The following is a 72,089-nucleotide window of genomic DNA, read 5'->3' as shown; positions in this document are numbered from 1 at the left end:
AGTGTGTACATATGATTGATCTCAACTGAATACTCAACAATCACTATCTTGCTTAGTATAAGCTTTGTATACTCAGCCTTTACTAGATGACTTGGTCATAGTGATGATTGTGTAATCTTTCCTAGTAAATGGCTAAGTTTTTGGAAACTAATAGGCAACATGGGATTTAAAATCAACACTTAGATGAAAAACCTTCTGACAATCGAAACATACTAGTTCAAATTTTCCTCCAATTTCTTGATCTTCATCTAAGATGTATCCTTCCATAATTTGTTGTAATGTGTCCATACTTTCCACAATATTGACATTTGCACCAAGTATTGTAATCCCAATTTATGGTATTAAATTACCTAGATGTTTTGCCTTGACCTTTAGATGTCCAATTATTATTTTCTTTAGATCTACAATCTTGTGCCTTATGACCATATTTCTAACATGTGTGACAATAACCTTCAAATATAGATGTAGTTTGTGTCTTATTAGCCTTTAATATTTATTCATGTACTTGATGTCCATGCTTATTATAATTGAAATAAATACCATTGAATTTGGGTTTAGTATTTGACTTACCAATTATGCTCTTACAAATATTTTTTATATGACTTAGTTTTCTACAGTGATAGCATGTAGGCTTCTTGTTGTGAAGTGGAGCCTAATCAAACTTAGAGGTTTATTCGATGTGATTTCTCCACATATTATTTCTATGTGGGTTTGGGGCTAGCACCCCCAAGAAGGGGTCAAGGGGTAGTGTGCTAGGTGCACTCCCTATTGTAGTACATGGTAGGGTCGAGGGGCAACGCCCCTACAGGGTTTTTGGGGGCAGTGCCCCCAAAGCCAAAAATGATCTTATATTGTAAAAGGCATTGACTGCTATTTTTCTATTGGATGACTTATTCTAGCCCTAATTTTGTAAGTGGTAAAAATCTTGTATAAAAATGCTTAGGGTTAGGGATTTCATAATGTATGATGATATTGTAGCTTCTTATAGTAGTATTGAGTTGTAAGGGATTGCACATTATAATCATTGAATAGTAATAATATTGGACTTTTTGTTGGTGGACGTAGCCCAGTGATTGGGTGAACCATGTTAAATATTGGTGTCTTGTGTTCACTTTGTGTGATCTATTATTTTCCATTATTGGTTATGTTTGTATGTAACTATTATTTATGTTCGTGGTTAATCCTAACACTTCTTGTTCTAGGAATTCCTTTTTTCTCCATGCTTTGATGACTCTGCTTGCTTGGTAGATGATATGAACTTGGTATAACCTAGTCTAGTAGTATCATTAGGCTTTCTTTATGCTTGCATATGTTCATCAAGTAGTTTGATGGCCTCCTTAGGTTTCTTCATTCTTTCTATGATTTCCTTCCCATCTCTCAATTTAGCTTTTAGTTGATACTTCTTAGATCTTAGATTTGCAATCTCTTCCACTTTCCTAGTAATCTCATGAATAGATTTCAATAATTGATTGATCATGTCAAATTGATTGTGAGTTAGCCTTTCTACATCATGCATCCTCTCATCAAGACTTATAGCCATTTTCCTTTTGTCTTCTTCAACCATTACCTTGTTATCTTCAACCTTTTTTCTTTTGTTTAGTCACTTCACACAACCTTACTAATTATATTTTATGTTCTCTTTTTAATTCTCTCACTTCTTCATTCAAGATGTTTTTCTTCTCCAATAGATCTACTTCACTAGATCTACCTTCATCACATACATCATCAATACTTTCTTCCTTGTATTGGGTGTCATTTTGTTTAATTTCCATCTCCTTCCTTCTCTTTAGGGATTTCTTCAATTCCTCCTTTGCAGCCTTGACTTTCTGAAATGCAAGATGCAAATCAATATTTTGATTCTCAATAACCTTTCCCAACTTATAGGCTTCTATCTCCAAGAACTTTGACTCTTAATTGATTATACTTCTTCATAGAGAACTTAGCTATGGTACTAATTGTTGTAAATCTAATAGGGAAAGTAAGATGTTGAGAGGGGGGTGAATCAGAATACAAAACTTCTACTACTTCAAACAAAAATCACATTCATATAATTCACCACACGCATCTTTGCCTTAACTTTGAACTTTTGGATGCACTATTAACATATATAATGGGATCTAACATCTAAGAACATGAGTAGAACACATAAGAAATGAATCAATATGTAACACAATAATTTGGTAACACATAAACACTCCAAGGTGAAGGTAAAATTGCAATGGCCATGACACCCACCAAATCTTCCCTATTGTAGCAATAAAGTGTGTTTGTTAGGGCTAAAAAGTTTGATCACTTTTGATGATCAACCCTATGAGGGGTCTGTCTTGTTAAGAGCGTACAAGACTTATTCAGTCTACCTTGATGAAAGTATTTCAATTATACAATTAAGTGATCACTATATTAGGATATTTACATAGGCTTGTTAAGACCACTCTGTTAAGATATTTACCTTGAAACCCCTGTTAAAATGAATCAGTACCTCAATATTTTGGTTTGTATTATAAATTTTGATAATAGATCACCTCTTTCCAATCTTTTATCACCTCTCTATGATAAATATGCTTTATCTCCTTTCTGCATTTCTTGGTCATCTCACTACTTCTCAACACTTAACTTCACTTAATTCACCTTTAGCTTCACATCCACACTTCTAACTTGAAAACCTCTTTGAATCAGGTCTAAAACCCTCCTTAAATATATGATTGGTGAATATTCTAGATCATAATCAATTCTCTAGATTCATCTCATTTTTCACTTAGTCCTTCTAATTTTATGATTGGTTAATCACCTCTAATAAGGATTGATGATCCTCAACCACACATGTAATTAACTTGTTGATTTGTAAAACATGCTTTCGGCTTGAAAAAAATGATTTGCATTAAATTTTTGTGTCATTCCAAACATTTATACAAAATTGTGTTACTTGCCACAAATAGCTTACTAACGCTCGACACAAACTAATTCTTCATGATGTCTCTTGGCCTTAAGTGTACTCACCTTCAATTGTTTTGTTTAGTCTTCACTGAACTTTTTTGGTCTCTATATCACTTAGAAACAATTGGATTTCTTGGAAATAACTAATGCTCAACAAAAACTAAGTATTTACATACTTTACATAGCATTATTGGCCTATATAGAATCACTAGGTCACAATGTTGATTGAATAAACCTGCCTTGTATATGACTAAGTGTTTTGCACTAACTAATAATACTAGATTTCCTTTAGGGTCAACACAATATCTAACCATATACTTATTACTCACTCTAATTCATGGTCTAGGAAAGCTTTCCTTTGACATAAAGTAATGTTTCTTAACACTCACACAAAACAATCATTGTCAATTTCATAAACGAATGCATTTCTTAACACCATCTACCCATAACAAACATCACAACCTATTATTTTTCACCACTTTAATCAATAGTACTTATTAAAAACTCTATTAGATTTCAATTGACATGAAACCTAAAGAAAAGTGTTTCTACAAACTACCTACATAAAAACATTCACAATTACACAAATAAACCTAAACATGTTGACATCATAATAAAAAAAGTTGATGCAACTTGAACTATGATTTGTTTATATCTTTTTGATTGTCTCTATGATTCTTGAAATAGAGAAACATGTTTGAATATTTGTATTTTATTTTCATCATTGCTGATTTTCAATTGTCATAAACCCTGATCAACATGAGGATGTCTAAATGAGTAGAGAAGAAAGGACTAGGGCATGATATTTTCATTTTTCTCTACCTAACATAATTAGTCTAATGATCCTAAAAATTCATGTAAACTGGGTGTCCATCATAAGTGCCTCCATTATGATTAGATAAGAACATGTAACTTGACCCCTGTTATATGAAATGTTGAGTGAGGTTGGATTAGTTTCCTTGTATGTTTATTTGCCTTAAATCAAATTCCTAGTAAATGTGTACATGAGATCATATACCCAAGGATATGAACTTAAAAATAAGGCTCATTACAAGTGACTGATCATATTTTATACATGAACAAAAAAAGATTACTAAATCAAAAGGAAGTAATTGACAAGCTATTCTTGCCTATATGCCTTGATGCTTATGTTTACTTTCAACAATACATCTGATCTAGGTGGTATTCATATCATCATGATTGCTAAATATATCAATGTGGATTTTAATAGACTATGATATTAATTACCAAATTCTCTATGATATAATTTGATCAACTTTGTATAACCAGTGATAAAGTTTAGATGAATTAATTGGTAATTTAATTGCATACATGTTTAGCATGCATAGATCAAATAAGATTAATATTATTCCTATAAAAAATGAGAATGCAATAGAATATAAAATAATAAATCAAAATCAAACTTTGATCACATTATTGAAATCTTGATCAAACTGTAAACAAAGGTTGAATAATAAGCTCAATGATATCACCTCCGTAAGAGTCTCAGTGCCATCATAACTTTTTGCATATGTGCATTCATAATTCATCATCATTATAAAGTTTTCATTCATCTCATTACATTGGCAATAATATACACTTTATAACTTAAATTCATAAGTATGACAATATAGATATGCATCCATACATATATTACATATGAAAATTACAAAAACATTCATTGCATGTGCATAATTGAATAAAAAACTTACATGTGCATATCAGTGAAACAAAAATTAATACTATGCCATAATATTTGAATCATCACATAATAAAAACCATTACATGAGACCAAGATGAAAATAAAAATTATTGGAATCATATCAAATATATTGAGAGATCAAAAGGAGACATCAGAAAACCAATACCAATGTATTAGTGATCAACGAAACATTAATGTATCAAGAGAGCATAATAGGCATAATATCATAGTACATCAAGAGGTAATGATACTATTAAGTTACATTAGGAAATATTTATTAGAATGGTGGTTGTTATTGTACAAAAAGATTGACCTATGAATCTTTGATACAACTAGTAGACTTATAGAAGACACATGAGGCTACTAAGCCACATCACAAATCCCAAAGGGGAATATTGGCAGTTAGTCCAACAATCCCCCCATCAACATTACCTAAGAGGATTCAAACCTATGAACAATCTCTGATACCACTTGTTAGAGCGGTGTTATCCATTGCACCAAAATATCGACGTGTCAATGCCTAATACAACCACTAGACTTATAGAAGATACATGAGATTGTTAAACCATATCACAATTCCCAAAGATGAATGTTGGTGGTTAGTCCAACAATATCAAGGTACATTAGTGGAATGTCAAGTATATATAAAGAGAATTTTAGAATCATAGAAGAAGGATCATGTCTGGCTTCCTCCCTCATCAACACAAGGAGGAGGAGGAGGGAAATATGCTCTAGTAGGAGTATGTTGTAGCATGTCTTCCTCTAACTACTAATTTATTATTGTATATGAAGGAGATCTTTGATTTGTAGGAATAACTTCACAATAAAGTGCACAATAATATACAACATGTTGACTCCGATGAGAGGTATTCTGTAATTGAAAATCTTTGCATACTTTGATGGCACACAACTCACATGCATTCTTTGCTCTTAAAGGCTCCAACTCTTCAGGCATATTTTTTGTCTCTCTCAACAAGTATAACCTCTAATAATGTAACACAGGATACCAACTATACACACTCATAATCATATCCAACTGATGCATCACATGTCCTAGCTCTATCCCTAGGAAGCACATGTGGTGTATGAACACCTTTTTCTATACTTCTTTCACCAGGATGTCACTATGTAGGTATTTGCAGCTATGGCTAAGGCCTTAGAAGATATCCAACTAGAATCACTGGATACAGTGTACATGGAAGTATCACTCTAAGTCTAGTATAACATCCTTCATCTCCACCCCTTTTTCCACTCTCATGTCTATCACCATTATTATCCCCACAATTATAATCATCTCCACCTCCAAATGACCTAGACCTCCACCCTCACTCCTCATCCTACCAATATAGTGACTCCTACTATCAAATTTATCTCCATGACCTCCTCTTAGAACTTACCTTTGGAAGGGGGAATCTTATGTGATGGATCATAATCTAAAAGATTCTTGATCCATGGTGTTAGCTTGTCAGGAGTAATGAATCAAGGAAAAGGATCTTGTGCAAGGTAATCTTTATATGCATCAATGAATCCATCATCCTCTACATCTAAAGTAAATCCCATGGAATAAGAATCATCTCTAATATTTCTTTTCATGTAGTCTCATATATCATCTGAGCTCCCCAATCTCTCTTATCCTCTCAAGTGTGGGTGTATATTTTTACATCCTCTAGGATGTCCTCGACTCTACCATATTCGTGTAAGACTCTGGTAACTAAAATATTATCAATGATATATGGTGTTTGAAATAAATTTGGCATCTATTGAGCATCAATGATCCACTCATCACAATCTAAGAATTGTCTCCATACTACCTCGGTGAGGTCATCCAAAACTCTCCTCTAATAGTCTACCTTCCCCAAATGAGGTTGTTGAATAGATATATAATATACATATACATAAGGATCACCATGATCTCTCTCTACAACTAGTCTAGTAATTGGTAGATACTCCCAAGCCCATATCTATAATATGATCATACCAATTGACATGCTCTGAGCATGATAATACACAATCTCATGAAGCTTGTGGTACATATGGGCCAAAATTCAAGAACCCCATGCATACTAACAAGGATGATCTAGCATCTCTCTAAGGGCTTAGACCCAATCACATACCAAACTATGTTGACCATGGTTTGGCATCATGACTCCTCTAATGAGTTTGGAAAGAAATACTATCAATCTCTCAAAATGGGTCCTCATGTGATCTCATGGAATGAACTTCTAGGATATGGTAGGATCCTTGAATACAAAGAAAACATCAATAAAGTGGAATTCTAATTCTTCTCAAAGGAGATTCTAAGACCCATCACATGAATGCATGTGATATGCCATACATTATATGGGTTAACTATCATCTGACTGGTAGGTATGTGGAAAGTGTTATCTCTGAGTGTCATCTCTTACCTAAGGTAGTAACGAGACCCATATCAACCAAAAGTTTGGGCATATCAACAATATAAGACAATCCTAACCACACCACAATGTGACACTCATTAAACAACGATAGGATTTGAGAGGGACGAACCCCTCTAAATGTGACAACTCCTAACTAGGTCTACAAATACAAATAAACACTGAATTAAATTTTGAAAAAAGGTAGACTAAATCTAGAAAAGATGTAGATTGCACATCCTAAAGAACACATTCAAATGATGCTAGGAAAGGTTCAAAACCCTAAGTGACAAGTCAAGTTGCCCCAAAAAAATGATTTTTCTTCCTAGAAATGAGCCAAGAATTGAAAAAGACCCTCCAAGTTCCTAAGGATCACTCAAGACCTTGAAAAAAACTTTGATGGGCCCATTAATGACCACAACTTCCTTGGAAATAAGTTTTCCTAAAAGGATAGCCTAGAATGAGCTATAATACAAGAAAGTACATGCAAAAAGAAAAATACGAAGGGTTATCGGGTACTCATGGGAGGAGGACACTTTGTTGGTTGTCGATGACTCTTGTAAAGCCCAAAAAATGGTCCAACATTGGTACCACCATATTTAATATGTAAAGATCTCTAAAATGACAAAGCGACAAGTGCAAATGACTTGAAGTTTCATTAATTAGGACCTATTTATACCTATTAGGGTTTTGATGACCTAATAGTATAAATGGGGTAAAAATATAGAATCAAGTGTGGAATACAATGTTAGGATTGAAATCAAAATGAGATGAACCTAAATAGTCCATAGAGTGAAAATTTAGAAAATAATTCAACACTAATCAAGAAAAGCCAACTATGGTCAAATAGGTGTTGACTACAGGAAAATGAGCAAGAAAAGATGTTGAATTAATTCAAAATGGTATTGAAAGATTTAAAAATCAAGATGAAACATCACCAAAGGTCACCAAAGGCATAATAATTAGTCAAACTATGGTCAAATCTGATCAAAGTTGGTCAAAGCTAATCAAAGAACCTCAAATAAGCTAGAAGTTCTTACTAGAACTTATAGGATGTTTTTTCTTATGAAATGAATCCAGTCAACTCATAAAATGTTGGTCAAAATCAGTAAAAATTGGTCAAATAATACTTTTGAAGTGGTCAAATTTAGTCAAACTACATTTTCTTAACACTAAATCGGTTTAAATTAGATTCTCATTTATTTTCTGTCAATCTATGATCATTAACACTACTTGAAATCATGATTTCATTAGTTTCTATTTTGATTTCTCTCCTCATGGGGGCATGATCATACCTAAATCAATTATATTTTTACCAAATTTGGTCAAAGATCTTATCAAAATCAATCAATCAAATCATCTATCAAGACTAGGGGTATGCCATTTTTCTTCTGTCAAATTGTGGTTGTTGGGTAATTATCTTCATCAAGTCATATCAAGTTGATTTTTTTTGTCTAAATCAATTCATCTCTCACTTGATTAGTTTCATTGCACCAAATATATTTTGTTTTATCAAGCATCATTGCTTTTGATATATTTATGACATTAACCAATTTCATTGCTTCAAATCAAATTGGTTATTTTTCATCATCAAATCATCTTATAGATGTCTAGTTTCATCACTTTGAATCAAACTAGATATTTTGGTTAGCTCTTATTGACCTTTTTTCCATCAAATTTAGAGTTAATATGGTTAGTTCTTGTTCCATCAAGTTCAAAATCAATAGCTTTAAAAATTCTCATCAATCTAGTTAGCTCTTATTGGTCTTTGCTCCATCAAGTTCAAAGTTGGTATGGTTGATTCTTGTTCCATAAAGTTCATAATCAATGGCTTAAAACTTTTAACTAATTGAATTTCATTTGATCAAGCTCAAAATTCTCAATTTACAAAATTAGGAATAGTTTCATCACTTCATATCAAACTATTCTCTAAGTTAACATCACAATTTCTTTGAATCAACATGTTGCTCACATATCTATTCAAAGAGGGCCAAATGTGATTAGACTAAAATGGGTTAGTGTGCTATAAGCCCTATTTTCTCTAAATCAGTAGTTACCCCTCAATTATGCTACTATGATTATCCTATCACTACTTTAATCCATCAAACTCATCAAAATTCCTAACCAAACATTAAATCATCCTTAATTAATCACAAACCCTCATTAACCTTGGCTTATTTGATTAAATCAAATCAATTAAATCAACTTGCCTAAAATAATTAATTAAAAGGAAATAATAAATCCCCTAAGTTACAGCTCATCACAAGGGGAAAAATTAGTAATGAATAGACCAATGGGAGTTGACACACATGGATCACCTCACGTGGATCACTCAAGGATTAATCCTAATAACTCTTTAGGTTTAAATCTACACCAATTATTTCCTCTCCAATTTTATAAAAGGAATGGATTTGAAGCTCAAATGATCCACTTATTTTTCATTTTACTATTATGTTGTAGAATTTCATATTCACATAGCTTAATTGATTAGTTGCATTTAGCTAATTATCTCACACTTAATTTTCACAATGTCTTTTGATAATCTATCTTCCATTCTCTCATCTTAGATTCATTAGCATTGTATTTCCATTGAACCAAATCTAACATTCTAGGATTATAGTGTCACTAGTTAGGATTTGCATATTGAGAGCACTCTAAAAATCTTGACCACAACCTTCTTAGATAGGGAGCAATAGGTTCTTATATTTTCATGATTTAATAATTATGGAGAAATAAGATAATGTCTTATACAAGTGTTTTGTTATTTTCAGGTACACTAATTCAGAGACACACAATGATCAAGTGTAGAGAACAATTCTATCTCCCATGGGAAAGACACTAACAAATCTCACTCCAAATGCAATTGGTGAACCATTTAGAATTCCAATATATAAGGATATGATATAAAAATCAAAATGGAGCACTAACATGAAGAATGAGGTAGGGGCAAATGAACGTGTTGAAACTATGAACAATAAATGGCTACCAGAGTTGAGTTCTCACCACCTTAAGATGTCAAATTAGCTTTTTGGAATTGATTTAAAGATGGAGGAAAAATATGGCGTGAACTTTTCTACTTCAAACCATGCATGTTTTTATTTAGTGAGGAAGTAATGCATAGAGTTAGTAGATTGGTTGATGTTGATAAGCAATATTTTGGATCAGTAGTTGTGGAATGTGGAGAAAATTCAAACCTTCTATATGAATCCCCTTGACTCATAATATGATAGGAATTTAGGAAGTTCATAAGAATCCAATTGATGAGTCACAAGGAGTAAAAGATAATAGTTGTAAAAAGAACCATAGTTGAGGAATTTAGGAAGCTCATAAAAATGCAATCTCATATGGGTTGCCATAGAATAAGCAAAGGTAGGAAGTATCATCAACAAGTATGAAACAAGTTAATTCCTTTATAGAAGAAGGGATTGAATTCATTTAGAAAGTCACTACTAAATGAAAAAATCACTTCAAGAATTTGATATAGGAAAAGTATGTGTACCTTCAAATAGGTACTCTAGGCAAGAAATAAAGAGTCTCTCATCACTAATCTGGGTGCAATGGATGGCCTTGACACAATTTTGGACGATGATCTAGAAAATCCATAAAGCCACACCCTTGATTTAGTTTTCCACAAGGGAGAAATGCATGATAATAGGTAGTCACATCAACATTAGGAACAATCACCAATGTGTATAGAAATAAGGAAAGAACAAGAGAAAATATAGATACATGATCATCACACAACTCCCAAATACTAAGCAGAAGAATGGGGAAGAATTCTGAAGAAGAAATTGATCTAGCTAGGAAGTTAGTAGATTTTATAAAAATAAAAAAGTTAATAGAGGAGAAAGGAGAAAAGAAATTCTCTAAAATCACCAAAGATGAGTTTTGGTCTAAAACATTGCTACTAGTAGAACCAAAGCTTAAACAAGGTTAAAGATTTAAAAACACTCTAGAGGAATATAGTGTGATAGCATTTGACCTAGGATATACAACTAGGAAATAAGTAATAGAACAATCTAATGATACTACCCAAGCATTGAAGGAGCAATTGAAGAAAGAGGAAGATAAGATTGGAAAGTTGTAATGTGAGAACATAACTTTAAATAGATACCTACGAAACTTAATGCATCCAATTTTCCATAAATACAAGAAATTTGTTCATCTAATAGATCTTCCAAAGAAAGAAGTAGAGGGCTTAGAAGAAATGAGAAAAACAATCCAAGGTAAATTGAAAAATGGATGAACAATTTATGTATTGTTACATGTGAGTTTGTCAAAGATCTGGTCTATATGAAATGAAAAATTATGTCTAATCTTCATAGAATATAGAATGTCGATTAGGCTTGGGATGATGCCCATATCTATTGGGATCAAGCCATTTTGCAATTGGGTAAGCTAATGGTGATTCCCAAGAAAACCTTGACAAATGATAGTGTTGTAATGGAAAATGAATCATATCACTTCCATTGATAGTTTTCTGTTGTAAGCTAGAGGAAGAATTTATTTGAGAAATCAAATGAGAATCCAACTAAACTAAGGCAAGAAATCAAGATTATTAAGGAAAATGTCTTTAACACACTCAAATATTTGTTTTCATAAAGGATATAGTTAGAAGAAATGGTAGTCAAATATTTGAAGGGCATGGCAGAAGGATTTTTTTTTTCAAAGTCTTTTTGAGTAGGGTATCTAGAGAGTATCTCACTATTTTTCAAGTATCATGGTCAAAGTATGGGAAGTAGCATCAGAATGAGCAAATAAGTTCACTTAATGTGAACAAGAAATAGAATTCATGAAGTAGAAGCAAGAAAATTCAGTGTTAACATAGATAAGATCTAGATAATTATGTCCATGTTCATTGCATTCAATGAGAGGAATCCTTGGTTGAGTATTTTGGGGGTGATAGGAAATTTATTTTATAGTGGACATTCATTTCACCTCATATCTTGCTAAGTGGACTTACATAGTTGGCATTTATTACCCTATCTTGTTGGGCATGTTGGGTGTGTGCATTACTATTCATCTAAGTGGACCTACTTGTTCATTGTAAATTCTCTTTTCATGCCTTGGCCCTAATTAGGGCTAGGGTGGCATGATTTATGCCATTGGTTTTGTTTGAACACTAGCTATGCATTGTAATTTGAGACTTATATAAAGGGCTTGCTTCTTATTTGTAAAGGAGCAAATTTGAGGTTGTGGTTAAGATCTATCATAATAATGAAGTTTTCATTGTTGGTTTCGTGGTGATTACTTGAGGTGCTTTGGTGGTTGTGTGGTTTCATTGTTCCCTCATTTAGAATAAATTTGTTTTCAATTATGCAAATGAATGTGATTAATAGTATGACCATGTTAAAATCATTTTGCTCATACATTTTGTTCTTAGGTGATCCTTAAGCACGATGTAAGGTTGGTCATGAGATTTTATGTGGATTTTTTACTTCTATCTTTGATGTACATTTCTTTTTATGATGTTCATTGGAATGTGATTTTTTTTAAGCACAACCCTTGATGATTACACCAACTTTGTAAAGTATTTGAATTTGGTGAAATATAGTTTGGTAGATTTTATCGTAGCGGTATTTATCTTTCAATTCTTAAAACTAACATTTACACCAAAAGGATATGAAATGGATACACCAATAGTCAGATATGCTTTGAATAGAATGTTAGATGGTGGGCAAGAGTTAGAAGAAACAAACATTCACTTTTGTTCAAGGGTATTTTTCTATATAGTGTGTCGTTGGTTGTAGCTCTAAGTTGGGTGCACCATAATTTCTTTATTAATGCTTCAAGGGCTTCCAATTAGGTTTGAAATTTGATGTAATATATTTTAGTACAACCCATCAATATTTTATCTTTAAATACTAAATGTTATAGTTCAATATTGTAAATTAGCAGTTTTACTTTATGTATAATATTATATATATATATTAAATTCTACATTTATAATTTATAATTTTTTTATTAAATAAAAGAAGTTCACATGTATAAAAATTGAATGCATGCTAAAAAGTATAAGTTAGATTATATTTTCAAGTAAAACTATATTAGTGAACGATTTCAAATCAATTAGGAAATATTGATTATAAAAATTACACTTAAAACAATTACAACACATTAATATGACCCTCTTAACAAGATTTTTAGTTTTTTTTTTGGTACCAAGTCATTTATTTTATTAATTGATATAAAAGGAAAGTACATTAAGTTACCTCAAATTAGTTTTCTCGAGGATCAACTTTTTTGAAATCATTACAATGCTTTCTAGATCCTATCACACCATCTATAATTATTATTTGTCATTACATTATAAATGTGACAAAAAAAATTGCCCTACCAATTACATATTGTACCATTCCATGTTGCAAAATAGAGCCTATTTACAATCAATCATCCCACCAAAATTTTCATTACTTAGCCACCAATGCCATCATCTTCTCTTGATTTCTTTCTTTCCTCTCTCAGGCCACTGAGTGTCAACAAAATTTTTGCAGTGCTTCTGCATTTGAGCCATCACCTTTGAACTACCCTACCACAATGCTTGCAACTTGATCTACAAACTCAAAAATTAGGGCTCCATTCTTCTAAAAAACCTATTATCTTTCAATTATGTAAATCCTCCCCCCCTCCTCCAAAATGCCAAAGCATCAAAATTGCATCCCTTAGAAGTACTGAACACTAGACAACAACCTCACCCCACAATGTTAACAATCCAAAACATATGACCTTTTTTTTTATTGCATCACATCAAAAACACAAAAAAACACTAAAATTTGCAATGGACATGCAAAATACCAATATGAAAGAACCTCTCTCTTTCACCTCTCACATTTTAGGGCTCGAGGAACAAACCCTAGAATTCTTTCATTAATGAGCATGCATCCACCTTCTATTCTGGCAATGATTCATTATCCCTGTTTATTTGTGGGTTTTGTGCCTAGTTTTGTAGACTTAGCATCAATGCAACTTCATCTTTCGGGTTCCAATGCACCTTTTTTTTTTATTTCTTTGACATCTTTATCTAGGATATGTTCCATAACCAACAGTTTAAGGAGGTACTAACCCAAACGGGCTTACTTAAATCTTGCATGTCTTTGTTCCTAAATGGACCACCATATAAATGGAGCAAATTGTGTTCCTTTAATTTTATCAATCCTTGAATCTTGATCATGCAACCATAGACCCCACTTTGGGATGGAGAAATGTAGAATTTCCTCCATCCCAAGTCTATAATTGGTTTGCACCAACTTCTCAATAACATACTTAACCCTAGGATTTGAATCACCTAATTGAAGGACCCAAGCCATTATCATTGAGAAGATGTCAATATTAGTTTGGGGTTAGTTCTTTTCCTTGAACATTTCATCTAGTAATAGTACCACAACTTCTATGAGAAATTTATGTCTAAATTCAAATATACCATCCATTATTTGTTTCTTCACCTTCCCATGAAAAGTGTGTTGTTTATTCTCACAAAGAATCACTACTACATTTGGCCCCAAATTGTGATAGTAGGCTATCGCAATTACAATGGTAACCCATCACCCAACCAACATCAGTTAGAATTGGTTCTTGTCGGACATGCATTAGACTTTTGTCGTCACAAGTTATGATGGCAAAGGTTACTGTCATAATTGCAACATCCACAAGTGTCGTAAGTTGGGCTATCATTCTGGTAAACCATTCATTTTTAACATAACAATTGCGAGAAAAATTTATCGATGACACCATCGCAATTGTGATGTCTGTGTAATAGAAATGTTATAGGCCCCACAACAAGCTATAAGAACCATCTGTCGCAAGTGGGATGGTAATGTGGCTAGAATGCGGTGGAATTGATGGCTAGCCATCACAATTCTATTTTAATTAAATAAAATTTGGTGGCAAATGTTGAATAGCTATGATACAATCATCAGTTAATATTGAGCTTCACTTGTTTTTGAGAACAATTTAATATTCTCTACTAATCAAGGCCACCCACGTTAAGGTGGAATCTCATTCCCCCCCCGAAACATTTAAATTCCCAATTAACATGAAAAATCTTTTCAAAATGATCAATGTTTAAAGTACAAAAAAATATTCTAGACCTACAAAAGTGACATCATTTTCCCATCTTTTGGTGCATGTCATTTTTCCATCACATCCAATCTAAGATTCTGCCACTTTGAATTGAGAATGCACATGCAGTTGCATTTAAATGCATGGATAGTAGGCAGAGCTAATAAAACACAACATGATTACATTTATTTAGTAGGTCTATTAAGTTTTTAAAATTATAGACCATCATCATGAACAATGCTCATGATGGTCTATAATTAAAATACCTAATTAAAGACTTCAAACAAAAATGCAAATTTGTTGTGTTTTCAGCTCTTCCTGATGTCGTATGCATATGAATTGACATTGCATATCGAACTATGGTGTCCTTTTGTATTTCTTGAAACCAAGAGATTCACACAATTAGTTGTCATACAATCATAGGTTATTTTTGAGCTTCACTTGGTTTTGAGAATAGTTTAATATTTTCTACTAATCAGGGCCAACCACATGATGGTGGAAGCTCATTTTCCCCCCCCCACCTCAGTGCCCCTCCAACATCTAAGATATTTGAGAAAGGATCAATCTTTAAAGTACCTAGAATGTCCTCATCTCCTCCTACTACTCTCAAGAGAAGTCCATCTTCATTGCTCATGAGCAATTCATCACACGAGTACATCCAAGAATGTCCTCATCACCTCCTGCATCAAATGAATCCAATATTAGAAAATTTCCCCTAAGAAATAATAGTTCAAGTGAAATAAACACATGAAAAATGAGAGACAGAAAGAGGAATCTACTAACTAATAGCCATTGCCATCATAACTATGGTCATGCTACCTATTGAGTGAGTTCTATTATTATTTTGTTGTGCCAAGATCTCTCTATTCACACACACACACACACACACACACACACACACACACACACACACACATATGTATACATACATACATACATATACAAAGATCACATGGGCATGACAATGAGATGTAGAGATCACAAGGGCACAACAATGAAATGCAACAATCACAAGGGCACATACATACATATATACATACATACATGTATGCATGTATGTATGTATGTATGTATATATTTATACAGAGAGATATTTTTAAGGTGCTAAGTGACTTACCTCAAGATCCTCCACAAAAATTATACAGACTAGGAAAAATGGGCAAACTCATAAAATTTTATAAAAACATATCATAGTAGATATTTAAAGAAAGAAACAAGCCATAACCTAGTTAAATGGATCTAGTTGTTGATTGGGCTAATATATATATATATATATATATATATATATAAAATTGGGTTATGGCTTCTACAAAGGAATGAGCCTCATGATTATGGCATTTACACAAAAGAAATACTTGCTTCTTCAACTCCTTACACTCAACTCTTCACTATAGTTATTCTTCTACCAGTGAGAATAGCTACTATAAATTCCTAGGAGCCAAGGGACCCTGAACCTATGCTATGTTTTCTGGAGACATGGGAGAAGTTAATATAGGCTTTAGTACTTCATAACATTCTGGATCATATAGTGATGCCCAAATTAACAACAATAGTAGATACTTGGGATGCAAAGATCACAAGGGCACAACAACAAAATCCTAGATCACCACATGATATATACATACATACATACATGCATGCATACATACATATACATATACATACATACATAAACATACATACATGTATGTATGTATGTATATGTATATGTATGTATGCATGCATGTATGTATGTATGTATATATGTATGTATGTATGTGTATATATAGAGAGATCTTTCCTAAGGTGCTTATTACATCTTAGCATAGTAGAAAAATTGATCCAACTTCATACATATTGCAGAATCTAAATAATAAAACAATTAAACTCACTCAACTCGTGCTAAGTGACTTAGTTCAAGATCTTGCACAAAAATAATGTTGATTGTTCCTTTTATTGTACCTAATTTGATGAAAATTCTATAGGAATTTGTAATCAATCTAGGTAATCAGTAACTAGACCCATTTAATTGGGTTATGGCTTCTGCAAGGGAATGGGCCTAGTGATTATGGCATTTACATACATAGAAGAAGAACTTGCTTCTTCAACTTCTTACACTCAACTCTTAACTGAAGTTATTCTTCTAGTAGTGAGAATATTTGCTACAAATTCTTGGGAGCCAGGGGAACCTGAACCTATGCTACATTTTCTGGAGACATGGGAGAAGTTACTACTAGCTTCAGTACTTCATTACATTCTAGATCATATAGTGATGTCCAAATTAACAACGACAGTAGATACTTGGGATCCTCATAGGGAAATTGTGTCAATACATCCATGGTTACATCCTTGGCTTCCATTGTTGGGCTAGCATATGGAGCCTTTATACCCAACCATTTGTCATAATTTGGGGAATGTGCTTCATGCATGACATTCAAGTGATGCATTTGCATATGCAATTTTATCACCTTGGAAAATTATACTTGATCTTGCTAGTTGAGAACAATTGATTATTCATTTTATTGTACCTAATATGATGACAGTTCTACAAGAATTTGTAATCAACCCAGCTAATCAGAAACTAGACCAATTTAACTAGGTTATGGCTCAGGCATGTGTTATTCCCATTTATCATATGGTTGAATTGATGGAGGCAACATTTTTTATTTGTGCAAGATATGGAGGAAGAGCAGTGATGTTGGCATTTAATAATGTGAAGTCACCTTGAGGAACTTGTGTATGCTCTTGGCAAACATGTCATCGAAAATGTTCATCGTGACCTTTTTTGCTTTTACATGTTTTTGCATGGAACCTTCACACACCTAGTGCTCACAAATGTCTACTCAAGAATGTATGTGAACCTACAATGCACTACTATGTGGTGAAATATGTAGAAAATCATTTAATCCTTCATCACACAAGGTCTTTCACTTAGTGTGCACATTCATTAAGTTAAGCACCCAAGTTTGTATTTCAAATCATGATTTATCTATTTTGGACTTAAGAACTAGTAAAATAGCCTAGAAAGAGTACCTAAGAAGAGATGGATCTCACATTCATTCATTAATAAAATATAGAATCCATTCATTATCACATGAAGTAAAAAATAATTATGAGCATCCGTAAAATAATCTCATGACATCCAAGGCTAACATCTAACATTAGTTCATCCTTTAACATTCATTAACAATAGCATATAAATACATAACATTCAATAATATGTGAAATGAGGTATTTAAACATCCTCAACCAATTGTAATTTAATTTTGGATAACCTACCTGATTAGTTTGGAATTTTGTTCTCACTGAAAATCATAAAATGTAAGAACAAATGTACCCAAAAAAGAGTAAAAAGATGATTATTGTGCACCAATCATAGTTTTTAGCTCTTTTAGCACAATCGTTCTTAAATTTTTTTAGCTCAATCTCCAATTGGTCATTATGTGTTTTGAAAAATTATGTTGGACTGTGAATCAAGAAAAAGAGAAATGTCAAACTTGAAAAAGATGTACATAAATGCAATTAATTTTTAAACTTCAATTGTACAAACTTACAAAGAGAACCATAGAATTATAAGAAACGATTGTGTTTTGTACTATTTGAAAATTACAGTTATAAGTGGTAAATTTATATACCTTTGACTTAGAGAGTGCAAATAATGGAAATGAAGTATTGCAGAAGGTGCAAGCTCAACTTCCCGCCCCCCTCCCCATGTGGATGGCATTATTAAGTAAAGAATAGTTACATACATACATACATACATGGTTAAGTTTTACCTAACTATGTCCAAGTCTACCTAACTATGTCTACGGTGTCTACACACTAGAGGCATACTTCGCCTACCAGGCTGCCTACATACCCATATCTATGGGATCAAGACCCCTTAACTACTCACTCTAATGAATATGTAGTTCTAGTTTCTAATTGTTTTGATGTAGTTGTATTCCTATAACCACTAGCGAGCTTTACTCACCTAATATAAATTTTCACCGTCATACACCCACTTGAGAGAATCAGATGGCTTTCTATAATTACAATATTGTAATACTTTGCTACAATCTTTGTGTTGTAGTTTATAGTTAATGTAAGGTTAACCTATATACGTCCTAACTCACTCCTTATGTAGTTATGTTTAAAAGCTTGTGACAATAATCAATGGATCTAAATAGACCAGTCAAGTTAATGATGAAACATAGAGTTTAGCCTTCTATTTTCAAAAGCTAGGTACACTAGGTACATATAATGTCTTAAAATATAAGCCTCATTAGTTAACATATAATGTTTTAAAATAGTTAAGTACTACCTAACTATGTCCAAGCCATTTGCACATTGGAGGCATACTCTACCTACCAGGCTGCTTACATACCCGTATCCATAGGATCAAGACCCTTGAACTACTCACTCTAACGTATATGTAGTTTTGGTTTCTAATTTTTAAGATGTAGTTATATTCCTATAACCACTGGTGAGCTTTACTCACCTAATACAACTCTTCGCCATCATACACCCACTCGGGAAAATCAGACGGTTTTCTATAATTAAAATACTATAATACCTTGGTGCAACCTTTGTGTTGTAGTTTACAGTCAATGCAAGGTTAACCTATATATGTCCTAACTCACTCCTTATATAGTTATGTTTAAAAGCTTGTGACAATACCCGTGGCCATGCTACATGTTGAGTAAGTTTTATAGTTTTTCTATTGTGTCAAGATCTCTATGTTTATATACATAAATGCATGCATACATATACACATATATATGCATATACATATGTATATATATGTATATTCATACATTCATACATGCATATACAAAGATCACAAGGGCACGTCAATGAGATGTAGAGATCTCAAGGGCACAACAATGAAATACAATGATCACAAGGGCACGACAATGAAATCCTAGATCTCCAATGATCTCTACAATCCACAATATCTCTCTCTATATATATACATACATACATCTGCAAATGCAATTTTATCACCTTGGAAAACTATATTTGATCCTGCTAACTGCAAACAATTGATTGTTCATTTTATTGTACCTAATCTGATGACAATTCTACAAGAATTTGTAATCAACCCAAATAATCAACAACTAAACCAATTTAACTAGGCTATGGCTTGTTTCTCTCTAAAAATATCTACTAAGATATATTTTTCTAAAATTTCTTGCCCATTTTTCCTGGTTTGCATTATTTTTGTGTAGGATCTTGAGCTAAGTCAGTTAGCACAAGTTGAGTGAGTTTTATTGCTTTATTATTTGGATTCTAGAATGTGGGTTTTGCTTTATCATTGGCTTTATTCAAGTCCTAATTTTAATGAAGTAACAAAGTGATTTTTAGGGTGGAAATGACTATATAATGAAGAGCAAAATTGAATGTTGAAATGCTGAAATGAAAGCTATCGAGGATCAAACACCTATGGCAGAGTTACAACACAATGTGAAGTTGACTTAAGATATATAAAAAAGAAAAAAAAACATGACATAATTCATTCCCTAGTTGTTTTGATTGTGGAGAGCTACATGTGAAAGAGGGTGGCTAGCTTCGAACAAGGGTGGAGAGCTCTGAATGTTGGTGGAGATTTCACTATCGTGCCTTGTGATCATTGCATTTCATTATCGTGCCCTTATCATCTTTGCATTTCATTGTCAAGCCCTTGTAATCTCTACATTTCATTGTCGTGCCCTTCTGATTTGAGTGCCTTTGCTCTATGATTTTGTTGTCATGTTGTGTCCTTGTTACCTATGTGCCCTTTGTAGCACAACAACATTTGGGGTCAAATTGCGACAACAATGTAATTTGTGGTGTTCGGGCCCAAATGTAGTACTTGTTGCTCTACGACTTTCTTCAAGGGGAGAAGAGTTACCTATGTAAATGTTCTTTTCTTTTCTATCTAAACATGTATCTCTTTACATTTCCCCCAGTAGGTGATTTGAGAAGTTTCTCTTAATGTATATGTATGTGTATATATACGGTGTGTGTGTGTATATACACACACACACACATAAATACATATACATGTGTATATATATACACATACATATACAGAGATCACAAGGGCACAAAAACAAGATACAGAGATACATACATACATCTACATATGCAATATTATCGCCTTGGAAAACTATATTTGATCTTTAGTGAATCACCAAGAGATAATATAATTTGTAGGTATATATTTCTACATACTTAGTTTGGTATGAATAGTTTTGATTGAATTCGTACTCATGATGATAATGGCTCCATGTATTGGGTCTTTAGAGGAGAGAGACTTATAGAAGATTGGATATTGTTTATGGATATGGGATGATTTGTTTGTGTGAATGGTTGATTGGGAAAGTTGTAAAAATTCAGGGTGTCAGTTGTAAGTAGTTTCATTAATTTGATAAGGGGATCAGCTCTGAAAGCAGGATGATCAAAATTGGCATGTCCATCCCTATGATAGATGTCTCTATCTCATAATAGAAAATTACCTCAAATTACAATCAAAAAATTATTAAATATATGAAAAATAAAAAAAAATCACCTATAATATTTTTGAAGGACAAAATTATAATAATTATATAGTTTGGTGGAAAAAGCCATGAGCTATGTGGCTCCACATTGTGGCTATTCCATTGTCTAGTAGTGGAGACTCTTCACATTAAATATGTAGATCTTGAAATTAAAAAATATAACTATCAGATATCTATATTTTTGTTTTAGTGATAACAAATATACAGTCTAATTTAATAAAAAATAATAGTCTTAAATGTATATGATTAAATAAAATAAACAAGAGTACTAGTTGTAGCTGTATAGTTCTAGTATTATTGATTATGTTAAACAAAATGTTCAATAAAACAAATATGAAGTAACATGAATAGATCATCTACTCAATCCTATTATGACTTAAGGTGAATGCATTTGATCATTACCTAGACAATATTATGCACGAGATCTTTACTCAATCACCAAGAGATAATATAATTTGTAATTATAGATTTTTGCATACTTAGTTTGGTATTAATAGATTCGATTGAATGCAAGGATACTTGCTCGTGTGAATTCAAAACATGAATGATTTATTTAATTTAGCACAAGTACTATGCAAGTGTATATGTATGCATGTAAAGCAGTTCACATAGTGAACCAATTTACATACATACATGAACATATGCATACAATCATATGCATGTTTAGAAGGAAAAGAAAAGAACATTTACATAGGTACCTCTTTTCCCCTTGAAGAAAATCGTAGAGAAATGGCACAAAGATCACAAGGGAATAACAACAAAATCCTAGATCTCCACTGATCTCCACCTTCGTTCGGAGCTTTCCACCCTCGTTCGAAGCTTTCCAACCTCTTTCTCTCCCAGCTCTCCACAATCGATCAAAACAAATGGGGAATGATTAATGTTGTGTTTTCTTTTCTTATTTGTTTATAATTCATAATCCACAATCCACAAGATCTCTCTGTATATATACATACATACATACATAAATGCATATATACATACATACATGAAAACAACAAAGCACTTTCTAAGAGTTTACAATTGTTCAAAGAAATTAATGTTTTACAAGAAAATAAATCTGAAGAACTATTAGCTCAGAAGCAGGAACATGGTGTCGAAACAGTACAAAAAGTTATTGACATGAGAGGTCCGCAAGTGAGGGTGTTGACCAATCTTGAAAACTTGAATGTTGAAATGAAAGCTATTGATGATCAAAAACCTATGCTAAAGTTACAACACATTGTGAAGTTGATTTTAGATAAGGTAGAGGAAAATATTCAAAAGTTTGATAGTCAAAATTTAAGGCGTGAGAGCAAAGGGAAAGGAGTGGCTTTAGAAAGAGAACGAGAAGAAAGAGACTGCATAGCAGAAACAACAACTAGACAACATAGAGGATATTATGGGAGCCATTGGATAGAATTCATGAAAGCGTTGCAGTAGGTACTATGACATTGGAATCACTTGCAAGTGTCTTTGAGAATTTACAATCCAAATATCAAATTCTTACAAGAGTGTTTCAAATATTGGCATAGTCTCCCTGTAATGATCCCAAGTATCAAATGCTTATAAGAGTGTTTCAAGGTTGGGAACCACTTCAACATCCTTTGCATGGTTTAGAGGTAATGTCGTTGTGGCAGAGCCTTTTGCAAGGGAATGATCCTAGTGATTATAGCATTTAGACAGAAGCAAAACTTGCTTTTTCAACTCCTTACACTCAACTCTTCACTGAAGTTATTCTTCAATTCCTTGCATATGCAATTTTATCACCTTGGAAAACTGTATTTGATCCTGCGAGTTGGGAACAACTAATTGTTCATTATATTGTACCTAACCCGATGAAAATTCTATAGGAATTTGTAATCAACCCAACTAATCAGCAACTAGATCCATTTAATTGGTTATGACTAGTTTCTTTCTAAAAATATCTGATGTGATATGTTTTTGTAAAATTTCTTGTAAACTATTCCCATTTATCTGGTTTGCATTATTTTTGTGGGGGGTCTTGAGGTAAGTCAATTAGCATGGGTTGAGTGAGTTTTTTTATTTATTTATTTGAATTCTAGAATATGTATGCAACTGGATCAATTTTTCTATTGTATAGCTAGGATGTAGTAAGCACCTTAAAAAAGATCTCTAAATACATGTGTTCAAAAGGAGATATAAAGAGATACCTATTTAGAAGGAAAATAAAGCAACATTTGCATACCCTTGAAGAAAATCATAGAGCTAGGGCATGGCAACAAAATTGCAGAGCAAGGGCACAACACAACAACAAAATCATAGAGAAAGGGCATGACATGGCAACAAAATTGCAGAGCTAGGGCACAACACTGAAATCGTAAAGCAAGGGCATGACAATGAAACACAGAGATCACAAGGGCACACCAAGAACATATGCATAATCATGAGGCTCATTCCCTTGCAGAAGCCATAACCCAATTAAGTATATGTGTATATCAACCCAACTAATCAACACCTAGACCCATTTAACTTGTTATGACTTGTTTCTTTCTAAAAATATCTGCTATGATATTTTTGTAAACTTTCTTATGAGCTCGGCCATTTTTCGTGGTTTGCATTATTTTTGTGTAGGATCATGAGGTAAGTCACTTAGCATGGGTTGAGTGAGTTTTATTGTTTTATTATTTGGATTCTGGAATATGTATGTAGCTGGATCATATATGCAATAAGCACCTTGGAAAAGATCTCTCTGAATATATAAAGAGATACATGTTTAGAAGGAAATATAAAGACATATATGTTTACAAGCAAAATAAAAAAAACATTTACATATATACCTCTTCTTTCCCTTGAAGAAAATCATAGAGCAAGGTCATGGCATGACAATGAAATCGAAGAGCAAGGGCATGACACGACAATAAAATCGCAAAGCAAGGGCACGGTATGACAATGATATTGCAAATTAAGGGCATGACAACGAAATACATAGATCACAAGGGCATAGCAACCAAATGCATCGATCACAAGGGCCATGAAAATGTTCACAACTATCCACCTCTTTCGTGCACAACTCTCCACCTCTTTTATGTGTAGCTCTCCACCTCTTTCACACATGGCTCTCTCCAAAATCAAAACAAATGGAAAGTTATTGTTGTGTTTCTTTTTTTTTGTTTTATGCTCATGAGGGTGCCACAATTATGACATTGACGTCAGTATTATGACAACATCAGAGACAATTGCAAAAAAAAATTTGAAAATGACCAGAAATTAGACCATTGTCACAATTTGACCCCAAGTGTTGTACTAAATGGTGAAAGAAGACTCCATTCTTCACTGCACCTCTAATCATATCACTTCCTTGTAAAGAGATCTTCCTATAAAGATTTCACTATTTAAGAGATTCATCAATGAAACTATACTTAATGGTTGAATGGTGATCATTCATCTCCTCATTAAATGTGGCACACATCACAATAAGAAAAGATGACTCTTTTAATTGCCACCTTTATACTCATTTTAAATGCTTTAACTTGTTTCCTCAAATTCATGTTGGTTTAGGCCTCAAAAAATTTCAATTTTGATTCCCCCCCACACTCAAGTTTAGAGACTAATTGGACATATTGTCCACTTCCTTATTTCCATCTCTTTTGATATGTGAAATGTTGAAATCGTTAAGTGAAGCTAGCTCTTGGGTGATGTTTGAAATGTAGCTCTAAAGGTGGCATGCTTCTAAAGATCATTTGGTGATAACCTTTATAATTATTAGGGAATCCTCGTCCACATGCAATTTTGTTGTGCCTAATTTCTTGGAAGCTCGTATTGCCAAAAAAGTTATATCTAATTCAACAACATTATTGGTGTCACTCTGTAACAATTCCACCCCCCCCACCCAAGTGCAACAAGATCACAATTTTCATCCCTGATGATAAAATTAGCCCCTAATGGTCTAGGGTTTGCTTTTGAAGCCCCATCAAAATTGTATTTCTCCCACCCCTCATGTGGCATTTCCCGAACTATTACTTTCTTAGGACAAGAAGTGAGATCAACCTCACTAGACCCATTCATGGGCCTTTTGATGGAATTATTGACCAATTCCATTTAACTAAAATAACTTTAGTACATTAGAATTTAAAAAACAAATATGGGAGGAAAGGTCAATCCCTGCAGATCACATGGGACGAACCCCACACTCATATGAGCGGAGCCTAGAAACAACAAAAAATAAAGTCACATGGGCCACACCCAAAAACAAGAGTTGACATAAAAAAAGGGCCAAACCCAGAAGAGGAACACTCTCAAGCAGGCAAGGTAGTAGCAGAAAGTAGGTGGAGGATCTAGTTCACCTTTCCTCCCTCATTCTAGCTCTTGAGCAATCTCGGGATATGGTATAGTCAAGTTGTCTACATTGTCATCTTCAATCTCATTTTCCCCACATTGCAAAGAGATTGCCAATGCCAATAGGGGAAGCCTTTAGAGAATAAGGGCCAACCCATGTCATCTACTTGAGAAGGTCACCTAGTAAAATTTGTCAGAGCCCTTGTATGCGTGGTATAGCCACCCAAACTAAGGAATAACCTTGAAGGCAAGGGGAACTATAGAACCACGTAGTGAGAATTGGCATTTGGGAGAATGGTGACGAGGAAGTTGTGAGCATGAGGTATTTGTTCATCTTCTAGAAGAACTTCGACCATGTCACTATCCACAAGAAGGGGAACAACCACTTGAAGCAGAAGGCTTTAGAGAAACCCTAGTGACTATATAGGGAGCTTTTCCCCAATGTTGTGATAATTCTTGTAGGCGAGCCACCTCAAGGGTGACATTATTAATCTAGACTTGAATTTGTAGCATCGCATTATTGCATATGCAAGTTGTAGCAAACAAAGTCACATTAGCATCAATTCAAGTGTGAAAAAACTACCGCATTTGTGTCTTTCCAAAGAGAAAAGAGAATTTCCATTTTGAAAGTGTGCAAAGTAGTGGGAAAGATGAAGGTAGTGATGAATTATCTTTGAGAATGACCATATGCCATGAGAACAAGGTGTGATAGAAAGGTGGAAAAAAATCATGGAACCAAACCTAATGATTATGGGCTTTAAGAAAGAAAGAAAAAAGGCGTAGGAAGGGCTTTGGTTGACCACAAAAGGGACAATGAGAATTAGGGATACCCAAGTAGTAAAGATGATAACCCAAAGGTAAGCCTTGAAAAAATACACCAAGAAAAATGTACAATTTTAGGTTTTGTAATACTTGACTAGATTGTAATAAAACACAATTGTCATGTGTTATGAGAGGATTCAAATGCCAATGTTGGTTCAAAACATCTACCATTGGCAAGTGGCATGAGAGCCATTAATAAACTTGGCAAAGTTTGCATTGTTGAAATGTAGCTTTTTGTGTACCAACACCAATCTTTTCACCATGGTGCAAGGCTTGTGATGCCAATCTTGTGTAATAATTCAATGGACAAGAGAGAAACTAGCATTCAAAAGTGTCTCAATGCTATCATGTTAGAAAAAATTGAACCTATACATCCTCCCAACTATGGAGAGACATAGTAGACTTGCAATAAAAGTCCTTTGGGGTTTGAATGTCATGTATGTGAAAGCTTAAAGCATGAATACGTGACATTTTTGAAAGAAGCAAACCTTGCATCTAAATTAGTGGAGACAACCAAATGCTGTGTTGGTTTAAAGACAAGCCATCTCTTCAACTATTATCATGCAAATGGAGCCATGGCATTGTTGCTTCCCAGGCATGCCAATTCTTCTAGTAACAAAGGAACCCTCAATTTGAACTGGCTCTCTCATGATTAGGAGGGTCTAAAAACCAATACCTCTATAGGTTAAATGATGGAGGGGAAACCTAGAAGAGATGCAATGTTCAAAGAGAACTCTCCAGGCCTCATCTCCAAAAAAAACCGTGAACCATCCATTTGACAAAAAGAGGTTGCCCTTGCCTATGAGTGGAAATAAGACCATAACCACCAAAATGTTGAGGTAGACAGCAATACTCCTAGGCAACCTGGTAAAAACCATGTTTCTATAATTAGAAGCCCACCAAAAATCTCACACCAATCACTCAAGCTTGCCAAATGTTGTTTTGGAAGGAGACCAACAACAAGAATAATAGACGTGTGTTTAACGAGATTTTGTATCCAAACTTGAATGTATAATTTTATGTAAAAGGGTATACTTCAAAAGGACAATGCTTGGGAAATGACACATCTCAATCTTCACCTAAGTTACTTTAAGTCCACACTAAGGAACATTCCATCAAATTTAAGTGAAGTCCACTACCTATACAACCATCTATTTAGTAATTGTGATTAAAATTGAATTTAAGGTTGAGAATTTTTCTTGTAGTACATAGAACACTAAAACCTATGAAAATACCAATTACTCCATGAATGTTTTTGTTAGTATAAATATTCTTTGGTTAACAAATTATTTAAAAAGTAAATACAAATTATAGGCATATAAAATGAAAAGAAAATATGTATATTTTCATCTACTTTTTTCTATCAATACAAAATATATACTCTTCACATATGGTCATGTACCCATTTTTGTCGCCAACATCAAGCTCATAGCTGATATGAGAATTTCACCAAATATTTGTTGATGTAAATTGGGGTTTGAGTCTTTAAAATAACATGTGAATATGCAATTATGGTAAGTGGTACTTGGAACAAGCTTAGAAATCTATTGATACTCACCCACCAAAATTCTGATCAATTTCTTGAGATATTAGATAATGGGTATGTCAAGTCTCTAGATGCCAGGTAGCTCAAAATTGCATTGTTGGATAGGACTGGCATTGTTTAAATTTATACATGACACTTCAATATTAATCAGTGGGTAGTAAATATATTTCATGGGAAAGGGCATGAGGAATTCTTGGTGAGTTTTGGTATGACTACTTCTGAGTTCAATCTAAAACAGATAGATCAAACTCTGTAAAACTTAAGTATCACATTTATTTTAAATTGTATCCTATAATCACTAGACCATAATTTCATTATATGTCTATTGGAGTTGTCAGATGCCTTATTAGTTAGAAGTATATTGGGAATCCCTACCATTAACTATAGAAGACAAAAAAATGACATAAAGAAGACTTCAACATGAAATATTCCTTCTAAAATTGTTAAAAGTTTAGTAAATTAAATGGGAAAAAATAAAGAAAGATTTTTAAAACTCTATACAACATTTGGATTGTACAACCTCAAATGAAAAGTTGCAGCAACACTAAGAATTAAGGACCATCAAACCAGAAACTTTATCTCTCAAGCCTTTTTTGTTGCATATGTAGAATTGGGAGGCTGAATTTTAAAATTGTGTTGAGGTGGCAAATTGGAGATCAGTGCACATTTCATTCAATATTATTTGTGAGAGAAATTAATTGTTAATATTTATTCAAGAACACATGTCAGCATCGGAAACACTACAACAATGTCAACAATTTTCTTTCGATAATAGTTGTCGATGTAGATGTAAGAATTTATTGCATAAGAAATGTGTTCCTCCCTCTCACTTGATCAACCGGGAATCCTATCTATGGAGTAGGCACCTACATACTCGATCCAACCACATTGTACACCGAGAGTGTTCTTGGGTAATGCTGACTTAAACTTATGAAAGCCATCAAACATCTATAAGTATAGATAGCTAGAAGGAACATCGAAAGTAATCACTTTGACTATCTCAAAATGTTAAAAATTATTTCATTTAAATTTTTTGTTATTTTGTTTGCAGGCATGGAAGTTTGCATCACAACACACAGAAGTTTATGGTTTTCCCATGGTATGTGCCAAATCACACAAGTTTGTTGATTTGTAAATGCAATGGTAAATGATAAACCCATTGACATGATTACCTCACAGTAGTTCAGTTAGGCAAGGTTTATTTGGAATTTTTTTGTACAAAATAGGTGCTCCTACATATTAGCCCTTTCAATTTGAGGCCCACCTAGCTAGAAAAAAATTCTACCACATGTTAACAATCAATTTTCTCATATTTTCCCACCAAACCTAAATGAATCCAATCAATAAATTATGACACCATAAATTTAAAATCTTAAGGCCATCTTCAATATAAAATACATGGGATTGCTCACTTTTAAATATTTCTAAAAATCACAATGGCCACCTATTGGGCTATTGTTTTGCATGATGCTTAACAACAGGAATCCTTTCAAACTCCTCTCTCGAAAAGCTAATCTAGGATCAACTCCAAGGTTTTAGGTGATCTTGCGACTTACTGGAATCCACTTAATTGAAGACAAATGTGTATTTTCACGAGTAGGCCTTTGTTGGTTCAACCGATTTCAGATAAGATGTTTGATCTGTTGTTTTGAAAATTAACCACAAAAGCGATATATTCTTGGTATTTTTTGTTTTATGATGAATGCAATTTATCAATGCAACTATATGAATTCCTATTTTAACCACGTGTTAGCAAAACAAATAACAAAGCTATGGTAACAAGAGATTAAAGCAAATAACTTGAAAGGGAAATTCCTAATAGACATAAACAACAGTAACAACACGTCTACAAGTTAAATCATCGAAAAGATCGAGTAGGAAACCAATGAAAATAGGAGCAGTGCTTCCTCAATTCTATTGATGCAATTGTCGATGGGAACTCAGTAATAATCGAAAGATGTTTCATTTCTCATCAAATCACAAGGCCACGAAAAGTGTGCTCATGTGAGACAAGAAGCTATGCAAGAACAATAGGTGATATTTTCTCCAACTTGATACATCAATGAAGTTCGTTAACATGAGGAAAACACCAAAACTAAAAGGTCGCACAATCATAACAACACAATAAAACCATTGGCACCATTATTATTCATGACCATGCATTCACTAAAATAACACACTTCGACAAGAATAACTACACTCAGAATGGGCACACTAATAGGATATATTATTGCATCAAAATAACAGTTTGGAGTACATATTACATCCATGTATTTATAAGAAAACATCTCCTTTTGTGTTGTGAGTGAGAGATCTTAAAATGCAAAAACATGATAAAAACTAATAAAACAAATCTAATTATATACAAATTGACTCTCTAAATGGTGTTAAGTAGGTCTCCACCCTTGTTTATATCAATTAATAGGTGCATGAGCCTTTACATGACTTAAAATAATAAAAGAAGAAGGAAGTTGTAAGAGGATTTGAGAGTCACTAGAAGCTCTATAAATGGAAGCTTGACCTTCTATAGGTGTTTCTAGGAGTTAAACTGTCATCAAAATGTGTTTCCAATGCATTGTATGCTTTAAACCAGGAACTGACAATTAACTATCGACACATTGTTACTTCTTCAAAATTGTCAGTACACCTCCATGAATAGTGCACCTGTGCACCTTGCGCACCTTGCTGATAGATTCCAAATATCCAAAATTTTCCCCAAGTGTCAAAATTGAATTTTCAGCATTTGAGTTTTTTCTTTCCTTATCCCAAAATGATGTCTGAATGTTTGCTCTCGAAATTTCTCTATGATCTCTATTACTTGGGTAGCTTCTGGAAAATCCAAAACTCCATCTTTATCTTTAACTGTTTGTCGGTAATTGCTAACCTCCACACGAGTTTTCACAAAATCCTAAAGTTTAGTGTCTAGTTCCAACAATACCTCTTCAGTCTTAAATGCTTGTCTGATATCTCATTTGACAAAGTATCCTTGAAAGTTCTTCGAAATTGTTGGACTACTCATTACACTGAATTGAGCTTGGTTTTTTACTCTTCTTCAAAAATGTCAAGGCGAGTAGCATTGTAATACCTCTCTACTTCCAAAATCTGCTCTTGAGTTTGGTCTCTTAATCTCTTAATATCCTCATGTAGTCCCTCCCTGACTTTATTACTGATAGTTATGTTCTCTATCCAATCATCAAGCTTATCAAGCTCTTCTGAGGTATATACATCCATGAGTGTGTGATACCTTTGACCTTTTATTGATGTCAAAATCTATAGGTCTTTTACCTAGATATGTACCTCATCCATCAGCCCAAAATCCTGGTTCACTATGGATACTAGTTTATATGCACTCGATTGAATATAGTGTAACATGTTCAAATTGCCCTACATTATTTGTACACCCTTTTCCTTAAAATTGTCACACCATTGCTGACATGCTCCCAAAAATGAATCCACCTGTACAGTCCCTTTCTCTTTTCTCTCTAGTGTTGCAACAAGAGTGATCTCTAGATTATCCAAGTCTAATGGGCCCATTACTCCATGCAAGTAACCTCTCAATAGCTTATTTTGTTTCTATAGTAGTATCAACTCAGACTCATCTTGGTTCATGTGTCTGAACACCTCTTTTATGCCTATAGTAATCAATATTTTGGTGGTATCTACTGTAGGCCTTCCTAATAGGTATGCCTATAGTAATCAATATTTTGGTGGTATCTACTGTAGGCCTTCCTAATAGGAACTCCTTGATTTGATAATCGTTAAGAATCAAATCCTCAGTATCAGCTGTGGAGGAGGGATGGCTATGTGTGCAAGCAAGTCTCGATCTTGGTTCTTCATAATGAAGGTTAGTGGTTGTGCATCACCCATAGGTAGCTCAAGCTTCTTGATGGCTTTTACTAGGTCATCCATTCCCTCCTTAGTAGTTACATTTAGTTGCCTCTTTTGTCAAACCATGCCCTCTATCTTCAGCCAAGCAGGTGTAGTGCCCCTTGGAGACATATATTTGACTGAAGAGGGAATTTGTATTGCAGGTCCCTTTCCCTTATCAATCCTCTCTAGAGTCTTTTCTTGTTGAGAGAGATCACCAGCTTGAGTCTTTGTACCTGCTTGGGCTAAGGTCGCAGCCTCAGTATCGTGAGGGGTTTGTTTAGGTTCCTCATGTATTTGCCCCTCCTCTATTACTTCATCAACTTGCAATTGTTGGGGCTCTTCTTCCTCCATTGCCTATTCTTCTGAGTCTATAACGTGAGGAAGTGGCATTGTTGAGCTTTTTTCTAGGAACGACAAATCTTGAGATGGTAGAGGTGGTAGACCCAGAGATCCTTGAGGTAGAGGTGGTAATTGGTTCTAGTCCTCCTAGGGATTGACTCGTAGGAGTATCTCGTATCTTCTCCCCCACCATCTCAGTGCCCACCGACACTAAATCAAAATCAAAGAGGTCAAAGATATCTGTCTCGACCCTCCATGTCTACGATCCACTGTCGTTGCTCATCCTCTGAGGTAGTAACCTGAATAGGTTCTTTTGGAATAGATGGTGTCACTACAGTCAAGCTTCTTCTTCTTTCCTCTTTTGTGGCCCAAGCTGAGCAAGTCCTCTGACTCAAGGGGACATATTCAATTTGTTCATATTCTTCTTCTTCTACTTCAGCTTTAGGAATGATTTCAGGCACCTATGGGGGAGGAGTATTCTTTTTCTTCAATCTTCTCCTATGTATCCCTCCCACAATGGGATCAACCCTAGCCTTTAGCTAAGGGGGAGGCTTCTTCCTCTTGACCTACTAGTGGCACCCTCTGTTCTTTCTCTCCTTGTTCCCCTTCATGTTTCTATCTTGGTGGAGGCACTTGCTCAGTCTCTTGGACTTGAGTTACCGGCTCATCTTGAGGCTCTGCTTGTTCAGGATTTTGTTGTGGTTGTTGAGGCGGCTGAGCCTAAGCTATTTGTTTCTTACCCTATGCCCCTCTCTTCCTTTTCACTCCTCTATCCGCTTCAAAATACTCAACTTCTCGCTCATGTTAATGAACCATTTTCGGCCTCACTAGGGATTGAGCAGGGAAAGTTGGTACTGTAAATTTTACACCTTTGCCTTTGGTAGGTCATGTTGTGGCTTGTAGAGGAACAACCTGTGGAACTGGATCAAGTTTGAAAGCCTTCTTGATCCATTCTCTCATCAGTTAGACTATGTGGCGAGCTCCGTTGTTGATGTATGTGTTCTCATTCCTACCGATCTTTGCATTCATGATCGGTATGTTGTAGATCTTGTCCCGATTGTACAATGGATCCAAGACATCTTCAATGTCTTTCTGAATAGCCTTGAGTGAGTTCTTCATTTTCAAGGCCTTTTCTTCCAGAGATATAGTCATTCTATAATAATCCCTTATTCAAATATCATAGTCGTCTATTGCATTCATTTAGTGATCCTCCAATGCATCTTCATGTACAAATTGCTTCCCTGCTAGATACATGACCATCCCTATGTTGTCAAAATAAGGGCAAAGGGAAGTTGTGCTCTTCTAAGGGATATTGCTCTCATTTTGAATCGAAGGTCATGATGTCTTGCTTCTGTTTGACCTCGAAAGCATCGATGGTGATTGGCCATACCCATGTCTTTTTGTGTTGTTTCCTCACTTTGTCATATGCATATGTGAGTTGCCTAGCAATCTCCAACAAAATGAGCCTATCCGATGGATATCTCGAGAACTTCTTCGGGTTAATCATGGTACTAGCTACCCTTAGGTAGGTGAATGTTTTAAATTGGATGTAGTAAGCGTCAATCTCTATGATTCTAATCGTTGCCTCTACTGACATCCTTTTGGCATAATCACCCTCTATGAATCGAATGATTGCAAATATGAAACTACCATTCACTATCTAGTACTCTTTGTTTTGATCTAAGAGTTTCTTCTTTACCAATTGAGGATATACCACACAGAGCCAGGCATTAGCATCTTGCATGCTACCTTTTTGTAAAGTCCTGGGTAGTGGGTTGTTCTGGCCACTAATAAGTACACCAAATATAATGTCATGTAGAATTTGGGGTCTGCCTTAACAGCTACCAGTTGCTCATCCAGGTTATCACTCAGAATTGTGGCCCAATCAATCGGTATCTTGGTCGTTTGGATGGTTTCTATGAAATGGACCATCGAGATATGAAAATGTCTAGCTGTCAGTGGGCCCATGATTTTTCTTAAAAGCACGATGGCGTATCCCACGTCATCTTTCATGTATCCTCAGGTCATGTCTACATTGTTGACTCTGCAACACACTAGGGTTCTATCAATAAAAAATGATGATTAGATGATCTCTTTGGCTTTCTTCTCATTTTCTCGATACCATCTTTCTGCTCTCTTATAGGATATCTATAAATATTGATCGGCTCTGGACAAGTGGAATACTTTTTCAATGTTTGGAGGTCATAGGTCTAGGACTATCTCACCCATGACACTCTTAATAACCTTTTCTTTAATGATATAGTTTTCAGCAAGAGCCATGACGAGTTCTTAAGACTGCACGGAAGTAGGGTGACGTTGCATTGACAAGCCCAAATTTGATTAGTGTTGATACCATTGCGGATCATTTTCTTGGCTTATTGCAAATGGTAAGGAAGTCATTCCAATCAATGTGCCCCAGCTTGGTGTCTCTGATTTCGAAATTTCCATCCTGAAAGCGGGATTTCCTTAGTGTACCTTCATATTTGAAAACTACAGGTTTAGTAGCAATCTTTTCTGCCATTGAGGATGATGAAGACACTATTTTATCTTCACAAATAGAAAGAAGACATTAGTCCAAAAAGCTAAAATTGAACCTAAACACAAACCCTAATACAAAGACCTAGCAAAAATGCCCCAAAAATAGTGAAAAACGATTTAATCCCCCCAGTAGAGCCCTGATATGTAGAAAAGCACACCTATTATAGGTGCGCTAGGTGCGCTAAATGGTCCCTCTATGACCATTTTAGCATAGTTGTGCACCTTTGGAAGGTGCGTACATGCGCATGTGCGCAACTGCATAAGGCAAGTGCTTGAAGGGGGGAATACTTAGGTTTTAAATGTTTTGTTGTACACAAAGGGTGCACACATACGTACCTTGATAGGGTGTGCATGTGCGCACCCTTAAGATACACTAGAAAGCATGAAAAAAGGTGTGCATGTGCACACCTTCTAGGGTGTGCATGTGCGCACCCTTAAGATACACTAGAAAGCATGAAAAAAGGTGTGCATGTGCACACCTTAGGGAGGTGCGCACATGCACACCTTCTTAGGTTGCCATTGCTTAGCTTTGGATTTAGAAGAAAAGAAGTGCACATGCACACCTTGAAGAGGTGCGCATGCGCGTACCTTTTCTTGACTTAATATTCTATGTTAGGTTTTCTTTTTAGGTTTTCAAAAGTGAATAAAGGTGCGCACATGTGCACCTTGAAGAGGTGTGCATGTGTGCACCTTTAGTGTCTTACATTGTTTGTGTTGTTTGTGTTTTGCAGGGAGCGAATGTAGTGGATGATGAGCGGAGGTGCGGAAGATTTTGGAGCGCAAAGACAAGTGAGTGGAGAGGGAGGGGTCTTGGGTTTATATAGACCCAGACCTGGGGTGCACACCCTTCGAAGGTGCGCATGTGTGCATCTCTGGAGGAAGATGAATGCGCACTTGTGCACTCTGATGGGGTGTGCATGTGCACTAGTGCACATTTTTGCACTAAAACCTTCAAAAATCTCCATTTTTCCTCCAAGTCTAACACCCTGGACTTCCTCAGTGAGAGTTTGAGGCTTGATCCAGAATCTTGAGGAGTCCAAAAATGACCCAGGCCTTGCTCGAACTAAGGGTTTGGGCGACAAAAAATCTACTAGGGGGTCCCCATTTCTAGGAGAAATGTACCATGCATTGTGAGAGCACAACACCACCCACTCTATTTTTAAGGAAGCCCCCCTCTATGGGACACTAACCTAAGTTATTTTTTCAAACTCTCTTTACATGTTTTATATTTTAGTTTGCCAGATAACTACTTCTGTCAAGCTTGGCATTTTTTAGGCTTCCAAAGGTGGTGACAGTATTTTTCAGCAAGTTTTCGGTGGCCATGAAAATTATCTGCATTAGGCATTTTCCAGCTAACTTATAATAGCCTCTCAGCTAATTAGATTAGAACTCTCTCATCCTTTTTCCTTGGTTTAGTTTTGTTTTTCTTTGTTGTGTAATGAAATAACTTGCACAATACACAATATAATATAAAATATGCCGCAAATACTTGATAATAATGTCACTTTAAAGGGGCAGCCTCCTAATCCACTTTAAGGAGGATGCCTCCAATAATCCTCTTAATAATTTGCACTGCATCTCCAAGCATGTACGAAGTGGCTGGTAGGATATTTAACAGAAATTGGCCAACCATATTCTTAAAAATTTGTAATGCATCTCTAAATACCTATCTTACCAACCTTTCACCTTTGCAACCCAATGTGCCACCTTGCCTTTCTTTTTTAAATGCACAACATTTACCAATATGTTAGAATGCATTTACTTGTAGTGATGAATATATTTATCTATGCAAAAGTTGGAACTTATGAATCCCATTTTTTATTGGATAAGAAAAAGGAGTTACAAAAATGATACCAAAAGTTATTGCTGCTCATTCGCTGAACAAAAAAAAACAATGAACTGTTATCAGCTCTACGCAGTAATCAATTCAGTAGAGCTAATAGTCCCCTTAAAACTAGTAGCTATTACAGCTTCAAAGTAACAAGATGTTGTGTACAGCTACACAACAACAAGATTTTGCATAGTAGCAAGAAAATGGTAGCTACACGAACATAACAATAAGCAAAAACAACATCACCATCTTCTTGCCTGCAGGAATAAGAAGCTTCAGCAACCTCCATTTGTCAAATCAAACTCAAGAAGCACATGTAATGTTGTCGCCATGTCCAGTAGTTGGTATTGTCGCTGGACTTGGATTGCTGCAAATCTCTTATTACTTCTTAATTTAAACTTGAATGCTTTGTAAGATTTTGACACAGCCTGAGTTTAATTGAGGAACATTCTGTAGAATGTTGATATGAAGGGTGAAGCTTGACTAAATCATTTGGATTTCAACTTGAAAGGGAAAAAGGACAGAGAAAACAGCCAAGCATCTAAAACTCCAAATGAAGTTAATAATGGCTTGTCTCAGTTTGGTTTGTGAAATTGTGACGAAAGAACAAAAAGTGCAGTTTTCCAAGACCATGTTTGAGGAAAGAGAGCTGTGAGGATGACAAATAGAGATCACCACAACTGGCAAGCATATGCACAAAACCAAAACCCATATTTATTAGGCTCTTTTATGGAGCAAAAGGGGTAAACTAGGGGTGGGAAAATGAAGGAGAGATCACTGATTGGCATCTTGATGTGGAGCACTTTGGAAGCTGTTAACTGTGACTCAGGATTAGCTTTTAATTTCCAGACTTGATGACTTGACTTGTTCCAATTTGCACAATTGAGGTTGCAATTCCATTTATGTGACTCAGGATTAGCTTTTAATTTCCAGACTTGATGACTTGACTTGTTCCAATTTGCACAATTGAGGTTGCAATTCCATTTAAACTTGAGCCGAGGCCTTAGAGAGATCTTAGAGAGATGGTTTGAAGGAGCTGTCTATAAATGATTTAAGAGGAAAGGATCAGATACTTCTCATGTTGGACCATTTCCAATCCATTAAGTTGTCATGGCAAGGGGGTGGGCGGCAAACAAAAAAGCTCAAGAGTCACCAGTTGGATTTTTAGAAGAGTATTTTTATCAGAAGAGAACAGCTTAAATTGTGATTTGAGCTGCTGCTAAGACTCAATCCCGAATTTCGAGTGTCTATAAGACCACAGTAATTCAATGATGAGATTTTTCATTGTTCAACATAAAAAAATCACATAAAGATGTATATTTTAAATCAATTAAAGATGTATTCATAAAGTATGCATTTTCTACCATTTTGGGACAATGTTAGTTCTCCTGCCTTTTTAGAGGTGCTTGTACCCAATTGCGTATTTCTAGTAAAAGGGTGGTAGGGTTGTAATGTTTTCGTGAAACATCATGGAACCAGGAAAACCATTCATTTCATCATTCATTTCCTCCTCTTTGCATATGAAATCACTCAACTTTTATTAAAATTCTTAATGGTTTAATGAAATCAACAAAAAACGATTACTCTCTTTTCCTACCAGTAAACACGAATTTTTAAATGTTAACAAAATAATAACAAAAATAGACCTTGGTTGTATCATTATGTCTTCTGATCGAAAATACATGCATTGTGATATCTTTGTTTCAAGAGAGAGCAATATAATTGTTTAGTCATGTCAGTGTGTCCTCTGATCATTTCATAATAGTTCTCCACATGAAATTTATTTCCATAATTTTTTAAATTTTAATGCGACATTGTACAACTGATGAAGTTCCTTTTACATGTATTATTCAAACATTCACTTCCTCTCTCTTTGATAGTTGGTTCCAAATTCCTATCTCTCTAATGCTGAAGCATCCTTAAACAACACCACTATTCTATGAAACTTATCTTGAAATCTCAATTTCCTTAACATCCAAATACCTAATGGTCATTCTGTTGGATCATAAGTCCTTTCAAAATTCAGCAGTCATACAACCATTTTGTCCTTAAACTTTGGCTCATTTCAACCTTCCGAACAAGACATATGTCCAAGACAAGTCTGCCCTAAGTAAACCAACTTTTGAATACTAGAAACATCCTTGAGCAGGATATCATGGAGTCTAAAAACCAGAACCTTGGCCATAAGTTTATAGATACATGAAGGGAAGTGATAAGTCTCCAATTTTTTAGTTAGATCTTATCCCCATCCTTTGGAAGACTTGATTGTCCCTTTAATAATGTCCTCAAAGATACAACATTCAAGGCCTTCTTATATGCACCAAAAATATCTGCAGATATTTACTCTTGTTTTTCATAAAATTCAGCAAGGAGACCGCCAATACCAGGAGATTTGTCATTTTCTAAGGAGTCAATAACTGGCTCAACTTCATCAATGGATATGTCAGCATCTAATCTAGAAGTGTCCTCCGAAGAGCAAAATCAAACCAACAACACTCATTTGAGGGAGCAAAGGCTCGCCTAAAACCCAAAAGAGAAAACTGAAGAGCAACAGTTCGACTTGTTTATAGTAGGTACTTTCACTAATTGCCAACCCAGGGCCACATATTTGGCACAGAGTCAGCATCATATCTGTACTACTAGTTACTTTTGAGGATGGAAATACAATGAGTTGTAAGCAGGGAAATACTCTTGTGACAGTTGAAATTCATGCTTTTGCAGAATGGAAATGGGAGGAAAACAGATCACTCATGGAAGTAAATGCTGAAATTAAATAAACATCTAGATTTTGAAGCTTCTTCCACAACAGAATTGAATACAGAAGTAAATTTCTATGAAAGAACCTAATAAAGAAATGGAAAGTACAAACTTACAGAATCGAAATGCTGACAAAACATACATGAAACCAACACATGGATAAGAAACCAGACCACCAGACCCTTTTGTGCGTGCGCCTTACCTCAGTTGGACTGGAGCTTGAATCACTCCCTTGCTTAAAGTGGATTAATTAAGGCAAGTATTATCAACTCAACTGTAGCATATAAGAATTGCAACAGGTCTGATTAAACTCCAATCTGAATTACAACATGCTCTCGGTACAAGAAATTACAATTTCTAGTCCAGGTTATTATTTACAGTTTGCAACTCTTCTTTTTATAGAGGAGGCATTGCCTTCTTTAGAGATACTGAAATTTACAAGTTACAAACTAAGCTGAAAATATGATGACAGTTGCAATGATCAAAACCATGCTAAAAGAAAATAAGAAGAATCTAATCACAAGGAGGAATAGTTACAGACATAATGGAGAGAAATGAATATCCATTCAATGGAAATGAAGACACCGTGAGTGAAGTTACAACCTCCAGTCTAGGAAATACTCCTTCATATTCATTGAGTGTTAAAGCTGATGGACTCATTCCATTCCAAGCTGTCCAATGAACTTTTGAGTATTTATTTCTAACTGCCAATGGTGACCATCAAAAGTGCACCTACAGCAGCTGTTAAAGTTGGAAAATTCAGTTGCTACAGGTGGAACATGGGCAATTGCTACTAGCTGAAAGCAAACTTGATGGATTCCTTTTCATTTGTATCTGTGGGTATTTTAAACATTATGTGTTCTTCATTCACCATTAGTAATGCCAAACACATTCAAGCCATCAAATCATACTAATATATAGAGAGACAACCACAATAAAACTTTGAAGTTTAAACTAATTTACAGTATGCATATCCACCATTCATATAATATGTGCATGTACCAGCATAGTATGTGCCAAACAAGTGTGGATAGCACCAAAGGAAGGTGGTTTTAGGGAAGACTAAGTATCAGATGAGGGCCATTTCGAGGCCTCATCACCATCTATAGAAACTTTGATGGGAACACATCAGACAACTTTTGATATGATGAAATCATCGAAACTGCTATTTCCACTGATCCAATAGTCAGCAGTATATGGTGTACAGAATGCTACAGAATGGTCTGTGAGAAAATGCCTCAACATCATGAATTGCATGTTGTTTTGAAACTTCATGTTAAAGATTTTGTTTCAATACCTCAGACCTGTGGTAAAACTTTAAGGCAGGGTAATCACCTCCCAAGTGAGAGATATTGGCCGACACTGATTATAAAACTTCTGGTATCATCACTAGGTGGCTAGATCATTTTCGGACTGAAATAGGACCAATAATCTGTTTTTTAAACCTTCAGTGGAAAGTACTAATTCTGAGTGAAGCTTAAGTAATCAGAAGACCTGAAAGGAAATTTGGAAGTTACTCCACATGCTGGGATCAACTTATTTTGATTAAATTAGTGTAATGCAATTTTTCATCTTTATACTTCTAATAATAGCAAAGGTGCAATGCAATGCTGACATTAACCAGTAATATAATTATTTAGGACAGGCACTGATTTCTAAATGCAATATGGTTCAAGATGATGTTCATGTAACACCCTCCTAGATCATGTTTGGAAGAGGCCTGTAACATTCATAAGCTGTTATTTGTTGCCTCTCTCCCTCTCACTCTCTCTCTCTCTCTCTCTTAAATCTAGAAAAAATGGATAAATATAAATACCATCTATAAGAAATCTCTCAATTACTAGTGCTGTTTATAGAAGTCCAATACTTGGGTATTGTTGTGAGGTATTCACACCATCGCCCCATTGCAAATGGGGAACCCCTCTTTTCGTTTTAGCAGCAGTAGTTGTTGTCTTAGGTGCTTTTAGGTGGTTCTAGTTGGCAACTATTTTTAAGTCTCCATGTCAAGGAAGTGATTTTGAGCAATTTTAGTATGTTGGGAAGTCATGTATGTCTAGGGTATGAGCAAGAGTTGACCTAAGTCTGTCAATAATTTGGAGTTGAAACCAAGGGATTTAGGATGAAATTAGTTAAAACCTTTAGAAAATCGCTATTACAACTTCAATTTGATCTTGGAAAGCCAGGATAGATTGTGGATGGTTAGAATGTTGAAGGTGTGTTGAATCTTGAAAGTTGGCTAAGTCTGAATTTTTTTTGAAATCCTCCAAAATATAGAATTTTTATTATAACCCTATGAGGCTAAAAGCTATCTCAAACATCCTGATAGTATCTGTACAAATATAACTTAAGAAAGGAAATAAATGTAACTTATATTTAAACATAGTTACACCGCCCTGGAGGACGGTGGGACAAGTTGCCAAGACGGGGGGGCAGAGGGGCCTTGATTTGGGGACGGCGGCGGGTCGGCAGCAGGGGATGGGGGCGTGGTAGGAGGAGCAAGGGTGTATACACAATACATATGGTACTTAAAATGCTAGTTATAAAATGATGTACTACAATATAAGACTAAGTTACCAAATTCTCTCCAGCAACCCTCAAAGTCTGGTTCAATTCTGTACAAAGTCTGGTCCTTGTCAAATTCTGTCAGAGGAACCCAGGCAGAATTTGCAGCAAATTTTGAAGAATTTTCTAACTAGATCTGGGCTGAATTTGGTCTGGAACATTTTTTTTTGACTTTTAAAAATGTTTTTTTGTCCTCCAACCATATTGTGACCACTGAAAATGAGAATTTTCTTATAAAGGAAATCCAAATTGACAATAGGTGACATCTAAATTGATGATTATAGAGGAATGTCTTTAAGAAGATATATCTTTGAATCCAGGACTTCAAGATTTTATCTCAACTTTTAATATAGCCTAGTTAGAAATGCTCTAACCAATACAAAATTTAAAATTCAGATAACTGCACTTATCATTTGACAATTCTTTTCATTATCAAACTGTCCCTTTGATATGGAAATATCTTCCATGCATGTGACCAAGCAAGTGTATCAAGTTGTATGTATGGCTAAATCATGCAATTAATGTGCTATTGAGTTGAAACATAGATTTGGTTGTGTATTACGCTATGTTCCTTTACTATTGGCAGATTCGAGTATGGATTTATTTCTTGTTGCATATAAATATAAACACACATACATATTTTACAAAAATGTATGTTTATGTATAGATGAACCCAAAACGAATCCGCGCCCAAGCCCAAAAAATTTAGACAAATTTCAAACCTGCATCCGTACCAGAATCTGAACTGGCAACTTGTATATTTTATATAAAATGTAAACAACTTAAACATTGAACATCACATTGAAGTTTCGAACTCAAACATCATGATTCATGATCAAACAATGAACATTGAACATCAGCAAATGAAAGAGTGTCAAATTATATAGTTTTAAATTTATAATATATCCCATTATAACAAAAATAGAAACAAAAAAAATATTAAAATAATGCCTTCTTTTATATTTTGTAATTTGCCCCATCTTGTTGCTGCAGGAAATGTCCAAGCGTCCCCTCGCACCTAAAGGGGATGCGGCTGTGTTCCCCTGCACCCACAGGGGATGCAGGGACATCTCGCCGTCTTCAGCGGAGGTGGCGCTGCTCAAGACGCTGAGATGGCGTCCCCTTGTCTCGAGTGCATCCCCGTCTTGAGAGCAGCTCGGTTTTGGCAGGGAGGCACATCCCTGTTTTTCACTGTATTTAAATTTTAAATGTTATATTTGTAAAAATCCTCTCGCCCCTGAGCTGAAAAATGACAGACTGTTGAGATTGGGAGATCAGTTTGGGAGATTGGAGCTAATAGAGAGCTAAAAGATTAGAGTAGGCTAGCTAAGGGAGAGATTTGATCAATATTTTTCTATGTTGCTATCAAAGTTATTGACAATTCATTGTTGGTTTTTTCTGATTTCACAGTGAATTACATGATATCACTCTGAAGTGTTGCATGGTTTCCTCAAACCTTCACTTGGAGTAGGTTTCTTCTATGTTGAGATAGCTTAGTTGAATGAAAGTAATTGTGGATGTTGCTTGCTTGGCCTTAGTAAATCCGGGCCACTAGCCTCTTACTAATGGTAACAGTGCCTTGTGTAGTTAGCCAATGATTGTAAGCATCTAACTTCAATTAATATTCAATCTTTAATTTTATATCCATTTGATGGTATTGGCGAGGGAATATTGATTTGAAAACCATTCTGAGTGGTGCTCCTTAGAAGCTTACACCAAGTAGGTGGAGTCATTGATCAAGCTAATCTAGTGGAGTCCAAGTTCATCGATGGCTATTTCCATTCATAGTTAGAAATAGCAAAGATCAAAACTATATATTCATTGAACTTTGTGAAGCCAAACCTTTAGAAGTGCAAGAGTTGATATTAATTGAATGAATAGCATGGCCCCAACTGATTACCAGCAAATCACATTATTTCACTTAGTGAGTTTCCATAATTGAAAGGAACCTTGAAGTCATTTCATGATCTTACTTTGCAAGCTTAGCATGAGAGATGACCTTATGTAAAGAGAGGATTGAGTGTTTGATGTTTTTTCTTGATATTAAGTATTTGATTCTGCATGTTCTAGTGGAACAGAACTCACATCAACAAAAATTGGCATTAGAAGGAGGGCTCAATTGAATTTCATTCCTGGAATAACTTAGACAATCAGAGTGTTGCTGGCATGCATACCCTTTGTCATTACGCCAATAGAAGGTGCTTGAAGGAAGGCATGAATGAAGTTCATTCATGGTATTGTCAAAATGAATGGGCTTTCAAGTTAAATTTGAGATGAGAAGATCTCTCATAAAGTGAAAAAAATCCAAATAATTGAAAAATAAAAAACAGGCTTTCTAACTAGATAGGCAAGTTGATGTTCCGATTTGGTTTGCTTTGAACAAATGTTTGCATCTGCGTATAGACTGTCTCAACTTGCAGCATCAGGGCAGTGCTGGATACATACTACTGCTGATCATGAGGAGATGTATTCTTTGATATCTCTTTTGAGAGTGGACCTAGCATTGCAAGGAAGAATTTTGTTTTCACACATTTATGAACTCATGGCACTAGTCAATTGAGAAGTATAGTTTCTTGAGTTCAAAGAAAATATCAAGATGAAACCAAGAAGTGGGCATGAAACAATTTCTTGGTGTAGTGTTCATAACCTTTTACATTTAGAATCTACTTGTCCATCTTATCAAGGCACCATTGACTTAATCAAGCTCCAAATGGGCTGGTATGAGGAAATATCGATGGGAGGTGGCAAGCATTTCTTCCAGCTTTCAAGTTGGACACCAGAGAATGAAGAAAGCACCTATCACTCAAGCAGGGAATTAAAGGTTGAGGAAGTTAATGAGAACATCAGGAAAGCAATAGATGTTATCCAAGGGGAAATAATAGGCAAAGATCAACATCATGAAGAACTAGAGGGAGATCATCATAAATTTGAAGAAGTGATCCTAGGTGAACTTTCTCTCATGCTCCAAAGCTGAATTCTTGAGAATGAGTTGTACTCTTGGAGAAGAAGATAGTCAAGTGGACAAGTTGAACAAGGAACCCCAAGTAATCACGAATGAATCTTGATAAGAAAACCAATTTCACAAAGCATTACAAGACATCATTGCCAACTTATTCTTTGGCAGGGTGCTGAAGGATCTCAAGGAAGAAGTGGAACCATTGCCAATTGCATTTCAACACATACAAGTTGTGGTAAAATGATTCGCCATTAGCTTCGGCCTCCTGGGAAATTGCCCCTTTAGATTGCATTTGATGAACTCATGAGCAGGTTTGGTGATGGCCTTCCTTTCAGTTTTGAGGATTCCAAGATTAATGAGATTCTACATGAAGAATTGCAAGAAGTTCCTAAATGAAAATTGACATGCAACTCCATGGGAGAGGAAGATGGACTGTTCGGGTCAGTGCTACAGTGGGACTATGCATTTGACCAGCTTGGAGAGATATTCAATGGAGCACTTATCAAGGAGTCCTTGATTTTCGAGGATGCACTTAGTGATGTTCACAGCGATGCATAGTTCATGTTGTACAAAGACTGAAAAGGAATAAGGATCTCCGACAAAGTAACAAAAATGATTGATTCTAAGATTGTCCAATTGAAAGTCCAATATATATAACTGTATGTTCAAGTCTGATATAGACTGTTACTGTTTAGTACTACTTAAATGCTCAGGATTAATACGACAATTTATATGATGATCTTCAGATAAGACTGCAAGTTAAGGTAAGGTATAAACTTTGGTTCGAATGCAGATATATTAGTGAGTTTATTCACTGCAGAGAGTACTTGTCATTGCCGTTGGAATTGGTGATGTTCCTCCCACCAGCGATTATAATAAATAGAAGGGTCAAAAGTCATGTTCACATAGAGACATGACTCTACGTGGCTAAGTAATGTTCACATAGAGACATGACGCTACGTGGCTATTGCCATGTAGGGTCATGTCCCTACATGGGCATGACTCCCCAGTCAAACATAATATAAACATAATTAGTTAATGTCCCCAATCACATACAAGTTGCTGGTAGAGACATTTGCAAGTTACCCAATCATTATGAAGGGTGCCTAATCAAGGTAGGAATAATATCAGATTTATTCAAGAACAAGATTGAACTGATAAGGACTGAAGTAGTAAATCATATTAGATTGTTTATATATATATAAACACTCCCTCTTGGTGAGGGAGAATGAATCGTCAATATTCTCTCACTATAGTAATATTCTCTCAATATGTGCACTAGCATCAAAATCGTTGATGCCTAGCAGGGTTATCTGATTTCTGGCACTCTGAGAGAGCAACTTATTGTAGTCTATCAAAAAACAAGTAATTAGAATGTCATGATCTCTATCATGACAAGTATCATGAAATCCAGCACTCCAGGACAACAGTTTATTGTAGTCTATCATGATACATTTCTTATCATGACTTCTGGCACTCTGGGGCAACAACTTAATGATTTTATCATGATAACATGTCAAGCTATTGTTAAGATCATCACCTTACAATAGCAACCTTACAAATATATCAATGAAAGATCGTCTACTTTCATAACAGTCCACATATGAAAGATAGCAACTCTTTTAACATCAAAAATCTAAATGAATATGTATATATACAATTAAATATAACTGAGATTCATTCTCGAGAGTTACAATCACATTTTAATCATACCAAGTTTACCTCTAAAATGTTCCACTTTTGGTTTAGAGAGAGATTTAGTGAGTATATCTGCAGTTTGCTCATCAGTGCTTATGTAAACCAATATGATGACATTTCCGACCACCATATCTCTAATGTAGTCATAGGGAATCTCGATGTGCTTTGATCGGTTGTGGAATACTGGATTTACTGATACCTTTATACAAATCTGATTGTCACAATACATAATAGTAGGGTTCAGAAACTTCCCAAATAATCCAACTAGTAGCTTCCTTAACTATAGTGCTTCTTTGGCCCTCATAGAGGCTGCTATATATTCAGCTTCAATGGAACTCTGAGCAACTATTTACTGGTTTTGCTAAACCAAAATATCATAGCAGATCCAAGGCTAAAACAACATCCTGTAGTACTTTTACAATCAAAGGAACTGTCGGCTCAATCAGAATCTAAATACCCTTGTAGTTGAATCTCAACATGATCATGTTTTAGACCAAGTCCAATGGTACTAGGTAAGTATCTCGAGATGTGCTTGGCTGCCATGAGATGAATCTTCTTAGGTTTACACATGAATAGACTTAATGCATTTGTTGCATAACAAATATCAGGGCGAGTATTCACCAAGTACATTAAGGATCCGATTATCTTTCTATAGTATCAATTGCATCATTTTTAAGCTCATGAAGATTTGTTTCCATTGGTGTAGAAAAATGACTTATAGTCCATCATTCCAAATTTGGTCAAGATGTCAATAGTATATTTTCTTTGATTTATGAAAATGTAGTTCTCCTTTTGTCATACTTCTAGACCCAGAAAATAGTGCAAAAGTCCAAGATCTTTCATATCAAAATTAGACGCAAGATCTTGTTTGCATTTTACAATAAGATGATCCTCCTCTGTCATTAGTAAGTCATCAACATATAGAACAAGGATTAGCATATCACAATTTGATATTTGGAAATATATATTAAGATCAGCTTCACTTTTGGAGCATTCTAGTTTGGTAAGATAACAATGGTTCTGACAGAGGTGTATCGAGTAACTAGATTAAATGTCTCTTCATAATCAATTCCTAGCAACAAATTTGGCTTTGTGTTTTTCAATACTACCATCTGGTGCATGTTTGATTTTGAATAGCCATGTAGAGGAGACAACCGATTTGTCCTTAGGTCTAGGTACGATATCGCTGACATTAGTTTTTAATATAGATTGGTATTCTTCAATCATTGCATCTTTCCAAGTTTGGCATGTTAAGGCCTCTTCAACACTTGATGGTTCATATTTGATGAGTTCAGATATAAGGGCAACATAACATGAATAACTTCTAGTTTTCTTACTATCTCTAAAGATTTCATCAGGGTCTACATTGTTTTCTTCAATCATGTTTCTTGCCCGTAGTGGCTTTTTATTGTTGTTAGAGATTTCAACATTTCTAGTATTTGATGATAAGTGTTCATGATCTTCTGAGAAATTCTCCCTTTGATTCTCAACAATAGAGATTTCATCTAATTTTGTAGTTCCTTGTTTAATTCTTCAATGTTTTTAGAGAGGTTATATGTAGTACCTTCTTCAAATTTAACATCTTTGCTGATTTCAATAGTTCTTTGTCATGGAATGTAGACTCTGCTACCTTTGGAGGATTCACTATACCCAACAAATGTCTTTCTTCCCAAAGGAATCTAGTTTGAATCTCTTTTCTTTAGGGACTTGAATATATACAGCACAGCTAAAGATTCTCAAGAGACTTAAATTTGACTTGTTTCCTGTATAAGCTTCTTCAGGAGTTATATTTTCTAAGATTGAATGAGGACATCTTTTTTGGATGTATATTGTTGTATTTGAGGCTTCAACCAAGAATAAGATGTGAAGATTTTAATCATGCATCATGGCTTTAGCAGATTCAATTATAGTTATGTTTTTCCTTTCTACAACTCCATTCTGCTGTAGATTATAAGAAACTGTATATTCCCTCTTACTCCCAACAGAAGTGCATAACTCTTTAAAGTTCTTAGAATTGTATTCACCTTCATTGTCAGATCTTAGAGTTTGATTTTCTTCCCAGTTTGATTTTCGACTACTACCTTACACTCTTTGAATTTTGATAATACTTTGTTTGATTCCTTAAGCTTTAGGAAATAAATCCGAGTTTTCCTAGAGAAGTCATCGAATAAAATTACATAATCAAAGAAACCGCCTAGTGAAGGTACTGACATAGAACCGCACAAGTTAGTGTGAATAAATTCAAGCACAATGTTTTATTTATGTTCGCTATGAGGGAAAGATCGTTTGGTATTTTTTCCCAACGGACATCCCTTGCAAGTTCCAACATGATCAGATTTTAGACTAGGTAGACTGGTTACAATCTTTTCTACAGAGGGTAGAGCATGAAAAATGAAGGTGGCCTAGCCTTCTATGCCAAATTTCATTAAACTTCATGATTTAAGTCTTAAGTTTTGGAGGTTGCAAAGTTTATACAGACTTCCATCTCTAAAACCTACATTGATTGTGTTCTTAATATTCGAATTCTTAGGCCAAGATATAACTTCATCTTTTTGAAAGGTGATACGATACCATTGATTTGTTAGGCCCGAAATGGAAACTACGTTCCTTTTGATGCCAAGTACTAATAGTACATCTTTTAGTTGCAAAAAATCTGGTTTTCAGTTGTATTGAACAAGTCCCGAATCCTTTCACTGGATAGATGGAGCTATCCCCTATTGCCACTTCTTCAGTAGAGTGACCTTCAAAAGTTTCGAACTGGTCTCTAAATCTAGTTATGTGTTGAGATGCTCCACTATCTATTATCCAAGTGTTCTTGTTAGTGCTTAATTCACTTGATAAGGCTAAAAAGAATAGTGAGTTTTCTTCCTTGACTTCAGCTACGGCAGCTTGAATTTTCTTTCTTTCCAGGCAGTATTTGTGAGTGTGTCCAAATTTATCACACTTGTAGCATTGAACTTTAGACATATCTCTTTTCTTGTATGTTTGATAACTTTGATTACTCTTTACCCCTTTTTCACTTGAAGTGTCTTTTCTTTCCTCTACTGTTTGTGTTAGCTTGAAGGGCTTGTATTTCTCTCTCTTGATTTGGACTGATCCCTCTTGTAATCAATCTTGATTCCTCTTCTGTACAATCATTTTAAGTTGGTCAAAATTTGGCAATTCAGGTCGAGCACTAATTCCTCAAATAAAGGACTCCCAAGACATACGTAATCCTTTAAGAGCTATTAAGGATAACTCCTTATCATCTACCTTATTTCTAATGGTTGAAAGCTGATCTTTTAACTCTGTAATTCTCATGAAATAAGATGTAATAATCTCTCCTTTATTCATCTGGATGTACAGTAGTTGTTTCAAGGTCAGTAGTCTGCTAGTATTATTGATTTCAAATGTGTTTTGAATAGACGTGAACATCTCATAGGCGGTCTTTAGATTTGATATGGATGGGAGTATGTGATCTTTAACAGAATCTATGATAATTTTCATAGCTTTATTATTATGCCTTTTCCAAATTGTTTTATTTGGTTCATTTTCAGGAATTGTTTTATTTTCTTCCATGTATGCTTCTAATTCAAGTTCTCAAAGGATGATCATAATTCAAATTTTCCATGATACGAAGTTTGCAACACCTTTGGGTCTGTCCTCAAGCCTTACATGGTTCACCATGGTTGCAACTTAGAATTAATTTGAAAGGTTTGAAATTTGGGTGGTAAATAATTATTTAAACTCTATCAGTTAGGCTCTGATACCATGAACAGGAATAAGGATCTCTGACAGAGTAACAAAAATTATTGATTATAATATTGTGCAATTGAAAGTCTGATATATATAACTGTATGTTCAAGTCTGATATAGACTGTTACTGTTTAGTGCTATTTAATTGCTCAGGATTAATACCACAATTTATATGATGATCTTCAGATAAGACTGCAAGTTAAGGTAACGTATAAACTTTGGTTCGAATGCAGATATATTAGTGAGTTTATTTGCAGCAGAGAGTACTTGTCATTGCCGTTGGAATTGGTGATGTTCCTCTCAGCAGCGATTATAATAAATAGAAGGGTCAAAGTCATGTTCACGTAGAGACATGACTCTACATTGCTACTGCCACGTAGGGTCATGTCCCTACATGAACATGACTCCTCAGTCAAACATAATATAAACATAATTAGTTAATGTCCCCGATCACATACAAGTTGCTGGTAGAGACACTTGCAAGTTACCCGATCATTATGAAGGGTGCCCGATCAAGGTAGGAATAACATTGGGTCTATTCAAGAACAAGATCGAACTGATAAGGAATGCAGTAGTAAATCATATTAGATTGTTTATCAATTTGTGTAAGTGTATATATATATATATATATATATTTTATAATTCTGATTTACTACAGCCTTCAATCTGACTGAAGCTACACTTTAACAAAGACAAGCCTCTAAAAGCAATATTCCAAGGGCTTGATTTCATGATAGATCCTGCCATGACTACCTATGAGTTTGAAGTTGATGGCAGAGAGAGAATCCGCCACCACCTGTGACCTCTTGAAGTTGTGGCTGATCAACGAGGACTTGAAGAAGAGCTTACATTTGGAGCACATTAGGTTGTTTCCTTCCCTGGTTTTAATGTTAAAAGCAATGTTGCATGGGGACTGGAGTACTTGGGGTACTTAGGGTATCGGTATGGGTACAAGTATGGCTATTTTTCATAATAGGGAATGGGGGTACTTGGGTATGTCAAACTTTATTTTTAATTATACTTTTATATTTATAGAAAATCTAAATTTATGAGTCATGACAATGGTTTTTCAAATCAAGAATAATGATAAAGTTGGCAAATGTATTGCTTTCAGTTTCAGTTTTGCTATATGTTTGTAATAATAATATATGATATATGTTTAGATGCATAACAAAGAAGGCAGACTTTGAACATGAACAAGAAGATCATAAATCAAATAACAATGACATACTGCAAATGATAAACTTCTGACTTAAACAGTGATAAAGTTTATTTTTAATCAATATTGTATCAAACTTTCAAACTCATTAGGTATAGTATTAAGTTTGATAAACAACAAACTGATACACAAACAAAAATCTGAATTTTTTTTTCAGAAATCTTAATCAAGGTCCTTAGCTAAGATGATCTCCACCGAGTACCCGATACTTGGGTACATGGGTACGAGTACTAGGGGTGTGGATACGAGTAGTGATGGAAAACTCGCAGATTACTCGACGAGTATTTTAGTTGGGCGAGTAAAACCCAGGAAAAATCGCACAAAAAAAAACTCGGCTGCTGGAAAAAAAATTGGCGAGTTTTTACTAAAAACTTGGCAACTTTTGTTTAAAAACTCGCGGTTCAGGAAACCCGCGCCCAATGACGACTAAATAGGGCAAAAATCATTGTTTGTTGCATTTGTGTGGAGGGAAGAAGGTTTGGAGGCATTCTTAGCTGATTGCAAGTGATTCAAGGCAGATTTGAGTGGATTTTAGAGGATTCTAACCGGATTTAGAAGAGAAATTTCTTTCCAAGTATGTTCATTTTATCATAGTTTGAAATTTTTTTATAGTTTTAACAATATGTTCTATTGTTTTTGTTGTTTGTAAATGATTTCAAATCATTTAAAATCATTTTAACTCTATTCTTGAACTTTGAATCATTTGAAACCCTAGTTGTTCTAAACTTCTAGCTTCTAAGTTCTAACTTTGTTTATTCATTTTTCTATAAATTTATGTGTAGGGCAGTGGTCAAGCATTAAAAAAACATGACAAACCCGCAAGAAGAGTGGCCACAAACACCATGCCCATCTGGATATATAGGCACTCGGCCTAAAAATGCAAGAGATAAGGCATGGCGGTAGGCCTACGAAGCTCCAAATGATGTTGGGAAAGTGATATGCATTCCATGTGAGAGAATTATTTTTTGAGGCATAAACCGCCTCAAATACCTTGCAGGCATAAAGAAACATGATTCAAATCCTTGTCACAAGGTAACTGAAGAAGGAAAAAGATTCATCAATGCCCTACTTGTAGCTACTGAAGAGAAAAAATTGAATAGGGAGAGGGAGAAATTAGCTACGAGGGCAGCCATAGTTGAATCTGAAGGAGCTCCTTTTGATATGCAAGAAGAAGAAGAAGCACTTGAGAACATACTAGGATCTCTTCGTGGCACACGAATCCGCAAACAAAATGTCTCTTTTACCGGTTCCACTTCTTCTACAGGTCCTAGTTCTTCATCACCATCCACATCAGGGATAGGGAGTTATTTTGTGCCGAGGAACATACCTGGAGCACAGCCATCATTAGAGGGCACTGCATGGTTCAAAAAGGTGCATGAGCAAATTGATATTGCAGCATTTGATTTTTGGTTTTTCAACAATATCCTAATGAATGTGGCTGATAATCCCTATTGGGTCAATATGGTGAATGCAATTTCGAGCAAAGGGTACAAGCTGCCTAATCGCAAGGATATGAGTGGAAGGTTAGTATTTTACTATTTAGTAATTGTAAATAATTGTGATTCACTTTTTTATATTATACTTTATTACACCTAAATTTTGTAGGTTGCTTGACAAAGCGGTTGGTAGGGCAAGAGTATTGATAGAAGTCCTAAAGAAGGAGTGGAAGAAGTATGGCTGCACCATTTTATCTGATAGGTGGACAGATGGAAGAAGTAGAACCATTATTAATTTCTTGGTTGCTTGCAAAGATGATGTGGTGTTTTGGAAATCTGTTGATGCCTCCAACAAAGTGAAAAATGCACACACATTGGCTTTAATGTTGGAGAATGTTGTCATGGAGGTGGGATTAGAGAATGTGGTGCAAATAATCACAAATAATGCAGCGGCATATGTGAATCAATATGAATCATGAATGTAATGCTATGGTATTCAATTTAAATTTAATGTAATTTGTGAATACTAAATATGGAAAGTTTGTAACTAATTATTGATTTTTTGCTAATCTTTTAGGTAGAATCCTCCAAGAGAGGCATCCTACACTTTTTTGTTCACCTTGTGCAACACATGTCCTTGACCTTCTTTTGGAGGACATAGGAAAACTTGATTGGGTGAGTCTAGTTGTGGAAGATGCTAGGCGAGTCACCAAATATATCTATAATCACCCATGGGTTCTCAATTTGATGAGAAAGGCCACTAAAGGCAAAGACTTGATGAGATCTGCTATGACAAGGTTTGCAACGGTCTTCTTGATGTTGCAAAGTATTCTTGACCACATATTGGCTTTGAAACAAATGTTTGTGTGTGATGATTGGGTTGCTTCACCTTATTCAAAGAAGCCTAAAGGAGAGGCTGTGGTACAAATAGTCTTTGATGATAGTTTTTTTGCAAAGGCTAAGGAGATTGTGGAGGTAACTTCAACTTCAAGAATCAAAACATTATATTTTTAGTTTATTAAAGTTTCATTGTTAATTCATAACTTACTATGTTATTAACTAATTTGTATTTTTTCAAATTTCAAATGTAGATGTCTCTGCCCCTAGTTCTATTCTTGCGCATATATGATGGGCAACAATCCCCAATGTGAGGTCTTTATGAGGCCATGGATAGGGCCAAAGAGGCTGTTAGAAGTTACTATCATGGGGACAATCTCAAATTTGACCCCATTTGGGAAATAATTGATAGGAGGTGGAACAATATGCTCCACCAACCCATTCATGTAGCAGGCTACTTCCTCAACCCCAAATTCAGGTACTATGATAATATGATTGTCCTTGAAGTTGGGATTTTACTAAGACTTTATTTTACTTTACTTTTTAAGGTTGTGTAGTAAGACTTGATATCATTTTCTATTTGTTTTAGGGCTGATGATTTTTACTCAGATCCTAATGGAGAAGTCATGGAAGGTCTCTCTAAATGCATTGAGAGAATGATATCCAATGAAGCGGAGAGAGACCTTATTGTGACCGAACAACAAGTCTTTGTGGAATCGAGGGGTAATTTGTTCTCTTCTATGGTAGCAAAGAGAGCAAGATCTACTCAAGCACCAGGTAAAGTGTCAAACTTTAAAATTTTTGCTAATTGATAAGTTGTGTTTCTAATTCTAATTATCTTTTTTTATTGCTTTATAACTTTTTATATTTTGTTTTGCAGATTCTTGGTGGGCAAGTTGGGGTGGCAATACCCCCAATTTAAAGAAATTTGCTCTCAGAGTCCTATCCCAACCTTGTAGCTCATCTCATTGTGAGCGCAATTGGAGCTTATTTGAGTCCATCCACACAAAGAGAAGAAACAGAATGACTCACAAACGGCTTAATGACATTGTTTATGTGCACTATAATCTTAAGTTGCGCATAAAAAAGTCACAAAGTTCAGAACTACCTAGTCCACTTGATCTAGATGAGATAGATCCTTATTCTGATTGGACAGCACAGGAGCCAGGTCCATTGTTTACACCAGATGAGATCGCTGATTTGGAGAGGTAGGCCATGGAGGAGCATGCTGAAATTGATTTTCAGTTCACAATGGATGACATTTGAGGACGAGGATGAGGACGAGGACGATGATGATTCAGGCTCAAAGGATGAGGATGGGGCATTACCAGTGCCACATATAGGAGGAGATGCATCCTCTTCCAGGACATCGAGCCAGTCAATAGGGATGTCGAGCGAGGGGGCACAACCATAGAGTTCACAGTCACGCAGCTCACACCCTATCTCAGTGCGGGGCACTTCTGCTAGGACTAGACCCCCTCAGTTTCCTCCTAGTGCAAGTGGAAAGAGGAAGATGTGATTGTATTGATGTATTTAGACTTTTAATATTTACTTCTAGTTTGACAAATTGAAACTATTTACTATTTTGCTTCCTGCAATGAGCATTCCACATGAGAATGCAATTTTGTACGCACTATGCATTTATATATATCTAAACTTTGCTTGTTTCTTTTGTATTGTCTTTAATTAACTTATTAGATGCATCTTCTCATTAAATTTTGCAAAATAAATGTATTTTTAATTAAATTTCTGCGGTTTTTTAGGTTCCCAAGTTTTTCCCGAGTTTTCTTTTAAAATTGCCGAATTTTTCCTGATTAAACTTTTGGGGGGCTTGGCGAGTTTTTGCCTTTGGCAAGTTTTCCAACTATGGGTACGAGTGCTCCTGCAACCTTGGTTGAAAGTCATGATACTTTTTATTTTGATTTTGGAGATCTAGGAAAGACAACTTGTTTGTGGATTGACCATGGACAATATGAAACTCCTCAATTATTGATTTTGCATGATGAATTTCCTAAGTTTGAGTTTGAGGTGACATTTTTTTTGGAATACAAGGAGTTGACCAGATTGACAACCGCAACATAGGCCCTATGTTAGAAAGTAAAGTTCTCCAATATAATTGACAAAGTGGGAGCGAATCAGGTATATGCTTTAAATAGCTTTCTACCCAATTATGGATATTATTTACAATTCTTAAACTTGCATAAATCAGTAAACTAAAAAATAAAACCATGCACGACATAAACAAAGTCATATCACCATGATTTTGTTAACTAGGGAAACCCTGGCCAAGGGAAAACACTAGTGGGTATGGTACTCACAAAATGATCCACTAATCAAAAGTATCTTGTGAAAGATATTGACCCTGTTAGGAGTTGTTATTACAAATACAAAATACAAGCTAAGCCCACTGCCCAAACATGCATAGACAATTGTAAAAGTTATCTATAGAGTTAGGTACAAAAACCTTTGACTGTGCTTGATATCCTCTATATCCAATTAGTCCTTGTAGGTCTTCTTCACATATACAAAAGCTCTGCTCTATACATCAAGTTCACATCTATATCAATTGTACAAAGTGCACATATAAACATTATACCATTAAGATACAAAGCCGCCCTCAATAAACAAAAAGATTCTTCTTTATACCAAAACTTTAATCTGTCGGCCTTGTGCTTCCTTGCACTTTACCAAAATCTTGAAATTAATTTCTACCATGTAAGGGTTAACATCTACGATGTCGTCCCTACCTTGTTAAATAATTATGTTGTCAAGCCCAAATAATTCCTTAACCAAAAACTCATTATACTATCAATTGCTCTGTTCTGCGTTGTTGAACCTGCCTCTGAAAATCTTTCCAAAACTTAATAACATCTTTAGCGGCCTTAACCACATACTCTAAGGTGTCCATACTACCTTCCTCTAAGCCAGCATAACATAACATCTTCCAATAAAGCTCACCGAATAAATCTGTTTGTTTGTTCCCTGTTTACCAGCATTGCACTTGGACAATTTTTTAAGTATGCTAACTTCAAACTTATCCTTAAGTTTTGCCATCTCAAAATAGGTAATATATTGCCATAAATGACAACCCTTAAAACTACCCTTAGCCAAATTGCCAACACCCTGCTACTCCTGAACATTTTGAGAAACCATGTTAGATGAAGTGTATATATTGGTCTTTGGGTGTCATCCCTTTGGGATTCTTGAACATAGTTAGTGTAGGTTTGTCTTGAGCTACTTGGTTCAAGAGAGTTATAGTAGGTTTCCTTTCCGCTGGTTAGAGTAGATGCTTTGTTGAGCCTAGATTAATTTGCCTTGAGTCAACTGACTTGAGATCTATTAGTGGCTCAATCAGTTGTCTAGCTTAGTTTTCTTTAGGAGGTCATTTCTAGGTTTGCCTTGGGTCATTGGAACCAAGTGTTTTTCTTTAGTTACGTAGTCTTCTTTGGTTTAGGGGTCTGTTGAGTGAGTTAGAGGTATTCACATTTGCAAGAAAGATGGAGGCATTAGACAACACACTCTGGTATTTTCCCAATGGATTCATTTGGCTGGTTTCTTGGATATCTTGGTGAGGTTCTCATGAATTGGAGATTGGATTCCTAATAGCCTTATCTTGCAATAAGGAATTTCTCTAAATTTTGATTGGATCATGGTTGTGTTTTGAGTTCTAAGTCTTTTAATTACAACATTTTACTCACACTTAATTGCTCCAAGTTCTTTGGTTGTTTTCAAAGTGAAGTGGGACTAGTGAAAATCATAAACCTACTTTAGCATCACTGTGGTTTTTCCAAACCGCTTATGGGTTTCAATGCTTGTAAGCCAAACAAAGGTTTGAAAAGAAAATAAAAGAAAAGTGATATCAAAAAGATAGAAAAGAAAGAAAATGCAAGAAAAAGAAAAAAGAAACAATGAAAAATGAAATGGTTTAGTTATGGGTGTACGAATATCTCTATGGTTCTACTAAATAAAAATTACTAAAGGTAGAGCGTTGTTTGTGGTTGATCACAGTGATAACCTCGTCGGGGTTATGGATGCCTGACTAGCAGTTAGGCTCTATCGAGAAAGCTTTTGGAGTAAGGATATCAAAACAGCTAAGTCCAATGGATCAAAGAAGCTTTCTAGGTTCTTGTTAAGTGGGGAATAAATCATTTGCACATGTGTGTAATTAAGGATGAAGACTTTTAGCTCAATTTGTGGTTTATCCCTTTTAAGTGCATTTCATAGCGATTTGATAGGTGAAAGTATAATCGATTGAAATTTTTGGGTTCATTGCAAGTTTTATCCTTGAAATGTTCAGGAACATTTCATTGGGTGGGTGCTAGATGTCATGAGGTTTTCACACCATCGCCCTATTGCAAATGAGGACCCCCTATTTTTGTTTTAGTTGCAATAAGAGTAGTTGTCTTAGGTGCTTTCAAGTGGTTTAGTTAGCAACGATTTTCAAGTCTTCAAGTCGTGGAAATGATGTTGAGTAATTGGGAAGTCATGTTTATCTAGAGTGTGAGCAAGAATTGAGCTAAGTCTATCATAAATTTGGAGTTGAAACCAAGGGATTTATGATAAAATGAGTTTAAACCTTTAGAAAATCCCTATTCCAACTTCAATTTGATCTTAGAAAGCCAAAATGGATTGTGGAAGGTTAGAATGCTAAAGAGGTGTTGAGTCCTAAAATTTGCCTAAGTCTAGAAATTTTTGAAAACCCCCAAAATCTAGAATCTTTATTATAGCTCCTACGAGGCAAAAACATATCTCAAATATCCCAATAGTATTTATATAAATATAACTTAGTATAGAAAAGAATCTTATTCTTAAATATTATATTTGTATAAATCCTCCCGGTACCGAGCTGCAAAATGGCAAAGTGTTGAGATTGGGACATTAGAGCTAGTAGAGAGTAAGGAGATTGGAGTAGGCTAGCCAAGGCAAAGATGTGATCAAATTGTTACTATGATGTTATCAAAGTAATTGACAATTCATTGTTGATTTTTCATAGCAAAATACTTGATATTGCTTTGAAGTATTGCATGGTTTCCTCGATCTTTTACTTAAAGTAGGTTTCTTTTATGTTGAAGTAGCTTAGTTGAATGAAAGAAATTATGGATGTTGCTCGCTTGACTCGAACAAATCCGAGCCAATAGCCTCTTGCTGATGGTAAGAGTGCCTTGTGTAGTTATGCAATGACTGTAAGCACTTAACTTCAATTAATATTTAATCTTTAGTTTTCCTGCTTGCATCCATTTGATGGCATTGGAGAGGGAGTACTGATTTTGAAAACCATTTGAGTGTTCCTTGGAAGCTTGCACTAGGTGGGTGGAGTCGCTGATCAAGCTACACCTAGTAGAGTCCAAGTTCATCAATGGTTATTTCCATATGTTTTTAGAAATAGCAATAAAAGTTAAGTATGAGTTGAAAATCAAAATTAGACTTCCATTGCACATTGTAAAGTGATACCTTTAGAAGTGCAAGAGTTGAGATTCATTGAATGAATAGCGTAAGTCCCCTAACTCATTAGCAGCAAATCAGATTATTTCATTGAGCGAGTTTCCACAATTGAAAAGAACCTTGAAGTCATTTCATGATCTTACCTTGCAAACTTAGCATGAGAGATGACCTTATATCAAGAGGTGATTGAGTGTTTGATGTTTCTCACCAGAACATTAGTATTTGATTCTGCATGTTGTAGTAGAACAAAAACCACATCAACAAGTATCAAAGGTACTACAAAAGCTAAAAGGAAAACAAGTCCTTCAAGATATGTCTGCATCCCTCAAATCTACACTAGAAATAGGACCAATCACGATGAATTGGCTGCATTAATTATAACAACTGTTTGACAAGTGTAACCAGTGATCATTCACAGGATGATATCTCTTGGACAGTTTACAAAGCTTAAAAGATTATTAGATAACAATTGGCGGGTTGAAAACTTTTTAACAAATACAATCTGATTGAGTCAAATTCACTTCCTTCAAAAGAACTGTTAACACATTTCCCATTAGAACAAACCATACAAATTCTGACAATGAAAAATGGCTACTTTTGTATGACCAGAGCCATGTTAAAATCCTTTAGTGTAAAATACACGGACAAGTTAAACAAGCTTCTTTTGTGTGCAGTTATCAAGGGAAACAATTATGATCATTGTATATTACACAGTTTTTTAATGTATACCAAGTAGGTCTTTAAATGAAAAAAAAATTGTATTGCTTATTGCATCTGTTGATGGACTTTTTTCAGAAGTTCAAGAAGCAATGCATCTCTCTCTATCATCAATTAGAGCAAACTAATTATCAAAATATTTATCAACTTGTTCACTAACACATGAATTTTATGAGTTTGTGAAGGCAATTCCCTCAACACCAGATAGTTCCAGAAGAAAGCCCTCGTTGGCTTTTGCTTCAACCCTTAGAAAGAATGATGCTAATCAGTGAAGGCCAAGTTGCTACTTGGTTTGCATCAATTACTACCAGATGATGACACATGCAGATGTACATACAAAAAAATTGAAGATGATTAAGTCAAGCTAAAGCAGTCTGACAAATTTGATGCAGAGGCATGCTGCAAGCATTTCCTAAAAAACACACTGCAAGGATGTAGATTGGATACCCATAAAATATTGATTTACCAGCCAACAACCAATTGTTCTACAAGTTAAATAGTTTAACAAGCCAGTTTAAATAAATACCTTTTATTTTGCATTGCAAAAAAGTTTTGAAAGAGATGGAAAAGAAAGAATTGTTATTAATAAACAATTATTACCATTTATTCTAGTTTAGTACTTACTGAGCTCAAGAAAGCCTTTTGCTTTATTATAAAGGCAGCTTTTAAACAACAGCAATAGGAGAATGCGAGGAAGCCTCAAAGACTAATGCTATCATTCTAAGCAGATATGTTAGAACTAAATCTGCAAGAGACAACATCTGGTATCAGCTTCATTGTAGCATCTAAGCTCAGAACCAGTGTTCTAGTTATCTGGTCATCTATTTATATTGAACAACACAAATTGGCACTGCTTCCACATCCACTGAGCCATGTTTCATGAATGTGAAGCCACGTCAATCCGTTTGGAGCATCAGGCTGCCAAGTAAAAATTAGCACTGTCACATAATCTTAAAAAATTTAAACCACTATATTTCCACATATGCATACAAACATTACCTTTTCTTTTAACAAAGCTGATGTTAGACAGCAACGCCGTTCCTTTTCTGCAGTTTCAATATAAATGAGATTAGCAAAAAGAAGGACAGGAATAAATTAGACAAACATGAAATACTTCACAGCAGTTTCATTGCCCTATCAATAATCATTGATTTATTAAAGCTTTAAAACAGAGAGAAAAAGAGAGAGGCATCAAACTTATAGCATCAAAAAAGGATAAAATTCAAAAAAAAATTCTAGTTGTGGCAAAATTCAAAATGAGATTTCATTTGATTTAAAAGGAAGAGGGATATTTGATAAACTCACCAATTAGCTCCCATTTATCAAACTTTACAAGCCAAATATCTGAGGCAAGTTTCATGGGACGAATCTTATCAATCCAAGTTCTAAAATTATTTCCTTTCTGGTCTCCATAACATTGTCTTAAAACATCAATGCCCGTGAAGAGGTTTTCTTCAACACCCCATGGATGCACCAAGCTGCAGTTTGGATCCTGCCAGGCAGTTCTCAATTATGAGGGCATAAATCTGGACAACATTGTAAATGTATTAACATTATTTAAATAAAATGACACATTATCCTCTCAAAACAGAAAAAATATCTAGGATTTCCTATTGATTATATATTTTAATATAATTCTTTTTCAAATCTTTGTTCATATTCACTTGTCATCTTGAGGAAGCTTTCCTTTAAAATCTGAAAGAAACAATAAGTGAAATTTTGATGATCAACAGAAAAATGATTCTGGTAGCACAACATGTTCTCTCCGAAGAATTTTTTTGTATTCTTTTAAAGATCTAAATCCTTCCCCATAATTTATTATTTGGTTCGGTATTCATTTGCCAAGTTCACACAGGTTTGGTTTCAAAGTTGAGAAGGGCTACAAGTCAAAGTTGCTGATCAAATCAAAAGACATTAGCAGTTGAAGTAAAAATTTGGTCAAGCAGGTCATAATCTAGTTGCTTGTAGTCATCCCACAGATGTTCATTGTAAGCTTTATAGTGAATTTCCCTGTGCATTAACAATATGATGGGTGCAACTATATACTATTCCCCAATAAAAATAGTTTATTACATTAACACTTACAATTGCACATTTTAGTCGATCAAAAATGTCATTTGAATCTGCAACTTCTGCACGGCGCCATTTCTCACACAATAGATGGAACTCAACAACCTCATGACCAAGGGAAAAGTATTTTGGCGAAGTTTGAGAGTGGCCAACTATATCTCGGGGAGAAACATTGGGGTTTAAATTAAAGTGTTGCATGGCTTGGATGATGCCTGCAGCGCATCTTTCACTTGCATGGATAATTTTGGGATTGTCCTTTGCATTTTCTGCGTACCATTGTAATAATTCTTCTTGTGCATTACTGACCTGCATCCAAGTTTGGATAATAGAAGATGGAAAAAAATTAACCAAGAATAGTCCTAAAGAAGGTATTCGAAGCAGCTGAAAGGGAAAAAGAAGAAAAGAGAAAAGAAGATCAAGAGTGGAAAAACACTGCACTTCATAATGATGAGAACAAACGTACCATGACTCCATAGACATCTGCAACACTGAATAATTCTGCATCATTGCCAGAATCACCGCAGACAAGCGTATTCAAAGGTGATTTACCTTCAGTATTGAATTTCTTCAGCAAATAGGCTAAAGCCTGTCCTTTTCCGGCACCTTGTGGCAGTATGTCTAGATCAATGCCACCACTATATATGATCTTGACATCCAGCTGTCAAATGATAAACTTAAAAACTATCGAACATATCTAAGGCCCATCTTTATGTAAAACTGCCTAATAAACATAAAAATCTATTTACTAAACTATCATCAATTGTAAATTGTTAATCCCATCAACACTGAATGGAAATACGTAGAAGACTGCAGTTTCTAATCTCTGTCACATTTTAACAGATCAAATCATTGAGAAACCAAATTCAACCTTAATCAAAATCTTAGAAGATTTAAATATGCAGTTAGCTTATAATATGTTACCCGTCGTTCTTCTAGCCGTTTAGAAAGTACGTGAATCACTTCAGGAGCATGTTCCTTCTCAATATAAAAGCTTACTTTGTGGGGTCTTTGCTCTGTTTCTACCTGTCAAAATCTCAACCCAAATGAGCATGTCACCATGAATATTACTGCTGGAGTCAATAATGCTTTACATCTATATCTACTTTGCCATGTAGACCATGTCCCGTTTCCTTTTTGACAAATGCAATTCCTAAATTTGGTAAGCTATTATCCCAAAAGACAACAGCACTTATCTTGCTGTATAGTCTGCTGAACAAAGATTGTTTTATTAAATTAGTAAAAACTGTGTAAAATTTTTCCAATCATCCTGATGATGGATCATGGAGTTTAATACAAAACATTCATTCAGAAAATCTTATATGGTTCTTAGACGAAGCATGTTAACTCATTTACATGGACTGTCAGAGTATCATGTCTCTAAATAATGTTTTACCTGAAATTTGAGGTGAGGAATCTTAGCAGCTTCTTCAACCACGATGCCTCTATCCCACCCTTGGTTCAGCCATTCCTCCCACCCTTTGTCAGGGACCATTTCATCTCCATATGTTATCTCAGTGCCTACAGACATTATGGTAATGTCAGGAGTCAGCATTGGCTTCTCTTTCCTCAGCTCTCTATAGAGTGTTGGAGATCTTCCAGTAGAGAAAACCAGCAGGGAATCATGCCTGTAGTCTGCTTCCCATAATGCATCAAAACGGAGCAAGGATATGTTTTCTGGATCGTGATGATCCACCTATTGAAAACAACATCATGAATACAGATTCATCAAATAATACAACTGATGTCTCTAATTACATATCCAGTTCTTTTATCATTCAGATATAAAAGGACAGAGTTGGCTCGAGTAAATTGGTAGATGCAAACAAAAAGACCTATAAGTGTCAAGTCTGTATTCAACAACTACTGTTGATTTACTCTTAAAGATATAGTTCTTTTTAATTTTAAATGATACTGATAACAGGCTAAAAGGAAGTAGAAAACAAACTTATGAAATCATAAGTTTTGAATAATTAAAATTTCAGGCTATATTATCTCAGTAAAGCAATGTCCTAATCTAGTAAGCAATCCTTACCAGCGAATTGATTGACTTGAACAGAATATCACTTCTGCAGATAATTGGCAACTTTTGTAGTGCTACAAAGGCAATCAAACAAAAAAAAGTGAGGTATTGATGTGATTGATTCAACGGTATGGCTTGGCAAATGCAGGGCTTCAGAAGGTCAGAGTCACAAATTCAAACTATAGGCAATATGACAGACAAGAACGTTTTACACGTGTATTTTGTAGATGCCTAGGAGCCAGGTGCTTTTGAAATTTTCTTTCAATTTCAATTCAATCGGATTCTATGTACTTCTTTCTCTTTAAGGAGCAGTCATTGCTTAGGACAACACCCATTTAAAATTTCATCGCTGTAAGCCACGTGTGCTCATTTGTAATCACAGTCATTATTTGAAAGCTTCAGAATGTGAAGTTATAATCCTTTGAAGATTCAATCTCTCAATGTGAGGAATAGTTCAAATTGATTTTCGGTGAAAACGTAATCTCATCAGAGGTTGAAAAGTGTAGTCAATCAAAATCATCACTTGTTCCTCTCTCCTATGCAGAGATCTGGGTTTTCTAAAGTCTAACATAGTCTAATGATATGTTGAGAATTTCTACAAGATTGCAGGAATGGAAAATAGTATCTGAGCCTCTTTTTGAGGATATTAGGCAGGCTTTAATAGACAAAACAAACCGAGTATAAAATATTTTCTGCATATTGAGACAAAAGAATTTGGTCCTAATTTTCAGTATTGTACTGTGGTTAGCCAATCAGCTAGATGAAGCATTATGACCATTTTCAGGATGCAATATTCACATAGATATATGGGAAAGACTTGTAGTACTTTGTGTGTTCATCATGGTACTTCAAAGAATGAATTATTTCATAACACGATGATTTCTGGCAAAAAATATAGTTCACTTGGTCAAGGGACGTATCAATTGCAGGGCCAATGGGGGAAAGCTTTGAAAATTTGGTATTTTGTTATAGTTGAGTTCAAACTCAAATTTCTCAGTTTGGTACACATCCACCTAGTTCCTAATTACAGCTCCTGATGCTGACTGAAAGTGGCAAATTTTGTTGCTCCTTGCCATTTTTCTGCAATGTGCTCAGAACTATACTCTAAATTGAGAAGCTTAGATTTAAAATCATGCATCTTGAAGATGAAGCTGACCTAAACGATCCTGATTCAAATTCATACAAGAACTTTACATATCTGCTAAGAGTGTGAGAAATTCTCTGGTTACAGGTAGCGAGCTCTTTGATATGGAAGCTTCTGTTTTAATAAGATTCTCCACTATAAATTGAATCCGTACTTCTAAAAGTTTCCCACGATCCATAAATATGGAATCATATGACTGCCGATCGTAAAGAGAACTCCCTAGAGATAGGTCAGTATATGATATGAACCACTAGCTAAAGAGTTGAAGCTAAAAGAAGGAATAAATTTTCCTTTGCTGCAAAACCATGAAACAAATGAAACTAAAAATGAAGAATTGATAGAAAGTAGACTCCAATCTAGGCAACCTGAAGGTATGCTGATATACATACGCTAAAGTCCTTTAAAATAATCTACATATGAAATCAATGGGATACTTTTACACAAGGTTTTATCACTTCCATCAGCTATCATTAAGACATCTGCAAACTGTGAGGACTATTCTGTTTGCATTGCTAATTTTTTGTTATCGCTCTTTTCATAATGGACAATGCTTATGAATCTGTGATAGTACATGTAAGCTTTATCCTTGTGTGTGGTATGAGGGTAGGTTAGGCAATATTGTCCATGGAGGACTTGCAGTTCTTATTGTGTGTTGAAGATGAACATTCGGAAAAAATTGATGCCTAATTGACAAATTGTCCAATGAGGAAATGAAGATTTCTGCTCAGATACCATTTACAAGAAAACTATACTCAAGCGACCATTTATATTTTGGAGAAAATAACCAAGGAAATGTTCCCAATTGAGAGACTACCATCTATGACCGCTCAAAGTTTCCTTTCCAGAATTTCCACATTCTGATGTTTGAGATGGAAGATCCATCTTTTATAGGCTCTGCGGTATTGTACTTTGGTAGGAAAGCCCTGGCAATAGAATTGAAACACTAGGGCCAGGGATAGGATCTTATTTTAGTGTTCTTCTTCTGAACCTGACTAGCTCAAGTGAAAAAAGATGAGAGAATATTAATACTACATCTGTGAGCGTGTACTAATTTGGAAGATTGATATATTAAATTTCCTTTAAGATAACAACCGAAAATGTAACACTTCTTTTAGGTTATATAGTGACATTACAGTACCTGTGTGCTTTAATTTCCCTTCTGCGAGCGAAGAACCGAAGAGGGAAATAGTGCGAACTTCCAATGATCTATACAAAAAGTCTTTTGATTTTCAGATTACACAATCCCAACTTCTATTCGTCTACATAATGCAACCTAAACTCTTATGACTTTTAAGTTTCATAAAGTACCATTGTAATGAAAAAGTATGAAGCAAAACCCCATCCGAGGTGAATAGACAAAGATCCCAGCAGATACTTTAAAAAAATCACAAAACAAATAAAATCTTCAAGTCAACAGATTCAAATCTTTTAAACATGCAAAATTCTGTCGAATTTGGGTACCGACAATAAACGCATGATTGATTGGATCATAAAGTCCTATACAAGCTCTGCGAATTTTGATTTTGCATTGCGTATAGGTATTTTCAATGCATTGCTATGCACATTTATTCCCGAATTCAAATCTGAGGAGAATTGTGAGCGCCCAACCGAATAAAAGGAAAATTTAAGCTAAAAAACTCACACACCATGGTATTGTCGAGGTCTGACACAATCATAAGACGGGGGCATTCCTTCGATCCTTCCATCCTTGACTTCTGCAGATAATGAGCAGTCGATTAAAGAAATCTTGATTCAGTGCAAGTCCACACAATGTGTTCCAATGAATTTATGAATTTATCAGATTTTCGGTGGAATCTGCTTCTCTGATCAAAATCTCACTGGCACAACTGGGTTACGTGGAATAAAGTAATAGGTTAGAGGGGATATGCTTCCAAGCTACCCGTGTTCATGCATCATAAGAAGAGATATTCAATTTAAAAGAGAATCACAGAATAATAACTTCAGAGACTTGGGCGCCACATATAATATTTTTGGCAGCACTTTAACATAGAATATCCTCAGCTTCCTTATTTTATGCTTTGAGTTCCATTCCCGATCAGATTGGAATGAATTTCCATGGTTTATAAAAACTACAGGTTTATCTTTATCTTGTTTAGCAAAGGAACTGAAGTTTAATGTGTTCTTTTGCTTCGCATATTAATGTCATGGGAAGGGTTATTAACAAGCTATCAGTTGAATAGAGACCAAATCGATTCTTTTGCTTCGCATATTAATGTCATGGGAAGGGTTATTAACAAGCTATCAGTTGAATAGAGACCAAATCGAAATGGGAACCACTGCCAGAATGATCTATGTTTTGGATTGACAACGGGTGGTATATGGTGAATGAAATGATTATAAATTTAACATTATTTAAGAGAAAGACATAGAATGAACATTAAATATAAGTTTATTTAAAATATAAAATAAAAATAAAAAAGTTGAATATAGATATAAAATTTATAATATTTAAAAATTTGAATATTACTTAAGAAATGTGTTAATAATTTCAAGATTTTACAATTAAATTCAATTTATCATATATGAAAAAATAATCATTAAAAAAAATTCCATCAAAAAATTTATTGCGAAGAAATACCAAAAAAGAAAAATAATGACATCTTTAACAAATATTCTATTGACTAAATAAATTATAAAAACTAAAAAAAAATATTTAAAGAAAAAACTAAAATAATATAAAAATAATAATTTAAAGTAATTTAAAAACTAAAATCCAAATCAATTTAAAAAATCAAAAGTTTAATAAATAGAGATCACAACATAATCTAATGGGGACATCACAAGTAACTATTTTTTAAATAAATAAGAAAAAAAAAAAATAGTTAAAAGTGGATATTTAAAGTATAATCTTATGTGAACAAATTAGATTATTAATAATTTTTAATTTAAATAACATAATATTTATTAAATCCTTTAAATAAATTAATAAATATTATTTATTTAAATTAAATTTATCAAATAGCATTAAAAAAACTATTATGAAAAATTAATAATAGAAATATAAAAATATAATATGTCTAACAAATATTTTATTGACTAAATAAATTATAGAAACTAAAAAATAATGCTTAAAGAAAAAATTAAACTAATATTTTAAAAAAATAAAAATTTAAAACTAAAATCTATATCAATTTTAAAAATCAAAAGTTTAATGAATAGATCACAACATGAGCTAATGTGGAGATCACAACTAATAAATTGAAAAAAAAAAACAATCAAATTATACACAATCAAATTCAGAAATTTGATAGCACAAAAAAACAATAGTTAAAAATGGAGATAACAACTAATAAATATCAAAATAAGAATTAAAAGTGGAGGGAGATTTTTTAAAATGGCTGGTAAATAATTAACGGGAAGAATTTTCAATTTTTCAGCCAAATTGACAACTTTCCGGACCAACTTGCAAATTTTCTGTCAAAATTTTAATTTCTGAGAACAAAGTTCTCACAAATAGCCTATCAGCTAAATTAATAATAATACTTATTATATACTAGAAGTTGTGTGTTTATGAGCGTGTAATTGATAGGTTCTATATTTTTATTTGTAAAGGGTTGCACATAATTATGGTGAAAAATATTTAATTGTTTGTTTGGATAAGTTGTCATAGTTAATGTGGAGTTTGGAAACAAGGTTGGGGTTTGAGAGCAATTTTTTAACTAAGCTAATTTTTTGGTTTGTGCGAAGTGGTTGTTTTTAGATTGTTAATCATCAAGAATTTCGAACTATACTTTTCAATTGCAATTCAAAAATACTTGTCAGACTCCAAACTTGGTTGGAGGTGTTAGGGTTTGATAGATCCAAAACAATATAAGAATAAACAGTTATATGCATAAACATAAGAAGAAAACCAATGAAAAAAGATAACACACAAACTTAATGTGGTTCACCCCAAAACTTGGGCTACATCCACATACAAAGCCTTCAACCTTTATATTATCCAAAAAAAACACATACACCAACATTATGATGCATTATGCATCTCAGTCGCTTATAACAACATTTTAGGGCAACCTCTAAAATTGACCATTTTAGGGTTTTACAATGTCGATTTTCTTTTCCTAGCATCAACACCCACTACATGATCAGTCGCCACAATATCAATAGGAGGATCAAAGCGAGAATCCAACAAAGGATGAAAGGCATATACAACTTAGTCACCATATTATGATAAATTTTCATGTTAAATTTTGATGTCATTTTAATATTTGTTCCTAGAAATACACAAAAAACTTGCTCAGTGCTTTCGTAGTTTTTAGAACCCTTGAATCAAACCAGTGATTTCAATGGTTCAAGAACCATGTTGAGTAGGTTAGAGGACAAAAAGTGGCATCTTGACAAATGAAGAGGAAGGAATTTATTGCACATGTCTTGGTTGAAGCCCAATGCATCAAAAAAAGAAGACAAAAGTGCAATCATTTGCTTCCTTTCCTAGGAACCGTGTATTTCATTACACTTCATCTTAAATTTTGAGGTCAGTTAAATTTTGTTCACAAAAATACAAACAAAACCAAGTTGATGCTTTGGTATGTTTTGGAATACTTGACAAAGTTGGAGATTTTTATAATTTAAGCACCATGTTGAGTAGTCGACAAAAGAACAAACTAGAAACTATTTTAAATTGATGGTTAATGTCAATCAGTTCCATGAGATAGATTGTGTTGGGCAAAAAAATCAAGCAATTGGAAAAAAAAAAATGATAATTGCATTAGATAAATAGACTACAATATTGGAAAGAAGAAATGATAGAATCTATGCTTTAAAATGTAGAATCATGTCAGTTGAATTACAATGTGGAATTATCTTACATCTTACTTTATCTTCCTATTTTATATTTAATACTATAGTGCATATGAATGGAACCTTAGTAACTACAACAATATAGTTTAAAAAGAGAGTCTGTATTACTAAATTAGAACATTACATCATACATATTACAAGAGTTTAAATAATTGAAATTCAAAAAGTACAATGACAGGGAGATTGCATGATTGCAAATTGATAATAAGGAATGTAGTTAGGGAAAACTTGCAAATCATAATGAGGCACCAAAAACCTACAATATAAATACCAGAGATAAGGAGTGAGAAGTGGATTGTGTCCAATTTTAGAAGTACTGTCGAAACAAATTTGACTCAAACTATTACATTGTTTATATTCTTTCTAATTCCTTCCATTCTACCTTACTGTCTAGGCAAGCTCAACAATTTGACTTGTCAATGATAAATATGACATGGTGAGGGACATTCGTGAGGCCTCGCCCCAACCCATCCTAGCATCAATGATATATTATTATTTTGATACTCATGACTCGATATGTCAGAACATTATTGATGCACTGAACATTATTATGTTATTTATGATGTGTGATGCTTTACTTTCAGATATGTGATTTCATCATTTAACGCTTTATGAACGTGTATGATGATGAAGTGAATGAATGCAAAACTAACACTTCAAATTTTCCAATTTAATGAATAGAATAAGATAAACAATTAAATCATAGAAAAATGGATGTTTAATTTATATGATTTTTCTCATATGTAAATTTTCCTAATGCATGTGATTTCTTGAACCTACTGATGTGTGCAATGAGTGTGTAGGATATGTAGATGGAAAAACCTAATGGAAAGACGGAACTAAAACCCCTTGTTAATTTGTGCTATCTTTGCATTGTCTTCTTTGAAGGTTGTAATTGGTCTTAAAAATTTTCTAGCTTTTGTTTGGTTCATATTAAGTCTTTAAGGCTTAAAAACATTAAATTTAAGTGCCCTAGGGGTAAGGGTATGGGTGGGGAGTACTTTCCACCCCCTTAGCCTCCTTGTTTGACTTTTAGAGTCACTCAAAAACCCTATTTTTGGTTGATTGCGCAAATTGATTGTCTCCTCCATGTGTTGGTGACTCAAACTCCATCTTGAGTTTGCTTGAAGTCTAGTTGAGTTAAGGATCATATTTAGAGGATTTTGGAGTAGTTTTGGGGTTGTTACCCAATCTCTAATTTTAGAGAAAGTGGAAGATTGAAGGAAGAAAAGGGAAAAGCTCTTCTCAACTTACCATTTTACCATAACTCTTTGTGAAGGTAGGATCTCTTCACTCATTTGGTTTTGTTCTTCATGTTGTTCATGCTTGAATCTTGCATAAAGTATTGTGTTGTTATTTTTTTTGTTTGCTTGTGTGTTGAGATGGATTTGGAGGGATTTTTGTTTGTTCTTGATGCATTCTTATGCTTGTCTTGATGATTTTTTTTTAGGGGATTTAATGGGAATTGTTTTGGCATTACTCACCCTTGGATAGGGAAGAAGTAGCCATGTACGGGGGTAGGTCCTTAATTGGACCTCAATGGTGTAGAGTCTCCTCTCATGGCGAGAGGAGGGAAAGAGGGTAGGGTGTATGGGCCCCTACCTGTCATCATATGCCTTGTTTGATATTGTGAATTCTTGAATATGGAAAGGAATGGAAATTCTTGTGGTATTAGCCTCAAAAGGGCCTTGTAGAAGAATAGAAGTTCTTGAATTTTTAGCCCCGAAAGGGCTATGTTATGGCATGGTGATTGACGTCTCCCATTGGGAAAATCCACCTCCCCCCTAGTCAGGTTCTATGTTTGGACCTATTGTGTAAAACCAGGTTGGGGTGTATGCTTAAAATTGCTACTGATGTTGTGATG

The 72,089-nt window shown here is 34.7% G+C and overlaps 1 protein-coding gene across 2 annotated transcripts; it reads right to left on the bottom strand.

Annotated features, from left to right (window-relative positions):
- Positions 1-39,870: 39,870 nt before the first annotated feature.
- LOC149528970 (sucrose-phosphatase 1-like) lies at positions 39,871-67,173 on the bottom strand. 2 transcript variants are annotated; one of them, XR_016359138.1, is made up of 9 exons: positions 67,051-67,173; positions 63,634-63,933; positions 63,162-63,263; positions 62,704-62,898; positions 62,256-62,546; positions 61,476-61,662; positions 61,170-61,216; positions 60,795-61,088; positions 39,871-40,309 (listed from the first exon to the last, which is right to left on the bottom strand). XR_016359138.1 is itself a non-coding variant. In XM_089811299.1 (8 exons), exons 1-8 carry the CDS (start codon positions 67,108-67,110, stop codon positions 60,996-60,998), a joined length of 1,275 nt encoding a protein of 424 aa, XP_089667425.1. In that variant the 5' UTR covers positions 67,111-67,173; the 3' UTR covers positions 60,721-60,995. The 2 variants fall into 2 exon arrangements, 1 of the variants encoding a protein (XP_089667425.1); XM_089811299.1 differs by lacking the exon at positions 39,871-40,309 and having other exon boundaries at positions 60,721-61,088.
- Between the last annotated feature and the right edge of the window lie 4,916 nt (positions 67,174-72,089).

This window comes from Cupressus sempervirens, chromosome 11, assembly GCF_028749045.1.
Source record: "Cupressus sempervirens isolate cs-2001-9-10 chromosome 11, ASM2874904v1, whole genome shotgun sequence".
Lineage (NCBI taxonomy): Eukaryota > Viridiplantae > Streptophyta > Pinopsida > Cupressales > Cupressaceae > Cupressus > Cupressus sempervirens.
The sequence above is the reverse complement of the archived record's forward strand: the minus strand, read 5'-3'. Positions and strand labels throughout refer to the sequence as shown.

Excerpts from the sequence above, each read along its gene's own strand:
- LOC149528970 (XM_089811299.1), bottom strand. The coding sequence starts at position 67,110 with ATGGAAGGATCGAAGGAATGCCCCCGTCTTATGATTGTGTCAGACCTC. Across the intron at positions 63,264-63,633 it reads TTCCTCACCTCAAATTTCAG|GTAGAAACAGAGCAAAGACC; the intron begins GTAAAACATTAT and ends AGATTTTGACAG. Across the intron at positions 62,899-63,161 it reads AACGGCTAGAAGAACGACGG|CTGGATGTCAAGATCATATA; the intron begins GTAACATATTAT and ends ATCATTTGACAG.